This window comes from Periplaneta americana, chromosome 17 (genome assembly GCF_040183065.1).
Source record: "Periplaneta americana isolate PAMFEO1 chromosome 17, P.americana_PAMFEO1_priV1, whole genome shotgun sequence".
NCBI lineage: Eukaryota > Metazoa > Arthropoda > Insecta > Blattodea > Blattidae > Periplaneta > Periplaneta americana.
The window spans coordinates 49,618,655-49,690,743 of NC_091133.1; the positions used below are offsets into that span (position 1 = coordinate 49,618,655).

Here is a 72,089-nt window from a genome sequence, read left to right on the forward strand (position 1 = left end):
AGTTCTATGTAAATCATTCTGTAGTTTTAAAAAAAAAATTGGGTAAATTTCTGTTCACAGTTAGAATTTGATGGGAAGAAAAAGTGAAGTGATAACTTCGCGTTGCTATAGGTTACAAATATATATATATATATATATATATATATATATATATATATATAATTTGAACTGGTAATGGAAATTACGGGAAAACGGCTGAACGGATTTTAATAAATGGCCCCTCATTTTGAAGCTTGGAACCCAAAATTTTTCGGAAAAGTAGTAGTTTTCAGTGAAATGTCAATTTTCCCACATAATTTTCCTATTTTCCAAAATCCATCTGTTGTCAGTTTTCAGAATTAATTTTATCGAATCACGGCCGACTTGATTGAATTTCAGAACAAAACACACACTGCAATAAACAATAGGCTATTACACGAAGGCTATGACCTGCAGGATTGCCGACATATTTAGAGCTCAATTCAGTTTGTTATTAAAAACTGATTCTGCAGTGTACAAGAATTTTCTGAGTACAGCTGTGTATTGGATATTCAAATCTACGAAATTTGAGGTGGTTTGATGACATTATTATCATTAGAAATTAAATATTATTATAGTTAATATCATGATGCATCTATTTTTCATTAATTGTACATAATACTGATGTTATATTGATGACATGAAAGTGAAACGTTTTGAGGTTATGTAAGTAAATGTAGAGAATATCTTAATTTAGATCTTCATTTTTATAATTTACTGAGTGGCTGCTATATATAACTACAAAACTTATGTAAGATAATAATATTGTTATTAAAAATCAAATATTTTTATACTTATTAGCCCAGTGGGGTTGGGTCTTTTTCATATACTTAATGGCGGTGTAGTGTAGATATTGATATGTGTCATTGTCTTCAGTATTGGCTCGGCAGAGCGCAGAAATTACAGTTCCTAAGGAAAGATCAAAAGGTATTACTTACTGATAAAATAAAAGGCCTAGAAAATTTTGTAGTCTCCGATCATTTCAAGAAGATCTCTTAGTAGGATAAAATGATTTTACGCTCTACATTTCAAGTTCTACATGGAGCAGCTATACGAAAATGCTATTGTTCGAAAGCTTAGCAAACCTGACATTTTTTTAACTTTCGCCTACAATCCACAATGACCTGAAATAGCTACTGCTATCGTCCTGACACTGATACGTTTTCGCGTTGAAACTTAAAAACTGAAGTTGGATAGGTTCAAGAGAAAGTATTTGGTCTAAAAAATCCATTCAGCGGGAGTATGTTCCATTATTATGGAAGCAAATAACTATTAAAAAGACAAGTATTCTTCATTGAAAATAAATCTGAAAAATTTTTATTTGAACGTCTAACGAACTTAGTTTGCAGCAGCATTTGCTGCACAAGCCACTAGTTACATAATAATTCTGTAAAAGTCTCGTAGCGTTAAGTAGGTTAAAGAAAATATTTGTCATTTAACAAGATATTAAGAGTAGTGGGCCTATGAAGTAGTTATATGACCACAATGAACTAGTGTCATTATAGTGTATATGAGTCGCCTAGAATCAAACTCCACTGTCTCCAAATTATTAAATATGTGTTCAAGACAGGATTAAGTGCAGAATTTTGCAGGGAATGTGATAAACTGCTCGTTTAGAGTCAAACTGTAATTTATCTACCTTAACTTTAGTTGTGAAATCACCGTTTGGAGTCGAACTGCACTAGTTTTTCGTCTTTCCTGAAAAAATCAGATTTTTTGATAAAGTGCAGTTTCATTTGATTCTAGGCGACTAACGTAGTTGGTATTATTATTATTATTATTATTATTATTATTATTATTATTATTATTATTGTTGTTGTTGTTGTATAAAACACGCATAACTGTTCAATTTCTTCGTCTCCTTATAATGATACTTCAGGCCACGTTCTCCTTTTCATTAATTCTTCATCAGCATGTGTTCTACACAAAGACTAATATTACGATGAACTGTTATCATATAAATATAATACAGCAACATGAAAAATTTTGAATACAAGTCTGAAGGTGAATTAAATCGGAAAGTAAGAAGACCAGTAGTGGTGGTGTTATACCAAGTCCAAGTGTCTGGGCATTAAGTTTAATAAATAATATATTCTCGGACGAATAGCAGAAATTTAGATAATTAGTGAACTTCATTATATCACAGTCTAAGGGTACGTACACGTTGGAGCGACGATAAAAGATAAAAGAATCAGCGATGCTATATCAGAGAGAATTGAAGCATGCATTGTTATTGAGGTGTGCATATTGGAGTAACGATAAAAGCGAAGATACACGATAAAAGCGACGAAAAAGAAAAGTTCCATTTTCTTCGCTCTTGTCGTTCATATGATCTCTGATTAAGATAATATTAATCTGTATAATTACCGGTGGTTATCAATATATCCGAATATTAATCGATTTATTATAATTTTGGCATATTAAATTAATTATTGTAGATATTGGCAAATTGATCAATAGTGTATTTATTCGTCATATGTTATGTGATCACAAGAACCAATCACAACACAAATAATTTATACTATCTTTGGGATGAGAAACGGGTTTAATTTTATACGTATTTAAGTTATATTAACCTTGAACTTAGCAGCTGATATTTCCTATTTATATTATGTTATTCTATCATATGCATATTCTATTAAGGCCGCATTTTGCCATTTGATTTATTCGCTAACATTATATCTCAGGACTGACTTATTGTGATAAGATATAAGCGTCTTTTCCTATATTTCAATTATAGCATGTGGATGTGAACACGTATAAAGCTATAAATTTCCTAATGCTATTATTTTGAAAATAGTGGGAGTAACTGGATAAGAGCACTTGTATGAATTTAATATATTTATAAGTTATAGCGTTATGATGCATTATTCGGAAAATGAATGATTAATATCATACAGCGTGTGTTACAATAATACACGTATTGAATAAAACAGAAGCGCTATGTTCTTTATTCAGAACGATCAAGCACGCTGACATTACATTCTTAAAATCATGAGAGAAAATAACTTAATGATTAGCCTATACATTTTCGTAACTATTAAAGACATCCCCCACCCAGCGAATAGGGATTATAAAGAATGGACACTGAGCGAATTTTCCTGTGTTTTGTTTCTCTGTGCGCCAGCGTATAGTTCCACTTTCAAGCGCTAGAGGTTAGTGTAATCGAGCATACGCTAAGATAATAATTGAGTATAGAGTTGAGACACAGGATCCAAACATCGCCTACCTTATTTCATAATCCAGTAACGCTTTGCTTCAAATAAATTCAAGTTAACAGCTGTTCCTTATTTCTCAGTGACAAACTGGTTATAATAATAATATTTTATATTTCAGATATCATAAATTATAATATAAAATAATATAATACATTATAAAATTAAGTATCGAATTCGTTTAATATTTGTATATAATATAATATAGGTATATGGTTTTACTTCTCGTAAGAGTTTTGTTTTTCCATTTTCAGCGCTATCAAATCATTACATATTTTAATTTATGTTGGGGTCAACGTCTCAACTCTCATTATAAAGGAACTCTAGAGTGTAGACATTACAGTTAATGACGGATTTATTATTTTATGGATCCAATTCATTTTATTTGAGTACATAATGTGCCTAGATATATTAATTATATGTGTTATATTTCTGCTGTGTCGACTGCTAGCTGGTGTGATGTCAGCGCCAACTCTAGGGAGAAAGCAGAATCTCACGCTTTAACTGGCTTGAAGGTCATTGAAATCAGTCCGGCTACATCAAAGGTACCGACGCGAAGTGTTCATTCTTTATAATCCCTACTCGCTGCCCCACCCTTGAAAGCCGTCAATAGCTTATTAGCTATTTCTACCTATATAAGCAAAGGAACAGAGAAATACTTGAGGGTTCCAGGGAATTAATAATTATAGCAATAGGCGAAAGATAGGAAGTAAAGAACAAAATAAAATTGAAATATAGAAGGACAATGTTGTAGAATAAAACGCCGATATGTAACTTATATCAGCATTTAAATTAGGAAGGGTGGGGTAATTTAGATAAAAATGTTTGTAATAAGTATTTAGGACGATGGCTGCCATCCATCGTTCAGGCACTGAATCTAGAAAACGGAAGGACTACGCAATCAGTGAAGAGGTATTTGGAGACATTAATTCGTGTGCTTGACCTAAATTTGGTTCTACATGCCTAGAAATGTTATCGATTGCAAAGAACCTAGACTGATTAAAAGATGAAGACAGTTCGTGAACTTGGTGTAAACCAACGAGTTAGAAAGAGAAAGATATAGAGTGGTCATTGCGCCGCCATGTTTGAAGAAAATTGAACGACCGTCGGTAATGAACTTATGCGCCCAAAACAAAGTGGGCGTGGTGATAACTGACATTAGAATCGTCAGCTGTCTTAATTTCGTTTGCATAAATCAGTTAAACTGAAGTGGACAAACCTAGTATTTCGTCAAATACGTGCTAGGAACTTAATCTAAACTTATGTACGCTAAATTTAAAACACCTGAGCTATTCCTAGAAGGAATACTTAAAAGAATAACCTAAGCAAAATTGTCATGTACTGTAGTATGACAAGAAGTTCTAGCAAATATACTGAAGAAAATGTTAATATTCCTAGGTTCTTTTAAATGCGACCTGCAAGATTGCCTATAAAATGAACGGGTATGATTCGGATGATTTTATTAAATTGTTTTCCCAGTCTCTACACGTTGCAAAACTATTTACTATACCATAAGATATAGAATGAAAGTAGGCCCTATCTGTAGTAAACAACCTTTACCTCCAAGCTTGTAACGTGGGTGAAACATGACAAAACACGCTTTCAGTTTTTTTGTTACAGTAAAGTATAATTATTATCGAAATGTGAACGTGAGGCCAACAGCCGGCTGGTCTGTCTGAGCCTTTCAAGGGTTGTGGCACCACAGATAATTATTATTGTATAATTGAGCACCCATGTACAATAACGGGGTAAGTAGTTACGAAATATATTCATATTTACCCCATTATTGCACGTGGGTGCTCAATTATGTTCTTTCATGTCCTTCCAGTCAAAATACTAACAACAATACGACCTACCCCAGAGTTTTGCGTTATTTTGGATGCGAGTGTCGAAATACAATTTTAATATTTGATTGCTATTACTAGGTTTGAAACGGAATTGTAGCGGTTTCATCCGTATTTAGTTTAACTTTATTACTAGTGAACCATTTATTTGATTAATCGTTTGTCTTCGAAATAGGCCTACTTCTTATAAGCTACAGCTCATCGTCTTCTTGTATAAGCAGTAAGGACAGAAGGAGCAGAAATAAAGGATGCCGGTGTCGAAATACAGTTTTAATATTGTATTGCTATTTGTTTTTCACTGGGTCTGAAACGGAATTGTATTGGTTTTATCCGTATTTAGTTTAAGTACATTACCAGTGAACCATTTATTTTGTTTATGCCGGGCGTTGTTACACATTTATGCATGAAAAAAATGCTGCTAATTAACAAAACTATGGACTTAACTTCATAAAATTTACATGAAATATGATATATCAGTTGTCTTTTTCCTTTTGACATTGCAGTTATATGCAGCACACACAACAGGTATGTTTTTCCTTCGTTTTTTTGTACTTCTTACCTCCGTTATACAACATTGTAAGCAGACGAATTTTTACAAAGGTGGGCGCTTAGCTCAGATCTGTCATGTTTCGCGGTGGCACCGCAAAGAGCGCTGTACAGGACAACATGGCCACTCTATAGTCTTCTCTTTCTAACTCGTTGGTGTAAACATATGTTGTACATGAGTAGACATTATCGATTCCAAAGTATATAGAATCTAAATTCGTTTTTCCTATCGGGAATACACGATGCGTGAGGAGTTATTGGAAGCATTTTTTGAACTAGACGTAAACGTGTGTTCTACAGAGTGATTTATATAGAAGTGACACATTTCTTTCATTAATTATTTCAAAACGAATTGTGCTAGCGACAACTTATTATACCTAAAATGTAGAGGAATTTTGGGAGATTATTTACCTCTATAGCAAATGTTGAAAATGTCCTCCATCCTGCATAAGGCACAACTCAACACGTCGTTCCATGTTACTGGCCACTCGTTGGAGGACTCTGTTGTCAATAGCTTGAATCTCCTGTGTGATGTTGTGCTTCAGATCGTCCAATGTCTGGGGACGTGTGGCGTAAACCCTGTCTTTTAAGTAACCCCATAGAAAGAAGTCCGGCGTTGCCAAATCCGGAGATCTCGGTGGCCACAGGTTCCTGGAAATTATTCGGTCGTCAAAGAAACTTGCAATTAGTTCCATGGATTCATTTGATGTATGGCATGTAGCGCCATCTTGCTGAAAATATCCTTGACTCAGCTCTACATCGTTCAGTTGCTCAACAAACTCCATGGAAATCACTCGGTAGTCTGCAGTGTTCACAGTCTGGTTAAAAAAATTGGCCCCACTATTCTCTGTGCAGATATTGCGCACCAAACTCCGATTTTAACCGGGTGCATAGGTGCTTCATGGATGACATGTGGATTTTCGATGGCCCAATGGCGTGAGTTCTGTGAGTTCACATAACCGGATAAATGGAACCATGCTTCATCCGTGAACCATGTGATGGACAATATGGCAGGATTTTGCACAATGAACGTCTGAAACCAACGACAATAATTCAATCTTTTATCCTTATCTGGTTCCTGTAGCTGATGAACAACCGTAACCCTATATGGTTTTAGGCCTGCACTTTTCGCAGCTCTCTGACACATTGAGTAGGTGTACCCTGCCTCCTGCGACAAACGTCTTAATGATATTTTGGGTGACTGCTCCAGTCGTGCTCTTACGTCAACAACAACCGTGGGAAGCTTAGATGAACGATGCTTGCGCTTTTCACTCACCAGAGATCCAGTTGTTTCCAATTTGTTTACCAGTCCCAGTATTGTGTTTCTTTTGGGAGGATTGCGAACACCAAATTCTCTCTGGTATGCCCTTTGAGTAGCTGTAATTGAATTCGTAATCCAGTATTGCTTCACAAGGAAGAGTCGTTGATTTAGTGTGTACTGCATTTTCACGTTGACACAAAATGTCGAAAACAGCTGCCAATAATAGGAATAAAACATAAACATCTGCGCATCTAGTGCTGCCAACAATAGGAATAAAACAAACATCTGCGCATCTAGTGACAAGGAATCGAAACTCCAGAACATTCTGCTTAATTTGGTGTTAAATTGGGTCATTGAATGAATTTCCTACGGAATAATTAAAGAAAGAAATGTGTCAGTTCTATATAAATCACTCTGTATAAGCCTACAAGTGTTATTGATTGCGAAGTAGAATTTAATGTCTGGTTCCGTTATGGAAGAAAATTCTAATACCTCGTCTATACAACATTGGTGACAGCAAAGATCGCGTAATATATAACAAGTGTTTAAATCCATTTGACTTTCCTAATAGCACTTAAAAAAAAAGTACACTAAGACGCGTAAGTTGCGATTTATTGATAAAGCTCAATTTAAAATTGCCTTCGAATGTGCGAATATGTGATTCTTTCCGTAAAAAAAAACCTATCAACTTCCGGATAGGTCAGGTGAAATTATATGTGAAGCCGGTAGTTCTTGTGATATTAATAAACATAAATCAAATGAAAGTGCGGACAGAGAAAGTGATTATCCCAATTCTTCTTCTAGCAGTTATATGGATACAGCGCTAGAAATCAGTAATATTGAGGAATTAAACAAGAGTTTGATGTCAATAGAATCCCCTATCAAGAAAAGAGAACTACAACAAAAACAATACCTCCATGAAAAGTTTCAAAAAGTAAAAGCCTCCCTAGCAAGTAAAGTTTTTCATGTAGAAGATGCATCGTCATTCCTTCAAAAGTCGGCCATATTCTATTTTTGACGGAATGCAAAGAAAATGTTCAACCTGGATATTACATAGTTATTGCAGACTTTTCTGAAAATTATTCATTTTTAATACAAGATTCAGTACAAGGTGTGCATTGGAACAAATGCCAAACCACAATACATTCTTTCGTAATATATTTCAAAGAAGATACAGAAATTCGTTACAAATGTATTGTTGTCATCTCAGAAAGCATGAAACATGACACCGATTCCTTTCACTTTTTTTAATCCGAAGCAGTCAATTTATTAAAGCAAGAATTCAACGATATGGAAAAAAAAATCATCTATTTTTCCGATGGATCAAGTTCACAATACAAAAACAAAAAGAATTTTAAAGATAATTACTTACATGAAGACGATTATGGAATTATCGCCGAATGACACTTCTTTGCAACATCGCATGGTAAAGGTTCATGTGATGGCATTGGAGGAACTGTTAAAAGACTTGCCATGATAGCCAGCCTATACAAGATCCTATAACAATACCAAAAAAAAAAAAAAAACTATTTGGTCACAAAAAAAATTTCTAACGTGTAATTTATATTTTGTCCATTGAATAAGCACAAAAACCACACTGAAAATTTGCAGGCCAGATACCACAATCTAAAACCAATAACTGGTACATTAAAATTACATTCTTTCACTCTGTTGTCAGAAACTGAAGATTTAGTAAAACAATTTTCTTTCGAGAAAGAAGGTAGGCGAATGAAAATTTAAAGTGTAGTGTGAATGAAAAACAAACGTTTAAAAAGCATAATGCACAAATATTTGAAGATAACATAACAAGTAAATTAGCAGTGTTTTCTCGAGTGACTTGATCCGTACTGGGTGTAATGTTGCAACGTTCACTCGATCATCCAGCGCCAATAAACCTCCCAGCGCGCTTCAACGCTTCCCGTCCACTGCTGCTGCACCGACCGCTACACATTGTTTCGTAAGTAATTAAATTTCCATTAAACTATTGGAGATCCCACTGTGATTTTTTCTGGAATTATTAAGAATACTTAAGTGCTCCTAGGCATTTTTTTTTAATACGGCTATTTCACATTGATATCTTTTAAAAATTGGATCATAAAAAATATCTGTAATAGTTATATTAAAATTAGTTGGTAAATATTTAACAAAAGACAGTACTTTAAGCTTTTAATTGCATTTTTTCGAAAAAATGTTAACATCAATATCCTCAGAAATATGACGCTTTAAATGTTGCATTGTGCGACATTTTTAACGAATTAAAATTCTTTAAAAATGTCGCAATATTTTAAAAACATGTGGACTTAGAAGGAAATAAAAACACACTTGTTGGTTTATTAGACCCATAGATTTGGTAAAAAAAAAAATATATAAACGCAATCAGAAATATGAAGGCCAAAATTTGTATAAGTTGTGGAATTACTCATGTATCTCGTTTTTAGTTCAAATTGTGTATATTATCAAACGTCGTATTATTTATAATGTAGGTTATTCACACATAAAAAGGGCGCAATAATTTAAATTTAATAAAACAAAATAAACAAATACGGTAAAGTAACAATAATGGATTAGACAAGAGTAACATCAGTAACGCTGCACTTAGGCCTAATCACAACTTACTATACATGCCAGTCAATGTTTCACTTTCACATGTATATTATTCCACATATTTACTATTTATAACACCGAAAATTCACTTAACCACATAAAGGGCGCAATATTTAATCGAAATAGAGGCAGGTATTACACATACGAACTTTGCCTGCAACAACGTAATTTTCACACCAAAAATAATATTATATCTTAAGTTGCAAATGAATTAGGTCTCAGGTATTCACAATCACTGTTTCAAATTTTGCTGATGCAATTACACTACATTTCAGAGAAATATATGTTATTTATTCTTCATTCACTCTAACTAATTCATATGGTTGAAAGACCGCCCTTCGCGATCAGCTGTTAAGCGAATCACGTGATCTAATAATAAGATTTATTAAATACAATGTGTATATTGTTACATTTTAGTCAAAAGTTGTCTTCATTTGCATAGAACATTAGTGTGTTCGTCCTTGCTGGGCATATGAGTATATGGTCCTGACCGCAGCTGTGCCCACAGAGGGTGCAGATGCACTGATCTGAGGCCGAGTGGTATCCTCTTTTCGCACAGATCCTATGATGGAACCCATGGGCCTCCGTCCTCGTGAAGACGTGTCGTAGCTCGAAGTTAGGCTTCTTCCATTCTTCCATGTTCATGGCTGGCGTCCGAAGGAATTCCGGGTCCAAGTCTGCTGCTTTTTCTTCTCTGTCCCTAACGTGGGCCTCATATGCTGGTGTAGGTTGAAGGCCGTTGCTCGTCATCAGCTCTCTTACGAAGAAGTCCGTGTCCATTAATAGGTATACCAGCTTCGTTTGCCTTGTTCTTGACACTTGAAGAGCTTTGGATATGACGCTTTCACGGCTTCTAGCTCCTTCAGGTTCGCTGAGGTTAAATGGATCCATATCTTTTTGAGCGCGTAGCTGACAATTGGAACGTAGGGCTGTGGTCGTGGAGAGCTTCTCGAGCTTTTAATGTCGTACGTAGCCTTGATCGCCGCCGAGCATCTTTCTTCTATGTGCTTAGTAAAGGACTTGCCTGTCACTTGTAGTGTTAAAGCCAGATATTTGTATGAGTTAACAATTTCCAGTTTCTCGTTACCATATACGAAGATGTCCGATCTGGAGACGTTTCCGCCTTTTCTGAACTTCATTACCTTTTTTTTCCCCCTGTATTTATATCTAGGCCATTCCGTCTTGACCATACATGGAGTCTGTTAAGCCCTTCCTGTAATGCCTCTCTGTTGCTCGACATCATAACCATGTCGTCTGCGTACAGTAACATAGGTTTACTGCTACCTCTTGTATGACATCGTGTGTTAGAAGGTTAAACATCATCGGGCTAAGAGAGTCCCCCTGGAGAACGCCATTCGTCTGGGTAATAGGTCTGGAGTGGCTCATTTTGTCGCTAACCGTTAGTAGGTTGGCACTCAGGATGTTCTCTATGAGTGGCAGGTTCGGGTTTTCCTCTCCCAGAATGCGGCGTAATTAATCTACCATGATAGTCCTGTCCACTCCGTCGAACGCTTTCACGTAATCTATGAAGATGGCGTATATGTAACCTCTAGCCGTGCCGGTTGCTTCCCATATGGTGTCAAGCACTCTCTCAATTGACTGAGTTGTGGATCTCCCGGCTATAAACCCAAATTGCTGTTCTGGTATGTACGGCGTGGCTTGTGTCATAATCTGGTTCAATAATATCCTGGAGAGCACCATGAAAGGATTGCATTCGAGGGCAATACCACGGTAAGAGTCCGGCGAGTCTTTCGGGCCTTTCCCTTTGTATAGCATATGTATGCTGGATTCTCTCCATCTGTCTGGTATTTTCCCTTGTCTGAAGCATTAGTTAAATAGTGATGTCCATATTTCAACGGTTGCTGGCAATGATTTTTGTAAAACCTCGTTGGTAAGGCCGTCGGGTCCCGGCGCTTTATTCTGTTTACATCTTTGGAAAGCGACCCACACTTCCTCCGTGTCACGTGATCTGCCTTACGGCCTGTATTAGATCACAATGGTAGTAGTTAAATCACTGTTGCCAACATATCGCCCTACAATCTCGCTAACTTTCCAGCAAAAAGTAGCAAAATCTCTCCAAAGTTTGTTAAAAAATATTCCCAGAAATGTCGCTAAAAATTAATAATAAATACCACTAAATAAAAATAAGAAAAACATACATTATGCAGAGAAAAATATCATTTCTTCGTCGTAACCTTTTTCTGTGGAGTCTGATAGTGTTGTTGACGGCTGCCATATTGAGGTGGAAGCTGTGGGAACAACTCATTGTGAATACACTGCACTTGATCCATTCATTGGCACTACACTTTGTGGCAAAATGTAAGTGTGGAAATTTTTACCTATGCCTTTGATCACAAACTTTTTTTGTGAAATCTAACACTTTTTAAATATTAAACCAGAAAAACTGCAGAACTACAGTCTCGTTTGCTTCACACGAACTGTCAGCACAAAATTCCAAAACTCAACTGCCAAGGGTCTGTTCGGAGTGGAAAATTTTTGCGTTGCTGCACTGCCATCGTGATCTAATACAGGCCGTAAGGCAGACCACGTGACTCGCTTAACAGCTGATCGCGAAAGGCGGTCTTTCAACCATATGAATTAGTTGCAGTGCATGAAGAATAACATATATTTCTCTGAAATGCAGTGTAATTGCGTCAGTAAAATTTTAAACAGTGATTGTGAGACACTTGAGACACAATTTACTTGCAATTTAAGGTATAATATTATTTTTGGTGTGAAAATTACGTTGTTGCAGGCAAAGTTCGTATGTGTAATACCTGCCTTTATTTCGATTAAATATTGCGCCCTTATGTGGTTAAGTGAAATTTTGGTCTTATAAACAGTAGGCTAAATATGTGTAATAATATATACGTGAAAGTGAAACATTGACTGGCATGTAAAGTAAGTTGTGATTAGGCCTAAGTGCAGCGTTACCGATGTTACTCTTGTCTAATCCATTATTGTTAGTTTACCGTATTTGTCTTATTAAATTTAAATTATTGCGCCCTTTTTATTTGTGAATAACCTACATTATACGAGTAAATAATACGACGTTTGATAATATACACAATTTGAACTAAAAACGAGATACATATAGTATATTACGAAAAATTATGCCCTATAGTGTTCATTACTGTTCCAGTATCTAGAATTGTAATTAGTTGAAATAAAGCACTCATGCTTCATTACGAAATTCTTGCACATTCATTTATGCACGTTTCAACAATTTTCAGTTGCATCGCACGCATATTTTAATGTGTTGAAGTTATAGGTTATGTTTATTCTATCAGTACTTGCCTTATTTCCATATTCGCAATTATGCATTATAATTAAGCATAACGCTACGTATAACTTATAAATGCAATTTGTCTACACTTCAATTGTATTTATTCGTTTCAGACGGTACTCCAGTCTGAAGTCTGATTAGTTTAATATGTTACTAGGGCTAAACTAGCGCTGAGGTAGTTCCCTTCGTATTCATACATCTTGCATATACAAATTAGTTCGGTTCGTTCAGGATTTTAATATGCCTTGCTTATAGGATCAAATGCATCTCCACAAAAAATAAATTCAACTGTTTTCAGTTCAGAAATTACCGGAACTATACCTCAGCGCTACCAAGTAATATAACATGTATATTTCATATGAGGGACTGTGGTGAATTTTCTACCTATAAGTAAGGACGGTAACCGTGTTCTGAAGTTTATCCTAAAAATATATTCTTTATTAAATCTCAAAACCGTTTTCGTTCTCAACTTAAGCCTAAAATGTTGACGCAGATAGGTTATGTTAACATGGTAAATTCTCTTCACATAAAAATAACACAGTTTTATTTATTATTCCTGCCACATTATGCAACACATAAATGGAACTTATGCACATATTACATTGAATAAAAATTTAATTGTATTATGTATTTGTTCCCTACTATACTGGGTTGTAATGAATTGTATTTATCTAATCTACCAGATTACCACACAACTGTACATACACTAATTTCATAGGAGGGACTGTGGTAAATTTTGTACCTACAAGTAAGGAAGGTAGACGTGCTAAATTAAAATCACAATATAAATAATTATTCTTTATTAAATCTCAAAATAGCTTCCATTCCAAACTTAAAATGTTGATGCAACCAGGTTATGTTACCATGTAAAACTCCGTTCACATTAAAATAACACAGTTTTGTAATTATTTCTGCAACATACTATGCAATAAGAAGTGTGAAGGGGTCTTATACACACATTACACTAAATAAAATTGAGCGCCGACACGCTATAAAGTAATATATTTCACTCAGCTCCATATACTCAAATTGAAAAGCCCGACTCATCGAGTGACGTCACACAACCTGCATTACGGCCTGGTCTAGATCACGATGGCAGTGGTTGCTGGGAAGAACCAAGATTACATTAGCCGCAACTCGCGACTCGTCACGTGTCAATCAAAGTTGCCACCGCTTACGGGTGTTGGAGCAGTAGCATTGAGAGAGAGAGAGAGAGAGAGAGAGACCTACAGTAAGCCGTGAGAATCATTGAATCAGCATCTTTCACTCCTGATCACTGATCACAAATGTATGTGATCAGGGCTTTTACGTATGAATCGTTAGACTACTTAGTCATGCACCCACGCCTATCCCAAAACTAAGAAACGTATGAGTTCAGTTGAATGTTTTAACTTCAAAGAAAGAAAAAAACGGAAGACTGTAAAAATCAGCAGACAAATCGCTAATCGTATTTTACAAAATTTGTCGCCGAGATATTAAAAATTCCCTAAATTTAGCGACTTATCGCTAAATATGGCAACACTGGTTTAAATCGGGGTTAAACTCGTTGGCTGTCGATATGAACAACTGTTTTATGATATATCGAATGCTGACTTTATCGACTGAGAACACTTCGATATATCGAAAGTTTTCTGTTAAGATCAACACAACTAGGTTAATTCGTTGTTACACTAATCTTTTACTAGTAATTATTTGATAAATATAGTTATTTATAAATATGGTGGCAATTAATTATAAAGTAATTAATTAAGTAAGAAATGTTTTTCATTTATAAATTGTATATTTGATGTATTTTATGTTATTGTTATATGCAAACTCGCCTATCTCGGATGTTAGTATCTTCTCTATTAAAGGCACATATTTTTTTATTATAAACGTAGTTGTATGATGTATGAATTTGCTAGAAAACACTATTTAAATGGATCATTTAACACATTAACATGAATTTGTTGTGAGTTTTGTAAGGTTAGGTAACACGCGTGCTATAATTTTAGCCTTTCTAACTTACGGTACATGCAAATCGAATTGTAAGTAGGTAAACACGTACATATTGGGTTTGTTTTGATTGAATTTAAAGCTGAACTAAACTAGTTGAGGTAGTTCCCTTCGCACTCCGCTTATACATCTTTTATGAATCTGTGGCAGGTTAGGTTTGGTTAGTTTATGCTTCTATTATGCCTAGCATATATGATTCACAAAAATCTCTCATCAAATCAGCGATTGTCTTCAGAAATCACCAGAATTACCTCAGCGCTAGTTTTTACAGAATGTACTACATATATATTTTTTAATATAATCCGTAGTTCCAATTTCCGTGAGTCCCAAAATTTGTTAAGATAAGTTAAAAGTTATATTTGAAAAAGTTTGGTTTATTGGTCTATTTTTACTGATATGTTATGCCACTCTTGTTACTGGTATATAGTGAAAGAAACAGTTTTAAGATTATGAACATGTCTGACCCTTAACCGATCTGCTTTAACTCCCACAGTAGCCTAAATAAGTTCTAACGTAGGCCTAGACTAATCAACATTAACTTGCGGTGTGTGTAAGAGATTTTATTATCTTTTTTGTTGTAAACATTCTTTTATAATGGGTTAGGTTAGGTTTTCTATCTTCTCTTTGACTCCGCATATGATCAATCAATATTCTTAATGTATCCACTGTAGTCTATTCTGTTGTTTTTCACGAGAAATGAGGGGTACTATATGATCCGCATAAGATCCAGATATCGTAATGTCGTCTATTATTTGATATCTTCTTGTGCCCCGAACTCTTCTCCCGTTCACCTTTTAATGGGTAAGGTTTAATTATTATAACTCTTCCATGAATAGCCCTTAATTTTGATAATGTGTGTTCTTAAATCAGAAAACAGACATGTAAAATATAAAATGCAAATACTGATACCATAATAATAAAACTACGTCTGCTTAACATATTTCTATACAAATTAACGTCTACTTGCGTTCTGCAGTCTTCTACTTAATTTTACATGTACCTATATCCAAAATATTTTGCTTTAGTAGGACCTACATTTCGTTTGACATGCTGATGTTATAAATATAAATTCCATTACATTTCACACCTATGTGATTTTGCCTTCATCGTATTAAGCTAATTAAAATGTTTTTGCTACTTTATATCAATTCTTAGTGATGAATGATGTATTTACATTTATGTTAATAAAATGTTTAATTGCTATATAGGTTATAATATCAGGGGTTTTTTCGATCTGTAATATATATATATATATATATCAGAATGATGTTAGGAACTTTTTCATACGAACTTGCTCTATTCAGAATGGTGTTCTTGATAATCTTATATTGTTCTCATAAAAGCAGACATTTGGGAAGTTTTGGAAAGGGTGCATTTGCAATGAATTTTGTTACAAAAAATATTGCCCAAAATTATAGGCCTAATATTAATTGATTATCATTCAATAACTGGGCCTAATTAATTTTCAATTTAAAACTTAGACGGATTGATTGGGAATACTGTTGTTTTATAGGCTATCAATGGAAGTAATTTGCAATTATAGGTATAGTGCATTGTCTCATGGTTGTAAATATAAATAGGAACAGCTATTGGAAATGATTTAGCTTCCCAACTATGTTCAAGTATAATAAGATTTTCTCTTTTTGTTTTACAGGTAAAATATGGAAGATAATGTAAATGTTATGAAAGTGGTTTTGAAGAATTCATTTGGAGAATGTATCACTGTAAACATATATCCAGAAGATACCATTAAAGATTTGAAGACTAGAATTCGAGATCAAGTCGGAATACCCTTAGAGTTCAGTCAACTGAATAATAATGGTCAGAAGATTACAGATGATCAGAAAGTGGTAGATTACATATCAAATGGTTAGTATAAAACCGCTATTTTTAATTAATATTTTAGTAGCTTTCTATTACTAACTTAACGTAAAGATTGCCAGCCAGAGCTCTCAGCTGATAATCATCTTTCTTTGATTTTCCATCAATGGTTTAGACAAAGGAACACGGTTCCAACTTAACCAATTCTGTCACTTGATTGTTCTATCAAAATATCTTCTTTTATACAATTTACAATTCAGAATGGAAGATGATATGGATTATTTTTCTCTATAGGCTATGATTTTTTTTTCTCTGTTTTCTCAATTATCAGAGTCAAGTTAGCTCTGTCAGAGCGATGGACTATAGACTGGAAAATGTGAGTTCAATTTTGAGTAGCAGCTGAATTTCTCATCTTGCTATAACTTCCAGAATGGCTCCAGGATTTTCTTTAAAATTGAGTACTGGCTCCTTTCCCAGTCACATCACCAGTTCAAATGCTGACATTGAGAAAGCTTGGAAATTTCACCCACCCCCCCTGTTTCACATACACCTCAGTGGTGTTTATACGAAAACTTTTTGCTGTTGTGAGTCTGTTGATGGTTCCTTAACAAATGTAAGGGAGTTCGATCTCCCACATACCTTGCGATAAATATGTCTTTCTTTTTTTTTTCTTCATTAGTCTTCTGTTCTGTACATTCTAACGCATTCTTGGACTTCGTAAGGTTGTTTGACTGTCATAAATTTATTAAAGTCATGTGAAAATCCTCTGTATTAATCATTATTTCAAAATGTACCACGTTTTTCTTTGAACCTGGTGTTGCAGATATAAATGCATCCGAGAGTGGTGTGTTTTTAGATGAAGAAATTATACAGTAGTGAGAAAAAGTGAGAGATATTGATTTTAAATCTTACCCACCAGTTGCCTTCTATATGTAACAGTATCCACTAACATAATAAAAAGTGCACAAATTGGAAATGGGTAAAACCAGTTGAGAAGAGAGCCAGCAACTTAAGTAGTTGATTGCTTGGCTTTGGAAAGCAACCAACCAATATAATTCACACCATTGTAATATTTTATCATTATCTGCCCAGGGATATTAAAGGGCTTTGCTTTCAGATTTTCCTTCATTATGCCATTTCCGTTTTTGTAATTTAATTCATATGTATCCTATAAAATTTGTATATATATATTTATATGATTTTTAAATATTTTACAGTTAATAAATTGTAGTATGCTTTTTTTTTTCAGTAGGCTGGAATCCAGGTCTCGAACTTGATGGAGATAAAGTTGATGCAAGCTTTCTAACTTCTACATTCACGTGCATTGTGCCAGACTGCAGGAACTCCAAGACAACATGCCCTGACAGGACATTTTTTGCTCTCCCAAGTACCAAAGAAAAGTAAGTATATATAAGATTTATTTAATCTAATGGTCAGACATTTTGAAACATGTCATCAGTCTTCTAGCTTCCCAATACAGCTGTCCTAATAGATCTGTTGTGGTGACTGTGAAGTGCTGTGCAGTCCTTGATGTGTTCCCAATAGTGAGTATAATCATACCTGTGGGCAGTGGGCACCAATTTTTATAATTTGGCGGTTACATCACCCATTCGCAATTCCCAGTTTTGAATAAAGGGCTCACCTGCCTTTGGACACCGGGTCCATCAGATCTAGGAGGACATTTATATCCGCCGATCTTCTCCCTATCTGTCACCAGGGTACATTTCTCTACACTGTGGTAGGCCAGCAGCCAAGCAAGCTAAGTTTACACTTTAGAAAACTTTGCAGCTTCAAGATGGGGAACTTATATCTTCTACTCATTTGCCCTTGAAGAGGCAATTGACAATAACAAGGAGAAGTGGATCACTTGTAACAGTGATCTTTTCGTCTCCAGAGCAGTATTAGCCACAAAAGTGTTACCATCTCTCACCACGAGGAGGTGCAGTTGAAAATTTCCCTTCATTGATATATAGGACCTAAAACGGCATTTTCTATACTCTCCAGTACTTTGAGAGACTACACGGCAAGAAAGATGAATAAGCATTCGGGTGCATGATGTTCCTTATGATTTTCATGCGCGGAGGAAGGAGCGGCAACCAAGGCGTTGTCCCCTACTCTATTACCCTCCTACACCTGTAGTAACTCGCAGCAAAGAGCAAAGAGTTTACAATGCATTAGTACTTTGTTCCGATGTAATCATAGGTTCTATATTATTTAATGCATACAATTTATGATAGGCTATAACTTAATAACTATTAGAGTAATATAATATAATAATTATGAGAGAAGAAAATGAATGATCGAGTTAAAGAAGAAAACCAAATAAATTGTTATAATATAGCCTAATAGCTATTTAAATCAAGCTTTTTAATGAGCATAAATTCTTAAGGGAAAAATATTACGGTAATATGTTTTAGATGCTTTGATACAATTAATGCACTAGGTACAGTCATAAAAAAATAAATTCACATATAAAAACAAAGGTTCATTGACTGTTGAAATTATAGGCTTACTCCCTCTTATGAGGAACACTTCTGAAATATTCTTTTGCAGCAGCTAAATTACATTATAAGGTAAGGGTGTTAAAAATCTGACGACATGGAAGAAATACCAGTGTGTTTGAAACATTCATTTCCTTGCATGGGATCTCTTACAAGTGCGTTCAGGTACTACAGAACTCTCTCAAGTCTCAAGTATGCCACCTAAAGATCAACGAGGCAAACATCATAATCATCACAACAAAAAAAACCTGACGATATCTTCGAAAGTGTGCTCAACCACATTAAATCATTCAAGGTACAGAAAAGCCATTATGTTCAGTCAAAAAGTGATCGAATATATCCTCTCGACAATCTCAACATTAAAAAAATTATGAAATGTAAATTTCACAAGATCATTCCGATGTGTCTTATGAATACTAAAGGAAGATTTTCAACACCAGATTTAACGTATCATTTGGATATTCACGTCGTGACACTTGCAATACATGTGACAAGTTTCAGGCTGATCTCAAAGTTTATGAAAATAAACTCTAATAACATTGTGTCTTTTCTTCCTGTACATGAACGTATACTATACACTCGTATAGAGGATTCCATGTTAAGACAAAAGCATTGAACATTTGGGATGCTCAGACCACAAGGAAATCAAGTCTCAAAAATAAACTTTTCAGAAAATTAGACTTCAGGGGCCGTATTCATAGACATGCTTAGCGCGTGCTTATGCTGGATGATCAGCGAACTAACGTTTTTCGTATTCATAAACCAGTGTTAGCGATATGATATGATATGACTCCTGTACAAGTAACCAGTTGATAACCGGGGTTAGTTTAGCACGCTCATAGCGCGGGCTAGCGAAATGTCTATGAATAGCACCCAAAGTCTTTATGTATAGTTAAATACCCATTAAAGGTGAGTGTGATTTTAAACATCTGCACCATTACAAAGATTGTGAGGACATGATTCTTTTATGCTCTGAAAGTAGCCTCATCTAAGGTATGTACAGACGAAATATAGTCCCAATTGACCAAAAATGGACTTGATTCACTTGTGCTCTGAACATCTCATATAGAGGCTGTACCATCAACTATTTGTATTTTTCTTGAGAACTGGGAATTAATTAGTTTCCTTTAATTCATAGAACATAATTTCATTGAGAACTAGAGCGATTTCATGTGCTAAAATTGTGTTACACCTCTAAAATTACCATATAGGCCTATTTAATTTACGAACAGGGTAACGGCTAAATTGGTGGAATAGCCTTTTGCTTTCTGGCCAAACATCTCAGCTGAGAAATTTAACAGACAAGTAGGAGTAGTACAGTTGAGACTAAGATTTCACACTGTTAAAACATGTACAACATTATCTGCGCTTATTATATGAAGTACACAAAATTTAACTGTCAGCAAAAGAACAAAGGTATGAGGTATGTAACTTAAGTTCTTGTTTGATTATAGTGTGAAGTTAATAACGGAAAACATATGCTGCACATAATCTTAAATTGGTACTATAAGCCCTCCTTAACATTTAATAATGGAAAACGTGTGTTGCACATAATCTTAAATTTGTATTATAAGTGCTTCTTAGCATTAGTAACAGAAAATGTGTCCTGCACATGATCTTAAATGTGTATTGTAAGTACATCTTAACCCAATAAAATAATTATTGATTTTTGACACAGTATTATTATTATTATTATTGTTATTATTATTATTATTATTATTATTATTATTATTACTGGTATTATTATTTGTAATTGCAGTAACTTTTTAAGTACCTAAACTGTATTTTAATGCCTACTTTCGATCATTATGGAGCCTAGTTGAGGTATCTAAAAGTTGGTTAATGACCTAAATGTCCGAAGTCTAATTATAGTGTATATAAAATATGATATATGTTTTTGCAGGCACCATTATGGCAGTAACAGTTTTTTTTATCATTTGAACAGACTCAATGTACCTACTACCCTGTGTGATAAACTTGCTAGAACACTGTACGTGTTAGAAAGTGAGTGAGATAGAGATACTATACCTCACTCCATCTTCTAACGGAGGCATCTTGCGGCAACAGTGAACTAGCCAAAATCGATAACATACATACATCCATACATGATTTACTCAAAGTCAGCCTTGTTTTCTTCTTCAATTTTTTACTAAACGAGAAATAGTGTCCATTGAAATACCATAGTGAAGAACTGTTTCCCCAGAAAAGTTAGGTAGCTGTACTGGTAATAAAATTGAAGTTGTGGTACTCATAGAAGAATTTCGTTCAAACCCATAATCAGGGAAAGCAAGGAAAGGAGATCCTCTCTGGTGTGTGTGATGTGGAATTGACACCTAGTTCAGAAACGTTACAGTGCACATGTCATGTTTTACATCTGTGACTTGGTGGAAAAACCAAAAATCTCTCAGCATTGTTTTTAAAACATTATAATAATCTTTAAGCATATTGCATTATATAGGTGTGGAAAAAAATATATGTATAACATTTGAAACTAAAAACAGGGAACCAAAATAAATATTTTGAGGATAGAATTAAGGGGTTGCAGATGCTTTGTTGTGATACTACATGCATCATCTTTAAACGTGCAAGGTTAGAGCAGATATTACCTGCATTAGGAATCATGTGGATTTGCAAAATAAAAAAACAGACATAGAGATCCGTAACAATGTATTAATGAGTAATTTGACAAACCTTTACTTAGAAAAGTGGTTATTTTAATTGTTATGTAATGTTGGTGTACTTGCACTCCACCATGTGATTCTTTTGATAAAAATCAAGATCTTTTCTGTTTACATAATTTCACACTCTTGCAGTTTTTCTCAGAAATGTGGTTTAAAATTGACCATATAATACAATAGTGACGGTGTTTGAATTAATGAATTAGTAAATGAGATTTTCATAAGAAAACTTTGGGTATCCCACCATGTGCAGGAATTTAAATCTCCAGCAATCTGGAACTGAATACAAGTTGTATCTTTACGACAATGTACAGGGTGAACTGTAAGTAATGCCATTAATTTCAAAGGATTATTCTTTGAGATATTTCGAACAAAAAAGTTTAATACAATTTTACTCATTTTTCTTCCTTTTCGAGATAATTTGTTTTATATGAAACATTTCATAGTGTGTTTTGGGAAAACCATTGATTTAATTCCCAATATGCTCAGTCAATTTAAGAAAACAGTGTATTATGATAATAAATTATGGAAATAATAGTAGTATTGTCCATCAAATGTGCAGAAATTTCATCTGAACAAATGTAACACTGTGAAATTTCTTTGCAGAACAAAAAGTTACACTGCTCTCTTAAATTGACTGAACATATTGGGAATTAAATCAATGGCTTTCACAAAACACACTATGAAGTGTTTTATATGAACCAGATTTTATCTCGAAAAGAAAGCAAAAAACGAGCAAAATTGTATTAAACTTTTTTGTTTGAAATATCTCAAAGAATAACACCCTGAAATTAATGACTTACTTGCAATTCACCTTGTATATATGCTGTGTTCCAAGTCATGGTGGGGTTTCAGAGGATTATATTTTTTTAATGAATCTAAGTAGAATATTGGTAATATTGGTGCCAGATGAAAATAAAACTCTCAAAGTTTTTCGTCTGTAAGTTTGAGGCACTGAAGGAAATAAAAGATGCTACCAATTGAACAGTTGTGATAATTTTCATTGTTATAACTAATTATACAAGATGACTGTCAAAAGAAAAGTGCAGTGTTGATCTTCCAGTACGTTTTTTCTCCAATAGGCTTCCATTCCAGTCTCTTTAACTGTCTATCCCAATGACGAATGTTATTCTCGCCTGGTAGTTCTTCATTAAATATGTGACGAATTCACGTCATACATGAATCACAGCCACAAAACACATTGCACTTTTTTTTTTGGACATATCTTGTATTATAATTAATTGTAACAATGAAAATTACTGCATTTGTTTGATTACTACCATCTTTTGTTTCCTTCAATGCCTCAAACCTCTGATCACATAATTATATATTAGATTGGCCATTCCCATGTTATGAAATGAGAACCACCACCAGAGTCTCCACTGTCAAAAAGACACTTTTTGGTAACGACTGATAGATGGAAGTACAGCTGCTCATGCAATTCCATAAAGATTATAACGTAACTTCTTTTGCAGTCACCAGATGGCAGCATAGTGAAATTGATAAAAGTGGTTGCCTTGAAAGTCAATTAGGCTGCTCAGTCTGTTATATGAGGTCAGGGCTCAAATTTACAGACAAAAAACTTTGCGATTTTTATTTTCATCTGGCACCAAAATTACATTTCTACCTCTATTCTTTCAAAAAATATATTCCTCAGAAACCCCACCATGACAGTGTAGCACGATCTAAAGAATTATCTGCTGCGCAGAGTTTTGGCTTACCAGAGCAGTGTTATCTCAGGTCCAGTCTCCCAATTTCTTTTTTATTTGAAATGTGATTTTTTTTTCTTTTGTTAAGTTTCAGTTAATGGATTAGATATTACTGTACATAAAATTAAAGAACATTCTGAACTCAGAATTTATTACAATTTTCTTGATTTAATAATGATAATAAAAGAGCTAATGTAACTGCACTGATGTACAGTTAATTTTTAAGCTGAACCAAATCAAATTATTGCAGTAATCTTTAAATTTGTTTAGAATGGTGTAAAGATCTGCAATTTCATTCTTTTCTGCTTCATAAGCCAGAATGATAGTTACTCACTCAAGTAGCTGAACTGAAGACTCCTTTGTTATTTGTTGAATAGACATAATTTGAGTGTATATACAATATTGCGACAATGTCTGACATATTTTTTATATAGTCGATGAAAAATTCGCAACATTGGATATTTATTTTCGCCAAAGTGCATGGTGAAGTGCATGTTCGCTAATTTTTCTTTACTTTCTGAAAAAGTGTATAATTTAATTTGACTCTTTTAATTTGTGTAACTATTCATTTTAAACAGCAAGTGAAACATGTTCTTCTGCTTTTCACAGACGACAACGATGGCTGATTGTATGCAAGCGTGAAGACCTAGCAGATGATATGACACCCAGTCTGGCAGTGTGTTCTGATCATTTTATACAAGAGCAATTTACCAATTCATCGCGGAGAAAATTAAAAGAAGACTCTGTCCCAACTGTTTTTCCAATGGTTCAGTCTTCTTGTGATCAGGACTGTGTGTTAGAGACAGAAGACTCCGTGTTTCTAGGTAAGGATCTTATCTTTTATTTAAATTTTGTTACTGATTCGTAGAGAAGATAGGAAATTATTATTATTTTTATCAGAGCGCCATTCCCTGGCAGAAGCAATTTATTTATTTCTATGTCACTCCATGATTTTTTAAAAATTCCATTTCTGAGATAGAAGGAGCGCCTGAAAGACAATTCATAACCCTCGATAATAGGATGATCAGCACCTGCGTCTGTATCTCAATTGCTAGTGCACTGGTCTTTCATCCAGGCGGCCTTGGTTTGATCCCCGATCAGGTCATGATGGAATTTTTGATGGACAAAGCAGATGTTGCAGAGGATCTTTCCAAGGGTACTCCCATTTCCCTCTATCATTCCACCAATACTCTCCACCTCCTCAGTTCATCTATCATCTGCAGTGTGAAGTCTTGCGGGTAGTACAGGTTTCGGGTGCTGATATAGGAAAGACTTGAGGATCCAGGTTGCTGGAATTTATCAGGCTACAGTGAAACCTTTCCTTACAGACACTCTCGAGATACGGGCACTACTCATATACGGACAGATTTTTATGTCCCAACTGAAATAATATAGAAATAATTATAAATTCAACTCTCATTTACGGACGCTCTCAGACACGAACACGGACAGCTGTTTGACAGTCCTAAAGCTTGCTTTACCTCCTGATTACGGACAGAACTTGGATTTCAAGATCTGTTGTGTTGCAAAAATGGAAAATTTACTTTTGAGGACTGTACAGAAATTCCTTAACATGAAAGAAGACAATACCGTTAGTTGGAAGCGGGTGAAATTCCTTAACATGAAAGAAGACAAGGGTCTCACACGCTACCACTAGCCCAGCCAGCTACTCCTTGTTAGCTGGAAGTGGATGAATAAACGAAATCATAAAATTGCATTTAAAGCATGAAGGGATATATTCATTCATAATGTTCTGCCCAAGGGCAGGTCTTTCACTGCAAACCCAGCATTCTCCAGTCTTTCCTATTTTCTGCCTTCCTCTTTGTCTTCGCATATGAAGGGATATATAATGCATGTTATAAATTGCTGTTAGATTGGGAAGCTTCCCTCCCACATGTGGACAGATTGTTACATCCCTTCAGTGTCCGTAAATGAGAGGTTTCACTGTACTCATATGCAGATAGGGCCTAGCTCTATCAGGGACTGGGGCAAGATGACCCACCTGTCACTGTCAGATGATCAGGAAGGTCTGAGCTCTGGGTCTCAGAGGCTTATCAGGCAACTAGTCCACGAAATGAGTCCCGGTTCTGTCAGAGGCAGGATAGTCCACCTGTCAGCGTCAGATTCACGTATGCCACTCAGGTCACCTGTCAGACAATCATCGCATATATGGGGTACACTATGTACCAAAGCATGCCTAAGTGTATGGACACATCCTGGATCCAATCCTCATAAAGCCAGCCAGCCAGAATGATCGGCGAGGATGATGATCAGCTGAGTTGAATTTTGGTGTGGGCGAGTAATAGCTGTAAATTTTGCGTGGAGTCTTTCTCATTCAAGGACAAGATTCTTTTAATTGCTGTAAATCTACAACACAGTCCTTTCATCCTTGAACTTGAGAACTTTGACTCCAGTCATAACCACTTCATCTCCAAGGGTAACTTTATTACATGAGTGAAAAGCATACTAGGCGACTCTGGTACTTCAATGCATAGATCAGAAGCATACCAGGCGACTTTAACACTTTTTTACATGGGTTAAAAGTGTGCCAGGTAATTCTCTCACTTCCTTACATGGGTTAAAAGTGTGCCAGGCAATTCTCTCACTTCCTTATATGGGTTAAAAGTGCACCAGACAATGCTTTCACTTCATTACATGGATCAAAATTGTACCAGGCAACAAAGTCACTTCATTCTATGGGTCAGAAGTATACTAGTTAGTAGTGTTAAAGATGGTGACCACCATCGTCACCATCTTTAACACTACTAAACTATCATTCTGTAATTTATTTTTAATTCACTGGTGAATTAAAAATAAATTATAGAATGATGGCAAGGAAAGTATGGTGTCCCAGTGTATTTTTCCTATTGGATTTTCTGGGTGTTCACCCGTGTATAGAAAAGTGGAAAAACTGGGAAATGTCAGGGATTTTGTTAAATGACAGGAAAACGGGAAATGTCAGGATATTGAAAAAATCTGGAAATTTATTCTTCTGCCAAATAAAATGCACATATTTGCATATAACTGAAACAAAAGTAATTGTATCTCATTTTTAATGTTTAGATATTTGGTTGACTATAATTATTCTGTCCCATTGGCAAGCTTGATCAGCCATGGACATTCAGATTTCTTCTTTTTTTTTTTTTTTTTTTGAAGACTGAAGAGACGATAGAAGGCTATGATATCACGCATGCATAATTTTGTGAATACACAACAGGATTTAAATAAAGTGTAGTTACATTGTAAGAAGAAAGTTGCTTGTTGGGTTGGAATAAGGAGAATTTGAGTTTCTTAAGTATGTTTTACATGTGTTGAAATTGGCATTGAAGTTGTGATGGCAGTTACAAAAGCTTAAGTAATCTTTGTAAGGCTAAGTGAACTAGTACATTTTGGTTTATAAGTACCAGTGCATATTAAGTTTTGTTGTTATATGATAATGTTCCAAACATTTATTCATTTTTAGAACATTTATACTACTAAATGCTAATGAGAAGTTACGTTATGGATTGTGAGTTGCACATTTCTCTAGTTTAGCATGAACATATTCACATCAAATATTTCAACATACACTTGATGCTTTATTTTTTATTTGAACACAGATCTTTGGAACAAGAAGAAAGAGCTCTATTCTTAAGTCATAAAAGCTTTGTAGGGAATATGTCGTTTCGTGATATACAAATACATCACTGCTGTGACTTGACTTTGTCCTCAGTGCTTAATCTTCCCCTGTGTACATCGTGCGTTAAAGCAAACGACACTTACACAAATTCACGCTATAGGAGAGCAACCATTTTCCATGTCAAAGGTTGTATACATATGTTGGGGTCATAAATTTGAAGCAGTTTTTACAAAATAATAGTTTATAAAAGTTAAAAAAAATATATTATTTTGTATATTTTGAGACCTGAAGAATCCAAAAATGGAAAAGTAATTATGTGGTGCCATTTAAAAAACAGACTCTTTGGCACACCTTTATAAATTAAAAATACAATTTTTCAAAATGTATTCAAAATATTTAATTTTTTCACCCCCTGTAACTTTGTGTAAGTTTCTTCATGAAGTTAAAAGTAGGAAAGCTACAAGCAATATCCCATACTCTTTACTCAGCTTGCATATGAATATCTATTTCATGTGAATTCTTGCAAAATTAACTACATCAATCTAAATGATAATAAATAATAATAATGATAATAGTAATAATAATAATAATAATAAAGTTATTATAAAATTATTATTATTATTATTATTATTATTATTATTATTATTATTATTATTATTATTATAAAAAAATTCCTTTTGTCTATGGTGCACGAAATTAAAGTTCATCATTTTATTTAACTCTATGATGCAAGAGCCACATAAGATGTCAGAACCGATCCAAAAACTTACCATTTAGTAGTACTGTGTGACTACCAGTAGCCTTACACTCTTGAAATTAATCTTTGGTGTAGCCGGGAATCGAACCCAGGACTTCTTGTTTCATAGTCAGACAAGCTAACACTGCACTAAAGAAGCAGTCATCATATATAAGTTCACAGTAAATTATTTCATTCATGCATTTTCTCTATAGTACATATATATACCTAGTTTTCTGCCCAGGGGCATGTCTTCAATCTTCCTTCTTTTCTACTTTTCTCTTAGTTCCCACATATGCTCTATATGCCTTAATGTTGTCTGTCATCTAATATCTTCTTCTGCCCCAAACTTTTTTTTAATTCACCATAACTTCAAGAACATCCTTCAGTAGGTAGTTTTTTCTTGGCCAGTGACCTAACCAATTTCTTTTTCTCTTCCTGGTCAGTTTCAGCATTATTCTGTTTTCACCCATTCTTTCTAGCACAGCTTCATTTCTTATTTTTTCTGTCCATTTTGTACACTCCATTCTTCTCCATATCCACATTTCAGAAGCTTTCAGTCGTTTCATTTAGCCGTAATGCCAATTTTTCTGCTCCATAAAATGTCACACTCCACACAAAGCACTTCATTGGTCTCTCAGTTTTCGCATAAAATTATCCATTTTCTGTTAAAAGCTTTCTTTGCCATGCCTATGCTCCTTTTGACTTCTTTAAAGCAGCTCATGTTACTACTTATAGTACATCCAGAATATTTGTAGCCGTCCACTTGTTCCAATGTCTCATTTCGAATTTGCACATTTATCGTCTATATTTTTCTTCCAATAACCATGGTCTTCTTGTTTGCATTTGCCTTCATCCCTTACTGCTCACAGCTGTCATTCAGTTCCATTTGTTCAGTTACCCTAGTATCATCTCCTCTTCTGCTAACAATGTCTTATCAGCAGAAAATCTTATGCACTTTATTCTCTTTTCTCCAACTATTACCCGTCATGTTCTGAAAACAATTCTTCACTAAATCTCCCAAGTAAATGTTGAACAGGGCAGCCTTGTTGTATCCCTCTCTCTATTCCACTTCTTCTTTTGGACATTTCTTCTCCTATCCCGACTTTGACTCGATTATAAATAATCTTGTGCCGCTTTGAAACTAGCTTTTAAGTTAATTTGTTTCTAGTGTAGACAGTGCAATATAAACAAGTGAAATTAAGTAAGACTTCTTTGATTGATAGTTTAAGAAAATAAACTATGAATTGAAATATATGAAACATATGAGAAAATATCATATTTATGACACCAATCTTTTTTATATTGTCATTATATTCTTATTCTAGTTGATACTGTTCATTGAATGTATAATCAATTTCTCCTTATATTGCTTCTCAACTTTGAATTAATAAAACTTTGTATTGTATTACAGTTAACACTCTTCCATAGCTGTCACTTTATATCCATTGTTTTTTTTTTACAGATATATGTGAAACTATAATTAAAACTGAGCCAGATGCAGAGAGTAGTGTAGATGCTTATATGAACGTTGATGATGGTGAAATTACGAAACATCCAGGTCAATTATGTAGATTATGTGCCAGCAACACAGGAGATGTGATCTACATATTCAGTTCCACAGGGAAGCAGCTCAACATAGCAAACAAGATCAATGAAAGCTTACCTGTTCTGGTACGTGTATAATATGGCTTGTAGTCTAGTGTAATGAAATGGAAAATGTTGCTAATCCCTTACAGAAATTGTGTGGAGAAAGTAAAGGGAGTAGGTGCTGTCAGGCTTCATCCTCTTCTGAGTAACGTTATGCACGACCATACTTCATACTTCACCATACATTCCTTATATGGGGTTTAATTTCGAAATGGAGGTTTTTCATATAGATGTACTTAATAGATAACTCGAAAATTGTGATTCGTAAAGATATGCTATTTCCTTGTAAAATACTGCTGTAAAAATATTTTAATAAATAGGTACCAAAACCTTTGATAATTTATTATTTTCTTATTATAATTTCATACCTCCAATTAGTAAAATAGTGTTGTAAATAATTTACGAAACTGACATGTGTTTTTTGACATACAGTAGTATTTACTGGGAGTGCGATATATATTCATTTATAACAGACCACTTGCTGGAAATATTCCCTGCTTGAATCTTGTTATAACAGGCACATCCATAGAAAGTTCAAAATTACTTACAGGCATTCAGATCACTTATAAAGAAATTTACTAATGATTATACGTTAAAACTTGTAAATTAACAACTTTTAATAATGTACTATGTTAACTATTGAAACTTAAGAAAATATGATACCTTTGTGAGTATTTTTGATATGGTTTTCGCCATTATCAAACATTCTAGTGAGATTTTGCGCGTTCTTTTGGCTTCTTATTACTGGATGTTGTAGGGGGAGTGTAGATAGTGGTGGGGTGTGTTTGTGATTGGTAGTGTTGTATCGAGAAGGTTGTGCATTTTGACATTCAGCTAAATGTTGAGGATATGTTGTGTTTGTGTTTTTAAGTGCTTAAAAATTTCATATTGTTCTAGTGAGTTCATTTTTAGATTTTACAGTTCAGTGTGTAAATTTCCATATCTGTTTCTGTATTGTTGTAGTTGTGGTTTAAATTGGTGTTGTGTTCTGCATAGTTGGATTATGGCTGTAATTTGTTCATTGTACTATCTTTGAAAAAATCTCCAGTTTGTCTAATGTAGAAGTTGTTACAACTACTGCATGTTTGTTGTCTTGTTTGTGTGTTAGTAATGATTGTGTTCTGTTTTCTGTATGCAGTGTTATATTTTAACTTTCTAAGAAAGCTGCAATCTTATGTGTGTTTTATTTTTGTATGTTAGTGTGATGTACTTGTTATCTTGTGCTTGTGTTGTGTTTATTTCTTGTGCTTATTACACATCACCAACTCCAGCCACAACTATATCAATATAGAGACAGATATGGAAATTTTACACTCTGAACCAAAGCGCCAGAAACTAAAACATACTAAAACAGCAGTTTGGGCGCAGAAGGATTTTGCATTATTTTTGTTGACATGTAATTGTAGAATAGACCTACTAATTCTTGATTTAATTACAATCGTTATATCATCATATTCGTCATCTAGTTGGAAATGGCAGTATCAATATAAAGTAATTTCTTGTGAATATTCTTCTTGTTACTCCCAGTGATGCACTTTTAATATACTCTTAAGCTCTTTCAATTGTGGGGAGCATTGTATAATAATTGTTATCCTAATGTATATTTCACTCTCAGAATTAAGTACAAAGACTTTGTGTGGAAGAAAATGACTTTCAGTAAATCGTTAGGCACGTCCTTGAAAGATAAACATATTGGTACTTGGAAAAATTGCTAGTGAAACCACAGTTTCAAGAGAGCCTTTCCGTGAATATGTCTACTAAAAGAATACAATGTGTGTTTGAAAAAATTAAATATATTGTGTTTATGTATATTACTGACTACTTTATTTTTACACCATAACTACGTACACTTTATTTTAATTTGCACTAAAGAAAGAAGGAGAAGTAGTAGGGTTTGCTTTAGTTACTGTCTCTCAATGTAAGTTGATGCTAACTAAATATGTAGCATAGTTCATACACGAAAGAGATTCAATGTTTCTAGTGAACATCATATCAGTGTAAGACTTAGATCTAGTAATACTAGTTTTGCGATTGGATAATAGCTGCAAACCAAACATTTCTTCCATAAACATAACAAAGTTGTTCTTCATAAAATGTTTATGAAAGTAATTGCTGGTGCCGAAGTTTCTTGTTTATTTGATCATTTTTGCCTTTTGTGACGACTGTTTTCAGCAATTTACTGTGCAACAGTTTTAGAAATATTAGAGAAGCTGAAAGTCTGTAAAATTCCGTATATTTCATAACCAATATGTCTGATTCCATCTCTTACTGTTTAGGAAAGGCAAGCACTTAAATTGGGCATTTATACTAAATTTTGTTAACTTTTTGTTTATGATAAAATAACGTAGATGCCCTTAAAGATCTATATTTTCTATATATTTTATATTCAGAATTCAACCTTCTAGTGTGTACCATTCCTGAGCTGTTAACCTTTGAACAGGTCTTACACTTACACAATCATCTCGGTGTTACACATAAATCTACATTGTAGCTCACAGATAAACATATTCACGTTAAAAAAAACTGAAATCAAAACGATTTCTAGATTCTAAATTGTGACGTAGGTTCTATTTATTATTATTATTATTATTATTATTTATTATAATGTTTGGCCAGCATATGTATTTCACTAGGTTAGCTTCAATTGAGGACACGAAATTATCTATGAAGGTAAGTCAGTATGATAAAATGTTTATTTTACAGGTGCAAAAGACTGATCCACTGCCAAAGCAGCTGTGTTCTGCTTGTGTGGTGAAGCTAGACATGTGCTATGCATTTTCCCAGTCCTGCCTAGAAGCTGAGGAGAAGCTAAAATCCTTGACGAAACTGAAACGGTTCTGGTAAGACACAATTTGATTAAATTACTCAAAAGTTTATTGTTATTATTGTTGTTGTTGTTATTAGTAGTAGTAGTAGTAGTAGTAGTAGTAGTAGTAGTAGTAGTAGTAGTAGTAGTAGTAGTAGTAGTAGTAGTAGTACAGAGCCTTTAACTGAAGACACAACCCTGGTCACGGCAGGCAGGTGGGCAATAAGCCGATCTCTATAGCGGGAAAACTCAGCGGTGTTGTGCGGCGGCAGGCAGGAGGCTGGATGGATATTCTAGTCTCTCAAGCAGAAAACCCAGCAGGATTGTGCAACCCAGCTTGCAGTTAGTGTTAGTTTCTTTTCTGCAAAGTGTGTACGTGTTTGGTCAGTTTTAGTTTTCATTTAACGTTTGGTGAACTGTGCTCTGTTTAAGTTTAAATTTATCATGGTGTTTACCACTGAAGAGAGGATGTTTTTACTTTTGACGTATCCGAAGAAGAAATCCTACAAAAGTTGTCGTAAATTTCGTTGTCAATTCCCTGATGCAACTGTCCCAAATAAGGCCACGATTTCAGGAAATTTTGTATCATTGGTTCAGTTTTAGACAGGAAGAAAATCAAGAGACGCATTGTACTAACAGAGGAAAAGCTTGATGGTTTTGGAGCACTCTTAGAGGCGAATTCAGAAAAATCTATCTCACGTGTAGCTGCACAGTGTGGTGTGTCTGTAGGATTGCCCATAAAGTCACGAAATTGCTACATTTAAAGCCTTATAAAATTAGAAGAACTCACAAACTGAACATTCCTGATCATAATGTTAGAATTAATTTCTGTAACTGACTTTTAAGTTCCATACACAATGGTATAATCAATCCCGAACTGTTGTTCTTTACTGATGAAGCATGATTGCATTTAAGCGGATATGTAAATTCACAGAATAATCACTATTGGGAGTGACAACAATCCCCACGTGCTTGATGAAGCACCTCTGCATGATGTTAAAGTTAATGTGTGTTGTGCGATCACTTTCAGGAGAATAATTGGGCCAATCTTCCATTATAACACAGTAGATTCTCACTTTTATATCAGTGACATATTGTCTCAATTTTTTGAAGAAATGAATGAGGATGAAAAAAAATTATGGATGGTTTATGCAAGACAATGCAACAGCCTATATAGGCTAGCGATCTATTGCAGGAATTAAGGCATGTGTTTGGTAACCAAGTGATCGTTAATTGGCCCCCCTGTTCCTCGAATCTTAATCCATGTGACTTTTATCTTTGGTATATGTTAAAACATGAAGTGTATGTGAACAATCTTCATACATTAGAGGAACTTCAAAAAAATATTCAGGCCGTGATTTCCAGCATTTCAAGGCAGGAATTGGATCGCATATTACAGCATCTCCTTCGCCAGTGTGAACATTGTACTGAAGCTTGAGGAGGTCATTTTGAACATCTTATGTCTTAAGGTAAGGAAATAAGCACTATTCATTTAATTTTACAGAAGATAAACTAACACTAAATGTGTGTAAAAAGAATGCTTGCCGTGCTCCTTAGCCATTCAATTATTGCACAACACCGCTGGGTTTTACAACTTGAGGCGCCTGCCGGTGCCTGAGTTGGATTTTAAGTTGGAGGCACTGTAGTAGTAACAGCATGATTATTATTATCGTTGTTGTTATACACTTTTTAGTCACATACAGTCTTACTAATAAACCGTGTATAGTTTTTATACGAGACTTATGCAGAGTTGAGACAGAAAACGTTATTAATAAACCGTGAATAAGCTATGGACGTATAAACAGGCTGTAACTATACAATGGGAATTGCTTTGCAGTAGTTATATACACAAAACCCCTTGTTTAAGCGTTGTATATAGCAAAAAAATCGCCACCCCTCTAACAGCTGTTCGTATCGACTGTCATTTTATGATGATGGTTACCTTGTAACCACAGAAGAACAAACCAAAGTTCATAGAATTATTACAATAATATTGCTCTAGCTTGTACTGTTTGACCAAAATGTAGTGTGGTAATTGATTAGAGCCAGTTGTACTATCGATATTTAACACGCCACACTAGAGCGCTCTACCGGATGCAATAAGAACTCAGATATTCTATTACCTTTCGTAACGAAGTAATGACGAAACAATGACGTAGCTGTGTAACAGTCATACTATTATACACGACATATGTAGTGATTATTAATAAGGAATTTACACACGGCTTATAAACGAGCTACTCATTGTATAAGACAGTTAAACGTCTGTATATAGAGTTTTTATTAGTAAGAACGATAGTTTACAATTCAGTAAACTGATAGTAATTTGTTTTGCCTCTGAGTTAATATATCTGAGGTTCAAACCGAATTTTTATACACAATACATACTTTCGAAAGTGTGGCTTCCATCACATGAGGAAATAAAGCACGTAAAAGAATTCTTTGTGTATGATGGGTGATCAGTAATGACAGAATTCTGTTTATAGATACTTAGAATCTGTTAAAATTACAAAATTTATTTTATATAAGGGTGCTGTCTGTACTTCAGAAAAAAAGTTGCTAAGCTTGGCAATAAAATCTCCTGCAGTAGCACTAAATTATGTAGTGGGAAAACCTGAGTACGAAATGTAAAATTAAAAAATGTTATGAAAAATATAAAAATTATCAGTTATATCAGATTAAATAATTTGAATCACTGCCAGTTCCAGGCTCTCCTCAGTAGAGTAAAAGCTGAATATTCTTCACAGCTTCTTTTCTTCTTCTTCGGCTTCCTGGAATTTGGCCATAGACCTGTTTCCTCTTCAAGGGACTGAGTCCTTCCATCTTTTTAATGGACGGCCAATATTAGCTTCTTTTCTGTACTGAAATTTGTTGGCTGAGTAGACAAAAAAGATTCTGAAGAATTTCATTTGACAGGCGAAATCAATGATTTCACTTTGAGCAAGAACAATATAGATAACATTTGAATGATGATGAATAAATAAATAGCTTACTGCTGATGTCTCACTAACATAACATTTGAATAATGAATAAATAGCTTACTGTTGATGTCTCACTAACATGTCTACGCGTCTTAGTAATTTCTACTTGCTGCTATAGGGGAAGGTTAATTTTGTACAGTGGACCTCGATTAACACTCTTCAACTGTCATTATTTCTAGTAATTGTCATTTTTCAGATCATGTACCAATACATTGCTCCAGGGTGACTAACATTCGCACAATCTCGAGCATCTAGTCATGTGCCTGAATGTTTTGGTTTGTAGGCCCATTGTCTTTGTTATGTAGACATTTAAGAGCATGTAATCTCTTAATTTCCCTATCAAAGGTGGTAAACAAATATGGCGTCCTGCCCAGAAATTTCATTTTACAATATTTATTAAGCTTTTCTATAACGTAATTTACAATTCATGTTAGTTTTTCAGATAAGTCTTAGCATTAAGTAATACAAACAAAATTCAATTTGTCAATCATATGACATCATTATTTGCCGTTTATTAACATGCGTTAATACATGTTAATTATTTAAAAATATGTATGAACGTTTTCGCCTTTCTTTGCATCATTAGATAATTTCATTTTGAGGTATCTAATTATCCTAAGTTACATTGTTAGATTTGTGTTCCATTCTTGTTTCTTATAGTAATCTATCAGTAATTAAAGAGTATAAGTATAAATGGGTATGATGTTAATTTATGAGCTTCATGTCTATGGGTTTTATGTAAAGGGTTATCGTTAATATCTAATTTCATTGAAAGTTGTATATATACTGTATGTATACATATACACAATGCGTGTTTTTAAAATATTTAAAAAAATAACATTATTTTCCAAATACTTTATTTTCATTCATTATGTTACACCTTAAACTACTTCTCCACATAGTCACCGCCATTATTGAGGCACTTGTCATAACAGGAAACCAGTTTTTGTATGCCTTCGTCAAAGAATGATGCTGTCTGTGATGAAAGCCAAGTCTTCACTTCTTGTTTCACGACCTCAGTGTCGTCATTGAAATGTTTTCCACCATGAAATTTCTTCAGATGAAGAAACAGGTGAAATTGCTTGGTACCAAGTCAGGGCTGTCATCGCAAAGTTTTGCTTCCACGGCTTGCACCAAATCATCCGTGACCACAGATGGTCGGCCGCTCCGTGGCTCATCATGCACATTTTCACGACCTTAGTTACTTAAACTGTCCAGCCACTTCCTCACCATTCCATCGCTCATTATTGTTTCCCCATAAACCTCACACGCCTCTTGGGCTGATTACCTAGTTGGGTTTTTTCCGAGGTTTTCACCAACCGTAAGGTGAATGCCAGGTAATGTATGGCAAATCCTTGGCCTCATCTCGCTATTACCAATCTTATCGACGCTAAATAACCTAGTAGTTGATACAGCGTCATTAAATAACCAACTAAAAAAATGAACCTTACACAGTAGGCGATGAATGTCTGCTGGCGTAACATATCTCACATTCAAAAAACGAATCACTGATCAGACTTCACACTTGGCGGGTCATTCAAGCAAGCAATCTTCTTAATGTATCCAGCTGTTTGCTGACAACATAAATTCCACTATAGTCCACTGTAGTCTATTCAGTTGTTTTCCACGAGAAATGAGGGGTTGTTCGATTGTTTTGAAAATTTCAAAACGCTCTCACAATAAGGAAACACAAAATGACTACTACTCACAGCTACGTCTGGCTTGCTAAAGAATAGAGGAAGTCATTTCTCATGCTCAAAATCGCTATCACAGCAAAATTTAAAACAGTAATTTTAAAAATATGCCTTGTACAAATAATTATCATGTCATGTTATTATATCATGTTAATAATAATAATAATAATAATAATAATAATAATAATAATAATAATCCGTGGCGCTACAGCCCGTGAAGGGCCTGGACCGACCAGCCGGTTGCTGGCCTCACGACCACATGCCAAAGCAGAGGTGGACAATCATCCAACCAGAATGGAGGTATCATGTGGTTAGCACGATGATCCCCCCAGCCGTTATAGCTGGTATTTGCAACCGGATTTCGCTACCTATTGTAGCTCCCCAAGTGCATCACAGTGCTGGGTGGGCACCAGTCCCATACACTGGCCGAAATTTCATGAGAAAATTTCTTCCCCCATGAGGACTCGAACCAGCGCGCATTCCGTAATGCGAGTCCTAGGCAGGATGCCTTAGACCGCGACACCACGGCGCGGGACATTATATCATGTTAGTGTCTGAAAACATATATATATATATATATATATATATATATAATACAAAAACCTCACGTTACATTTATGGCTAACATTACATTTGTATTTGTTGAAAGATTTAAAAGTGTCATTTTTGCACATGAAAGATAACTATTTATTATTTGTGCTAAAATATCGTGATATGTGTTGATTATGTATATATTTGTTACTATATTATAATTGGTGTCTTCTTTATATATTATGAAGTGGATGAAATATTTCTTCCATATGTTATGTTTATTTCAAGCATATTTGTTGAATGTTGTATCAACACTTAATTAAATGTTGTATGTATGCGATATTGTGATGTTCTTGCACAAATTCTGTAAAATACTGTACATATAATAATTGACATGTATTAACGCGTTTTAATAAGCTGCAAATAGTTATAAGTCATATGATTGACAAATGGAATTTTGTTTGTTTTACTTTTTTTATAACGAATATAATATATTTAATAATTGCTTTATTTATTCAAAAATCACTGTCTTAAGTAATTATATTTCTTCAGAAGTAGGCTGACCTTATTTTGATTTCCTCAAACCGAGATCCTGACTGCTAAATGAATATTTATCTTCCGGGTGACATTCACGGGTCCAGGCAGCTAAGTTCAACACAAGACAACTGATTTACTTACAAATGGCTTTTAAGGAACCCGGAGTTTCATTGCCCCCTCACATAAGCCCACCTTCGGTCCCTATCCTGAGCAAGATTAATCCAGTCTCTACCATTTTATCCCACTCCCTCAAATCCATTTTTATATTATCCTCATCATCTGAGTCCATTATGAAAATTATGGTTTATTTAACGATGCTCACAACTGCCGAGGTTATATCAGCATTGCCAATGTGCCAGAATTTTGTTCCGCAGGAGTTCTTCCTACATGCCAGTAAATCTACTGACATGAGCCTGTCACATTTTAAGCACACTTAAATGTCATTGACCTGGGCCGGGATCGAGCACAGAAGGCCAGTGCTGTATTTGTTATCCATTTTCTGAGAAAACTGAATTTTAAAGCTAAGTTTGGATTTTAAGAAAAAATTTTATATTGTAACCCCTGACATGTTAGTCATCAAATTAAAGCCTATTAAAAGAGCTTTAAAATGAGACATTGTTTGGGTCTGTACCTCATCTGGTTCCGGAAAAAAATGGTAATCCACTACTCCAGGACACAGCAATTTTAGATAAAATATATAAAAATTAATATTTAATAACTTTTTAACACAGGACAAAAAAAATGTTTCTTACGATTTCCATTCATAACTATGTAAGATCACGTAATATAGAAGGTTAAAAAAAAAACGTCAATCAGAATCAGTGTGTTGATTGACATGGAATGACTGTACAGATTATCATGTAAATGGCAGATTAAGCAAACAACTGACATGTGTGCATATAGGATGTGCTTGAAATTCGTCCTGTTCCAGGATAAAATTTAATTTTTGTTAACTGAACTGTATTTGTGTCTAATTGTTTTTAATTTCTCGTGAATACATTTGATGAAAAGTTTTCTTCTTCTTCTTCTTCCCCTTTCAGAAGTGGGTATACACGGCTTATTCAAGGGCATTGGATATTCGAGAAAGTACGGTGACTGTGTCATTTTCTCGTGGATGGGTAAACAGTACTCCCCATTTGATTTATATTGAGAAGCTGCTTTCTGTTTTCACTAGGAGACTGTGCGCAGACTGTACTGTCTGGAATCACTTGGTCAGGCGATTTCGGTCCCGTGATCCCAGGTGGTTACGGCACAGTACGAGCACAGACCTCTATGTAAAAACGTATGAGACCACCCACAGACCTTCTTAAGATAACTTCGGGTGTTTTCACTTTCCATTTGTGTATAACACCAGACATCTGGAGCTTCCAATGTTTCCATATTGCATTGCTCTGTTCTGTTATATGTTAGTCGAACTCCTTGTTTCCCTTTCATTCCGAAAGGGCAAGCTGGAACTCTGGACTGGAAGAACAGTTAATAATACTGGTGCAAGAGCGTGATCACTTTACTGGATCATCTTTTAAGCAACAAAAGATGGTGTGGAACTCCCCTTCCTCATCACGTGCCCTCCACAAATCATGAATCCATACATTTGTCCTCTTCATTTTTCTCTTCTCTCACTTTTGTAACACAAGCCATGACAACATCTTCCTCGACATACCTATGATTACAGCTAGGCAAGAAGAAGAAGAAGAAGAAGAAGAAGAGGCGTATGTAAAGTGCAAAATGTGAGAAAAACTGTCCACGTACAGTTACCGCACAGTCCCTCATGTTAAAACAGACAGCACATGACACATTCCCCAAGTAAGTTAGTCCCCATAGAGCAGGGATCGGCAAAAATATCATCGTGATCACTGGCAATAGTTACGTTGCAGGAGCAACGCAGTGAACTATCTTTGCTTCATCCCCTCCCTTCCATCCAACTCCCCTACAATTCCAGTACACAGGCATCTATCAGTGGCAGGTTATTTGATAAGATTTAGATTCCTTCTTTCTTAAAACCTTCATCTATTCGGAAATGTGTGTTTAAGGAAGAATGGGAGGAACAGTTTTTGTTGTGCACATGATGACAATGTAGATGTTTCTTGTGTTCTAAAATTCTAAGAGGCACTTATAAATCAAATATCTAGCGACATTACGATACATCATAAGATTATCACGAAATCATAGGTGAGCATGAACATATCAATGTAATTGTAAATGGCAATGTATACAGTAGAAATAAGTGTAAACATAAATTTCTTTTCGTAGGGCTTGATGGGGCGAAGCAATTAAAACATTAAAAAGGAAAACTAAATTCAAATAACAGTTCCGGTACTAAAATATGATGAAACAAGCTGTGAGTCAAAGGAAACTCCATGGAAGTTATGTTACTGCTTCGGAAATCTCAAAATTATTGAAGTGCTATAATGAAGGACAGTTCATTAAAACATGTCTGAATAAAGTTGCTAACATTATTTGCCCCGAATAATCTGATGTTTTTAACAGTATGAAATTATCCACACAAACAATACAAAGGAGGATAAGGGATATTGAAACACTAGCTGAACGAGAAATAAATCAAAGATGCATAAACAGTGGTCTAATCTCTTGCTTTAGGTGGAAACACAGATATTGATACAGTAGAACTGGTAATGTTCACTCGTGGAATTACGAAGGATCTCTATGTATAAGAATATTTCCTCGATGTTATTGCACTTAAAGGAAATACAACAGGAGAAGAGTTATTTCAAGCATGAAGAAAATATAGAAGAAATGAATCTGCACATAAAGCAACTTGTATCTGTAGTAACATATGGGACTCGAAATATGTCTTTAAAAATTTCTACTAGGTGGAGTAACGTGTTATTAAGAGAGTTGGAAATAAGTGAGGACATAAAACGTTGCCATTGTATAAACACACCAGACTGGCTTAGATTTTTTTTAAATGCTCTCCATAGAAAATATGTGTAGTCCTGTCATAGGTCAACTGCCACTACCCTACATAGCTGCTAGTTTGGCTCTATATTCAATAGCCTATACTTCGGAACACTTGTTTTCTGAACGAAAACTTGTATATCTAAATAAAGATCGTGACTAACAGACGAAAATTTACGAGTTGTATTAAGAGTGGCAATTTGTGACGTATTTTCCTAGGTTGTTGTAGCACAGTAAAAATAAAGGTGAAATAAAATATAATCTGTCCATCTATAAATCAATATTGTGTAGTCTACGTCAGATGCCTGTGTTGAGGGTTCGCCACTGGGATCCAAACGAAGTGCTCTATATTCCTCAATTAATATTACATCTTATGTATTGCGGCTTGCGTCCAGTGATGTCATCAGTGATTTGCCGACGGCTGCCGTAGAGTCACCACACAGTACCCAATGTGAAAACCGACCTTACACAACACACTATGATAAGCCTGATATAAACTGTGACTGTGATTTCTTCCTTAATTTCTTTCTATTCTTTCTTTCTTACTTTTATAATTTATACTGCCTCTTTGATAAATTTTCACTAACTAGGAAAGACACAGCTTCGTCGGGAGACATTTTCGTGGGGAGTTTCTTACCTAACTTCCAAGATCCACAAACTTTTTTTGCATTAGGAGGCCTAGTAGTCGTAATTTTTGTCGACAATTTAGCCCGCAAACTCATTGCTGCTGCATAAATTAATTGTTTAGGTGTTACATTCTTCCTCAGTTCTTTTGTTTTTCTGTGTTTACTTCTTTCACTTAATTCTTCAGACTTTTTTGATGGGCAGCCACTTATTTTAACACATGTGCTTGCCATATGTCTATACAGGTCTGAAGGCAAAAACTATTTCCGTTTATTAGACAATTTGAATGTATTTTAGAAACTAGTAGGTATTCATTTACACAAATTCCACCAACAATAGTAGGGTAGGAAAAAATCGAGTTTCATGTGGTTTTGTAGAATATTTTAGTTTTGACCTATGTGGAAATCAAATTCATGTATCAAATAATTCACAGTGAAATTATTTTTCACGCATTGCATTGTACTTTTTTCCTTCATATAAAGTTTATAATGACTCACTGTCGGTTTCATTATGAATATACTCTGCTGTATAATTTTTATCTCACTGAAAGATAACTATCATCTTCACCAGAAAGATTTCACAGTATTGCCAGTCTTATCATGAAGAATTCTTATAGATGTAGGTTGTGACTGGCATTTCACGCACATGTAGTTGTGTAAATATTTCACTAAAATATAGCATCATTCAGGAGGATAGGACTTTTTTTTCTATAATGTTAGTGGTAGTTACAGATATGTCCATATTTTCTTTTTATTTCTAAAGTCAAATTAATTGTGCTAAATTTTTTCGATGTGATTTTAAATGCATGTTATACAATTATAATGATGATGCAGTCTTAAGCAAGTTGCAGAGGAAGTTCACTTTGCGCAAGTCAGGGTATAATAACGGGTAGTGGAGGTGTTGACCTGTGAATAATCCAGTGAAAAAGTGTGTGTAATAGTGAAATGGAGGACAGTACAGTGAAACAAGATCTAATGACAATGAAAGAAAACATGGCAGAGCAAAGAAAGAAGATGGAAGAAATACAACTCGAAAATGAAATTTTAAAAAGCAAGAGTAGAAAAAATTTGTTATTTTTCGGGATAGAAGAAAAGAGAGAGAACAGAGTGTAGATACATATGAGAAGATAATGAGAGTGTGTTGGGAGTGTTTTGGTTTGGACGTGTGTCATGGACAAGTACAGGAAGCATTTAGAGTGGGAAAGAAGCAAATCCAAAATGGAGAACAAGTTAGATCAATATTAGTAAAATGTAAGAGCGTGATTATGAAGGAGAGGATTTTGAAGATTAGAAGGACATTAGGGAACACAACGATTAGAATAGAAAATGACTGGAGGTATGATTGAGAAGAAGAGTTTTAATCCCTTTTCTTAAATTAGCACAAAGGAATGGACAATTCACGAGACTTATCAAGACAAAATTAAGATAAACAATTTGGTTTTTAGTGTAGAGGAGTGCCTAGTAAGCATAAAGGATCTGGATGTAGGCTCAGAAGAAAGGGAAAGAAATAGGAAAATTTTGAAGGAAAAAAATCAAAAGTATAGTGTCGAAGGGCAAGGTTAGTAACACGAGTATGGTCAGTGTACACAAGAACAGTGAGGCGTGTGGAAGTGATGAGTTCAGCAAAAGTACCAGGGAAGTAGGCAGTGTCGTCATCCGAAGAAGAAGAAGTAGGAGTGACGTGAACTGAAATTCAGCAGACAGCAGATCGTGATCTCGGTGCAAATGAAGGAAGATAGCGGACAGCAGCTGAGGGCCATTCCAAAGAGAGTGAAGGAACTAAGAACCAAAGTGAGGCTGTTGAAAAGTAGAGTGATGGAGGTAGGAGATAGAATAGGAAGCAGTGATGAAGGAAGAGGGGAAAACAAGGGAAAAAATCAGTATGATTTAAGGAAATGCTGTGGAGGGAAAATAAATCGAGATAAAAGAAAATTAAGATCTAAAATAAAGTAGAAATGTGAGAAAGTTAACAATGAGTTCTAAAAATGCAAATAGAGATATGAAGAGAGAGGAAATGTGCCATAGAAGAAGGGGGTACAGAGTTATAAGTATAATATTTTGGTATAGTAATGAGAGAGGAGTAAGATTAGTGGAAGAAATGATGATGGACAAGATAAGACAGAGTGGAAGAAATGTAATAATAAATTAAAACAATTAATGACCTAATGACTAGTATGAGAGGTGTTGTAAAACGGGGAGACGGCACTGTGAACTAATTGTGAAGTGCCACCTCACCAATAAGACATTGCTTAATGACAAATATATTAATTCATTCATTATAGTGATGAAAGCAAAAATACACGACAGACTTCAAAATGGAGCATTTAAAAATGTATATAAAAGTTAGAAGCTTCAATATGTTGCAAAAGTGACTTATAAAGACATTTTAAATTATACCTATTGATTTAAGAGAGCAACAAGTGAACAGAATAGTTAACTTTCGAAAGCTATAAACATAAAATTTATATGGTGAAGAATTGGTAGAACGGAAAAAAATTCTCTCCGGCACACACAGGGGAACATAATAGGTAGAACTAGAAATTAAAGGGATTCAATCTGGCATCGGAAGTTAAAATCCAGTGTGGCTCAGTGGATAAAGCACCAGCACATAAAACTGGAAACCTGGATTTGAATCCCGGTGCCACAGAGAATTTTTTTCTGTTCTACCAATTCTTAATCATATGGAAACGCAAAATTACTGCACTGAAACTCCATATGTACTTCAGTACATCATAGTAATATGATAAAGCGTAAGCAATCACTTTGTGATTCAAGACGGCACCATGTTCTGTCGGACCCCGGCCATTCAGTCACTCATAATGAGTGCACCTCTGTACTTGTGGTTGGACATTGTGTCTACTGTCACACATACTGTGACACTGTACATGAGGGTAGGCCAACAAAGGGGAACACAGTAGGTAGAACTTAAAAATGAGAGGGTTTCAATCTGGCATCGGAACTTGAATCCGGTGTGGTTAGTGGATAAAGTGCCAGCACATAAAGCTGGAAATCTGGGTTCGAGTCCCGGTGCCAGAGAGAATTTTTCTTTTTTCTACTGATTCTTAACCCTATGAAAACACAGAATTACTGCACTAAAACTCCATATGTACTTCGGTACATCATAGTAATATAAAATGAATATAGAAATTTTGAAAGAATTGAGAATGACATCAGCCTTTGAAGAAATTTTAAATTTTAAGTCATGTTAATAGGATGTTCGCAACAGATATCTTATATAACTAAAAAATTACACCCAATGGGTACAAGAAATCCAGGAAGACCACTGAAGAGACTTCTTAACTACTAATATGAGACAGAAGGAGCAACTTCTTGGAAGCTACATGATGATGATGATGATGATTATTGTGTGAAAGACTAACTTCAAAATAACATCACAAAACCATTTTCAACTTCATATTCGAAAGTTGTGAATAAACATTTTGTCTGGTTCTTCTCTAATCCAGACCACTGTGCAGTCGTTTTATTTTAAGTAAGATATGGAAACCAATTTTACATGTTTTAAAACACTTAGAAGAAGAACTTGAGATGTAACTTATTCTAAAAAATTACTTATGTGTAATAAATAACTCGGTATGTTTTACCACTTGATATTCTCATAGCTAAAATGTAACTCTTCTAATATAATCTCGCTTCTTTATCATTACTAAAGCAACCTGGTTTGCATGGCAGCTGACAGCAGACAGCATCAGCGGTATAACAGTGCTGATCATATAACTACTTATTTTTTAGACTTAATGATTGAATTTCTCTCTCTCTGCCAATAATGATAAAGGTAAAGGTAAAGTCAATCCCATGACAGGCCAAATTGGCCCAGAGGTGGCAAGAGGCTAAGGCTTCCTCCCACCTTTGCAGACATTCGACATTTAATGGCAGTAGAGATATCAGTCCTGTGTGCCTGCCACCTTTACCCCAAGGGAATTTCCCTCGTACTCATTTCTTTTAGAGGCTGGAAGGATTAGATCAATGGAAAAATTTATAATCTCCATCGGGAATCGAACCTGCGACCTTCTGGCTTGCAGCATAATGCCTTAACCGCAATGTTACCACATGCCCCCATACCAATAATAATATTAATCTCAAATAAATTATTTATAGTTCTCTTTTACATACATTTGTATTGCAATATACCATGCATCTCCAACCAATCTGGCAGGCCAGATCTGGTCCACATAGCACCTTTGTGCGGCTTCCAAAAGAAATTCAATTACAGGTACCTACTGTATTTTGACATTCGATCTGAAAGAAAATAATTTGAAGCTCATGAAGTAATATATTATCATTGTTTAAAAATATTCAATGACGTGCAAAAAGTTGAGTTCTTTAAACAGAAACCATAGGCTCACAAAGCTATACCATTATGAAGTTCTCTAATCACCCACCAGAAATATGCCACAGTTTTTGTAGTGACTATAAAATAACAGATGACCATGAAATAAGAGGCAGATGTTTCATAAGAAATAAACCTTTAACGAAATGTTATTACTTATGGTACTTCATTACTACTGTTAAACCTGTAAAATATATATATATATTTTTTTTTTTTTTTACCTTGGGGATTTAGTGAAGTGAATTTTTTTTTTTTAATGGCAGGCAGAGTAACTATCTCATGCCCCCATGTTTTAGATTGCTACCAGTGCACTTCATTAGAACCAGGTACCCAGCTTCGAAGCTGTTAGCCCTGTGAACTTACAATATATTTATGTTCCCCTATTATCATAATTCAGGGTTGTTATCTAAGAAATTAGCAAGTTCTTTGTGATAGTAGAAGAGAAAGAGTGGGGGAAGGGAAGTGGTCCGTGGCCCATTTCTTTTAGGGCTCATCCCGACATTTGCCTTTATTGCTCAAGGGAAACCACAGAAAAACCTAGAGCAGGATGAGATGTCGTGCTGACGACAAGCCAATTGGCTATAGTGGGGTCGGAATATGTTCAGGTGGGAGGTTTTAGTTTAATCATGATTCAAACTACAAATACATGAAAATACATATTAATTTGTTACAAAGAATTCAAGGCATCTATGCAGCCAATAACGTGATGACCCTGGAACAGAGAAATAACATTATTAGTGCATTAAGTGACATGTATGTCTGAGGAGTCAAATTGTTGTTTAGAGTTCAAGTTGGTATTCGTCTTGTACATTGCCGTTCCAAGCTAGAGGGTGGAGTACACTCTTAGGTCTTTTATGTTTATCTAACGCAGGATTGTAATTTCCTAGTGAAGAAATTAGTGGGTTTGTGCTGCTGTACGACTTGGTGTACGTGCAGAAGGCTTGATTTGAAATAAATTCTTGAATTGTCGGAATTTCTAGTTCTTCATGAATCAATCTAACAGGAGTTACTCTAGGAAGTCCTGTGATGAATCTTAAAATTTTGTTTTGGAAAACTTGTAATTTTTTACGGACTGTAATAGGTGCATGTCCCCAAGCAGGACAAGCATATAGTATTACTGACCTAATTAATCTTTTGTACAAAGTTAGAGCTGTGTGTATATTTAGATTTCTGCTTTTATTTAATATTGGGTAAAGCTCCACCATTCTAGCATTGGTAAGTCTGAGTTTTTGTAGTACGTGTTCGGAGAAAGCAAGCCGTCTGTCTAGTGTTACTCCGAGATATTTAACTGAAGTTTTCCACTCGATTTGTGATCCATTTATAGCTAACTTCGTGTGATTTATACCCGGTCTATTGAATTTATTTCTTCTGCTAAATAAGATGGCTTGTGTTTTAGATATATTTAATTTGATTCTCCATCTGAGGAGCCATGGTTCAATGTCACGCAGGTGACCTTGTAGCCTGGTAATGGCGACAGTTGGCTTCCATGATGCCATGAGAAATGCCGAATCGTCAGCGTATAGTGCTAAAATACTATTATTGAAATTTTGATTAAAAGGCAAGTCATTGATATAGATTTGGAAAAGTGTTGGTGCCAGAATGCTGCCCTGAAGCACACCAGTATTAATATCTCGCGACGTGGAGTGCATATTGGTCAACTTCGACACCATTCAAGTCAATGCAAGTTAAGTCTTAATTTGACATTTTTGGATGTTTTCTTGCAGAACTTCACAGAAATTTAATATTGAACATCTCAATAATAACTTGGCATGGATGTGTCTTGTTTTGAATGGTATGCTTGTATACTTGATTATTTAAGTGTCCCTAAAGAAAAAATTCAGGTGGTGTTAGGTTGGGGGATCTTCCAAGCGAATCAATAGGACCCTAACGTCCTATCCACATTCTTGGAAACCACCTATCCAGCCATTCCCGTACTACCAGTGTGTAATGTGGCAGAGCTTGCTGCCACCACAAGTCTTCAAAGTCATTAAATATTTGCCTCTTATTTTGCGGCCATCCAATAGAATCAATGTAACCTTCATATTTGATTTTGCGACCTCTGACTCCTGTTTCCTTGCATTTTCTTCAGTTGTGAGTAGTTATAAGTTCAGATAGTTATTATTTACTGTCGTTCATGTCGTTGATATGCCTTGTGCTAAATGGAGAAGGGTATATGCAGAATGCTGTGTTTTTAAAGTACAATGGAGAGTAGATTACTTTATTATTGAAAATAAAAGCAAGGTGTTATGCCTCATCTACAATGAAATTTTTTTTTTTATTTCCATGTTTAAAGGATACAACTTTTGAAGACAATATGATAGTAGAGATCATAGTAAATATTCGGGTTCACTGAACAGATGCTTGTGCATAATGTGGAAGCTGTGAAAAAAGATCTTGCTTCTCATCAGCATATTTTCACTGAGAAGAAACACGAAAACGCATCAATGAAGCTAATTTTGAAGTTGCTCGTGAACTATCTAAGATAGGGAATCCATTTGCTGATAAAGATAGTATAGTAAAAATTTGCTTTCTGAAAGCTGTTGAGCAAATTCGCCTGAATAAAATCTTTCAATTCATAGCAATAAGATGGTCAGATAATGCCATTAACCATGAACTAAAGATTAAGACAAATCTAATAGTTTTGAAAGATTTTCAATTGTTGTGCACTAATCAATAGATATTTCAGATTACAAAACTGTGTGCAGTTCACAACTTGTAAAATAGTAGTATACTGGAGAAGCATTTTTTTTTTTTTTAGTTTAGAAAATTTTATCGAACTTTGGATTAAAATGGAAAAACATTAATTAGGTTTCTATACGTAATAGGTACAGCATGTGTGGAATGAAAAGTGACTTGGTAGGAAATATCTGTAAAGCCCTGAACCAAACAAGATGCTACTTTGATGTGGTTAATAAATTAATTAATTTATGCCAAACTTATGTAGTACAATCTGTATTGCTCTTCATGGACTTAGATTATGGAGGATCCTGCCTCGTAGCTGCCCAGAACAACATAGCCATTCTCACTTTAAAGCAAAATTGTCTAGTTGCAATGTTAGATTTTGTCACTGTTAGTGTGTTAATTTAAATGTTACATGTGCCAAGACAAAATATTTTAGTCTCAAAGAAGATAAATGTTTATATAGATAAACCATTATTTCCTGCATATGCTGGTGAAAGTCCCATATTTTTAGCCCCCCCCCCCCCCCAATACTCCGTCTAGGCCAGTTTTGATCTTAACATGTCTCTTCTCTTTTGACTCCTGTCACTCATAAACTAACAGTTGAGCTGATAAGGTTTTACAAACACATTTCTGACATGAGTCATGTTACCTACCCCATTTGTGTCATGATTCAGTCTTAAAAAATCTGTGAAGTTAGATATCGTGCATGATTTCTGATCGTGTTGAATATTACAGTTCTTTGTACTAATTATACAAAACTTTATTGATTATATTAATTAATTTGTGTTAATTAAGTATAGAATATTGGTAATAACTCTTTATATATTCATTTTTTGAAAAATATCAAAAACAAAAGTTGTTGGAGATATCTAACTAAAACTTATGGCTGTGGTCTCACAAAAGTATTGATTCATGTACAGGATGTGGCAAAAAATAACACTTTTTTAAAATGGCACTCTATATTAAATTTTACATATTTGAAATCTCCATTCAATTTTACATACAAATAGAAGTTTGACTCAGCATAAATGATGAATATTCTCTTGTAAATGTAAATGTGTGCATTCATATGGAGTAGGCCATGAAACAAACAAAACATTGAATGGCAGAAGCACATACACAGTATCCACAAAAAGTCAATGTCTGGGCAGGTTTAGTGGCAAGCAGGAAAATTGGTCCATTTTTCATAGAAGGAAATTTGAACTCTGATAAGTATCAAAAGCTTCTGCATGATGTTATCCCAGCTTTCAGACAGTTGTTTCCTGGTGTTTGTCAAGGCAATATCTGGTTTCAACAAGATGGTGCACCTTCACATTACATTATGGTAGAAGAGTAATGGATTTCCTCAACCAAATGTTCCCTGGTAGATGGATTGGAAGAAGAGGACACATTGAATGGCCAGCTAGATCATTTGACCTTAACCCCTTGGATTTCTTTCTGTGGGGTTACTTACAGTCCAGGGTGTATCGTGATAGACTGAACAGTGTTGAAGACCTGAAATTAGGGATTAGTAATGAGATGGAACTGATCACTCCTGAAACTGTGAGAAAGTCAATGGACTGCTTTCGTGATAGACTGGGGCATTGTTTGGCCATGAAGGTTCTCATTTTGAACATTTGTTATCATTTTAAACATTCTCTGAAACAATCATGTTATTGTTTTGTTTGTTTCATGGCCTACTTCATATGAATACACACATTTATTTTGTGTTACATTATCAAAGCATTTGAAAAACCATAACATTTACAAGAGAGTATTCATCATTTATGCTGAGTCAAACTTCTCTTTGTATGTAAAATTGAATGGAGATTTCAAATATGAAACACTTAATATAGGGTGCCATTTAAAAAAGTGTTATTTTTTTTTGCCACATCCTGTACATGAATCAATACTTTTGTGAAACCACAGCCATAAGTTTTAGTTAGATACCTCCAACAACTTTTGTTTTTGGTATTTTTCATAAAATGAATATATAAAGACTTATTACCAATATTCCATACTTAATTAACACACTGTATGCAATTTTTGGTGTTTATGTTTACATTATTATCAGTGAGTCATTTTAGGAAAAAATGTCACTAAGGAAACCATGCACTTTGAACAAGAAGTACGTCATTTTCAAATGCTAAGAAGCCAAGCAAGGAAGATTGTTTTTAAGATTTATTGTTTCTTTAAACAAATTAAACTGGAGGAGAAATGTCACCAGTTCAATTTTAGAGCCTATAGTAATAAACTTACAGGACAATGACTCGGAAGATAACGCAAAATGAAGCTCACAGACAAATTGACGAAAGTGACGATGATTTGAATATTGGCAGTGAAAATGAACCATCCATCATAACAAAATCAAATTTTATTTTAGACGTATTAGTTACTAATATTTATATCATTCAGTAGATATGTTTATGATGATGATGATAATAATAATAATAATAATAATAATAATAATAATAATAATAATAATAATAATGGTAATAAACGTAAAATATTTGTATTTTATTTTACGAACCTAATGACTACAAGAGTTAGTACATTATTTTAATTAGCTACATAGGCATAGTGTGGCCTGCCGAAGCAGTTGCAACTTAAGAATGGGTCACAGTCCTGCCATCTGTCCGCAATATGCCGAACCCGAATCACGCAAGTGAAGTGGGAAGGCATTGGATACACACATGATTAGGTACTTTGAAATGTAAGCTATTACAATAATGTAATGATTCACAAATATTATGGGATAGTAATATATTCCTTATGCATATACGAGAGAGAGAGAGATCATCTTGGAATGCTGCTATGAGTTCTCGATGGCAGACATATGAAATAACTCGCATGAAAAGCATTATAGCATACCTGGGTTCACTTTCCAGCAAAGATTGTTTTTTTTTTTTTTTTTTTTTTTTTAGTGTCTGCATACATGCATATGTTTGTCGTGTATTATCTTGTGATGACCTTACTTCTTCCTTAACAAATAGTCAAGAAATTCTGCTAAATGTGAGTCTTTAATGTTTTGTTCAAAATTCTCACAATAGAATGGAACCCAGAGAGTTCAGTCTTTGAAAGTTAATGATGGTGAATGTACCGTAGGCAGTGATACTGTTTTCTTTTTTTCTGGCTAATTATTGCATTTATGCGCACTCATTTTTTCATTCATTATGATTTTCAATAATAAGTTGAATGTTGAGTTTTAAATAATGACCTATATAATATGTACACCCCTGCATACCTGGTATGGCATGAATTGTCCATGCACATTGACACCATTTAAACCTCCAAATTTTGATACGGACATGAAATTACTGGTATATTTTTCATTGATTCTTCTCATTCAGAGACAGGGTTCTGTTACATGTAAATCTATGACACATGCCTTCCAGCTTTACTTCCCTTCCCAAAGAAGCCATGGTTAAGATTTTAATTGCCACAGGAAATCTATTGTACTAACGTCGGGTTTAACTTGCAAACCTCTGATCTAATGACAAGTGCCCCCTCAATGTGTATAAATGTACTGTTTGTTTTTTAGGTCCTGTCCAAGTGATGAGGCAATCTCTGCATCATTACTTGACAAGAGGTGGTGTAAAAATCCTGTTCTCAAGAGTGAGCCAGGCTTATTGATGAAATGTGAAAATTTTAAGATTACCGGTAGTCGTAATGAAGAAAGTACAAAGTCATGCAATTCATCTTCAGACACTATAAACAACAAACTGAAAGAAAGAAATTTTAACAGACAGAACAAAAATTCATATTGTTGTCCACTCTGTTGTGAAGGGGAAATGATCGTTTGCAGGAAAGACAGTGAAACATCCACATTTACCTCGGATCTGTGCAGTAAGACTGAAAATAGTTCCCTAGAAGACAAACAAATTTGTGAACCGTCTGTAGAATGCAATAATAACTGTAACAAAGATAATGATGTGTCAGTGAAAACTGATACTGGTAGCATGGACCATATGCAACATAATATTGTCTATGAAGTGAGGGATGTAGATAATAATTACACTCTTGTGGAAAGTAGTGTGGGGTGGTGGAATGATGAAAATACATTAGAGAGTGCCGAAATTATTATAGAAACATTGAATCCAGAAGATGCTAAAGTTTTATGTGAGATGAATGATGACAGTAGCTGGAATCTGGTGAGCCAATTAGACCTGGAGAGCAGCAAGCCTACATGCCAGCTTTGTGGTGAGTCGTTTATCAGTGAGGAACTTTGCTTGGACCATTCAAGGACTCATTCTGAAGAAGATTGTTATCCATGCAGCCTTTGCGGTATGATTTTTACCAATGAACTAGACATTACAAGCCATTGTGAAGAACATAAAGCAGAAGGAAGGAAAACCAGAACTAAAATTTCGAAAGGTCGTCTAACGTGTAGTATATGTGGAAGAAGATTTAACAACGAAAAAACTCTGAGTGAACATACATGTGGAACAAATGAGGCTAAACAATTTCGATGTGAGACATGTAAAAAATCTTATATTTCAGAGGTAAGATTAAGATTTCATCGTCAGTTTCACGAAGGCGCAAAACCAAATCATTGTAGTCAATGTGGGAAAGAATTTGACAATGAAGGAAGTTTGTATTACCATACACGGATGGTTCACGAGGGGGCCAGGCCATTTTGTTGTGAAGAATGTGGGAAACGTTTCTATTCAAATGCGAGATTAGAAGCACATAAACGAGTTCATTCTGGGGAACGTCCATTTGAGTGTGAAGTATGTGGACGGCGGTTTTATGATCGAGAAACTCTAAAGGGACATTACATCACGCACATGTCAGTAAAGCCATTTCAGTGTGATTTGTGTGGAGTATGTTGTGGTAGAAAAAGTTTGCTGAAGCAGCACATCCACATACACCATTCCAACACTTACATGCCAAAACGAATTCCCTCTCTCATTCATTATTTCTGTAAGATATGCAACGAGACATTTACGAGCTCATCAGATGTTTTAACTCACAGAACGACTCACTGGGGAATGATGCAAAATGGTGGTAGTGAGAATAAGGAACCCAAACCTCATGTGTGCGAGTACTGTGGAGAAGCTTTTTCCATGGTTAACACACTTGGTAGACACCGGAAACAGGAACATCCTAATGAACAACCGTATGTGTGTAGTATTTGTAAAGAAACATCTCGTACATTGTATGAAGCCAGGGCACATCGCAAAATTCACACATCAGCTGAGGATGTGGACAACAAAGAAAAAGCAAAGCCAGATCCACATAAAGTTCTGACTCAGAAAGTATTTATATGTGAAGAATGTGGAAAGCCATTACCAGGCCGGCGTAAATTTATGGCACACATGAAAGCCCATCGCATGGACTTACCATTTGAGTGTACAGTGTGTGGAAAAAAGTTCACCGAAAAACAGCGACTTCTCGTTCATATGCGTTTACATACAGGGGAGAAACCATACTCTTGTAGTGAATGTGGTAAACGATTCACCCAATCATCGGCTCTTTACACTCACGCATTACTTCATACTGGTGAAAAACCCCATTCGTGTGACTTGTGCGGAAAAGCTTTTCGTATAAAAGCTGATAGAGATAATCATCGACGTACACATACGGGTGAGAAACCATATCATTGTGAATTCTGTCAAAAACAGTTCCGTACAGGACAGGTATATTATCAGCATCGTATGATTCATACCGGTGAGAGACGTTTTCCGTGTGATATTTGTGGAAAAGCATTCAAACGTTCACATACACTTGTAGTTCATAAACGAATTCACACTGGTGAAAAACCAAACATCTGTGACATTTGTGGACGAGGTTTCAGGCAGAGGACTGATATGAAAAAGCATAGAGCTCTTCATGCTGCATAGCTGTTAATTTTGAGTGTCTGGTTGATTTTTAATGTTATTTATAGGAGTGAGTGTAATGTGATGAACTTGTCAAGTGTGATGTGTCCACAATCAGCAGATGAAATGTTGTAGATGGAAACATTTATAAAATGTTGAGTGACTCTTGGAATTTTGTGTGTGTGTGTTTTCTTGCATGATGCATAGATCTTGTGTACACGTTTCTTGCCATTATTTCTTCTGAAAGAGAAACCAGAGTATAAATTCGAATATCAGTTAAGATAATCCAGTTGTGATCTGAGTACTTGCAATTGAATGTAAGAATGTCTTGAATACATTTTACTAATGTTGTTATAGAGCAAATAATTATTACTGCTGAACACTGTAATACTGTTACACATAATGGTATAATAATAATCAGTGCAGGATAAACTGTAAATATACTTTCTCATAAATAAATAACTTTGAAAAAATGGTACAAATATAAAAGCTGCTATGAAAAAATGTTCTGCATTTACTTTTCAGTATTATGTATGTGTGTGTGTGTGTATATATATATATTTCTGGATTTACATGTTTTATACCCCGTTTCATGTAGGTCGTCGCTGCTTTCTAGCAACCCAGAACATCATGAGCCATTTGTGCTTAAGCAGTGTTGCCTAATTGTAATATTACGACTCAGTCGCTGTTAGTTAGAGGAAGTTAAATATTACATGCACCCTGACAAAATATTGTAGACACGAACAAGATGAGCTGTATGAGCTAAGTTACGTGAAAAACATTGTATTGGATTGGTGCATAAATTCATAGTGTTTTTATGTACTTTCATTCATCTGCTAAATTATATCCGCTCCTCAACAAGAAATCATCTCTAAAGCTACAAAATTACATGCTACTGTACACATCTCTATTACGACCTCTCAAATAAAATCCTACGAATTTCACTCAATTCTCCTTGGTTTGTCCGTAACAGCCAACTACACAGAGAAACTGGTATTGACACAATCAAACAGTTTATTCATTCACAAGCTAAGAAGTTCTATAACAACCTAGAAAACGTTCCAGGCACCATCCACTACTCTCTCGGAAGGAAGTCCACATTTCCCACCAGAATCAAGAGCCGACTTCCAATGGACCTCATATTATAATCAAAATTTATCATTACACCAACCTATGTAAATAATTATTTATTAACAATTATTTTTGTTCATTGAGGAGCCTAATCTAGGCTGCCGTCAATTCAGTGTCATGTATTGTATTTATATTTCATTTAGAAATTATCTCTATAGCGCTAAATGCGCTGATCGATCAATAAATTATTTTTAAAAAAATTCATCTGCTGTCCATGTTTCCATAGCAACCAAGTATTTATTTACGTTATGAAGTTAAGCACCAATCCAATAGTATAATAATTGTAACAATAATTATATGCTTACACTGTCAGAAGTATGGTTTATTCTTCAGTTCCTAAAATGGTAGTAATTGAATTACATACTTTCATATTTTTATTGGCATATTCTCCAAATTAGTGTCTTAATTACCATCCCAAGATGAATTTTTAAAATTTGCTAGTTTATTCAAAAGATAATCTATAGTAATATCACAGTCTAGTATATACAGTAACGAAGCTTGAGTTTATGAGAGTACTAGGAACAGTAGACTGGGCAGGTACTAATTTTGCATTGTCTGTAATGAGGCAATAGTAGCGATGATAGTGGTTAGCAACTATCTATGGATGCATATTTACTATGTATTGAGCTTCATGACTGTATATACTAGACTGTGGTAATATCATTGTTCACAGAAACAATACCAATGAAAGAAATACGAGTACAATATTCTAAATTGTTTGTTGTATGGTTTCAAATAATGTAAAGTAGCTTTCATTCTCATGCAACAAGTTGTATAAAATCAGTCATTTGAAACTGATCTCCTACAATTAGTTGAATTTTGAGTTTTACGTCTTTGCAACCTGCTTCTTCTGTAGAAAACGATATTTTTCTTCTTTTGGTTTAATTGAGAAGGTTACATCCATATTTTGTGAGCAATATTGAACGTTTGAGTTCTCAAAAGAACTGCATGATTCCTCAAAATCCAGTACGGTGTAAGGTATGAGTTTATCATACAATAAAGGTATTTTCCACTCTTAAACGAATTTTAAATTAATAATCTTCTCACTTGAAGTCATTTTCACAAATAAAATTCTGTAAAAGAGACTGATCATATGACTCGGACATCAATCTCCTCTATTATATATTCTAACTTCAGTTATTCTAATCAAATCTATTCCATTCATTCTGATACCTTCTAACAACATAGTGCTTCTTCTTGCACTCTTAAATGCAATTTATCATAATGTAATACCTTTTAACCATTGGAATTTGTTCGAATCTAACCCGAACCAGTCTCTTCTATCCATTCTAATTTCTCCTAGTGTAATCTTGTGTAATTTCTTTCATTTTGTCAAATTCAGTTTATTCTAATGTGCTCACTTACAGCAAATGCAGTTTAGTTTTCTAATCTATGTGTAGAATAGAGTGGGTACATAACAGATCAAATAGGTAAAATGAATAGTATACTTAGGTTTGTTAAAACGTGATATAGAATAATGAAGAAAGATATAATTCGGGGGCCCATGCATCCCAGGATTAGTATAATATATTACTAGTCAGAGATGTATGCAATGGAGGGGGAATAAAACTGGCCACTCTACCCTATTGCCTCCTGGCTTTGTTACCTCATGAGTGATGCCTTATTGGCGTCACGAGGTTCCAACCTCTCTTCGGACAGTTGATAATACATCCTACTTGACGTGATGTCGCTTTTCTTTTTTAATAAGGGTCATCTCCTCAAGTGTCAAGTCATCACAAAAATTGATGCAGATGAAAATTCTTAATTAAAGAAATATTATTGGGATGCAAAACGACAAATGCAGGACATCCAAAGCCAAGAACATTAGCAAACAACAATAAGAATTTCATTTTTGTTAACTAATTAAGGTTTGTTAAAATAATTGACTAAAAATTTTATCATAATTTAATTACAGACTTATCTGAATTACTCCCCAGCATTAATTGTAAATTATGTTTGTGTTAAAAGTAAATATAAAAGTAAGGTGATAAAGCATAAATTAGTATTCAAATAAAAATAATCAACATTCTATATCTTGTGAAAAGTAAAATTTGGTTTTTGACGATTGATTTCTATCTCTAATTGTTTAGTTGAGTGTCTACAACTGGAAGTTCATCAGTTGAATTTAGATTCAACTTTTATTTTACCTACTCTCTTGCATTCTACCTATACTATTCTATTTATTCTATTATATTCCATCTATTCTATTCAATTTATATTCTACTCTATCTTATTTTACACTATTCTCTTTTAATATATCTATTCCATCCTGTCCTATTTAATTACTGTAGCACTGCTTAGATTTGGGAAGAATGTCACAAGGCAGCTGAAAATAATTTCTCAGGATGTTTGATGCCCAAGGGGACAGAAGACTACAGCTATGTTAACATTTAAGGTACCGGTAATTTTCTTTTTACAACTTAAGCTTATGTTATTGTTATTGGTAAAAATATAATAATATACACTTGTATGAGAACTACAATAATGGAGCATGACTCATTTAACTAAGCTCTTAGAATGACATTGTTACATAAGAGACAAAAATCGTACTGTCTACTACAAGTAATTTGGTAACTTGGGAGCAAAGTGAGAGTGAGATAATGAACGATTTTTTAAAATAAGTTTTATTAATATTATTGTTTATGGTTGTTATGTAGGTATTTCAGACATGCTTCAGAATAGGTGTGCAATTCTTTGACCCCTCATCGTTCTCCTGTCTCCCCACCTCTCGAAATTTAAAACTGATTAGGGTTCTGTATTAAGGGAAGCATTTATTCAAGAAGATTAAGAAGAAAAAACTGTTGACTAGGTACTGAATCTGTCGGTAATAGTAAGTCATTCACATCAATTATTTCACAATAGAGGCTACTGTAAAATTATTTTTTCTTCGCCATTCATACCATCAAGACTAATTTTTTCCAATCGAGAAGAATACACAAAGTCTAATATATTTTCCATTCTATTCCACAGTTTATCAAAATTCTCTCTCAAATGTTGTAAATGGTATTTGAAATCAATTTTTGTACATTAGAAGCTATTATCGACTTGTTTATTTTGAAGAATATTGAGGAGTGTGGAAATATCAAGGAAAAAGTTTCCAACAGGAAATCGAAATAATTTAGAAGACTAAAGAGACTACGAGCTGAAGAAATAGTATCTAGTATATTCCATCCCTCTGGATTTTCAATAATAGAATTAATCCATCTTTACATAAATGAACAGTCTCGGCAATAGAATTAACATGAGATTTAATTCGATCTTTTCATGAATGAACAGTTTCAACAAGACAAATTTGATACTGTCACCTAGTTACTGGGACAGATAGAATTTTCTTGATTATGTGTAATTATAAACCTTTTGTTCGTTCAATTTATTTTTAGTTCCAAAACATGGAAAGTTAAAAAAAAAAGAACTTCACTTCCCCAATGAAAGATGCAGACTGGGAGAGAACTGATAATTCTTCCTTTGACTGCAGTGCTGCTGTTATACATGTTCTGTCTAAAAAGTTCGGTGAATGCTATCAGAAAACAAAACAAGATACAAACAAATTTCCTTTATTGCCTTTCAAAATAGTCACCATCCACTACAACACACTTTCGGCAGTGGTTGTATAGCTTCTGAAAACTGTCAGCAAAGGCCTCCTGAGGTGTTGATCGCAGAATGGCTGTCACACAATCTTGGGTGGCTGCCACATCCGAAAAACGTGCACCCTTCAAGTGGGGAAACAGGAAGAAGTCCACAGGAGCCAGATCAGCACAGGACACTGCACTCAGCCAGGAATTGGCGCACACGGATCGCACTGTGTGCAGAGGCATTATCGTGCAGCAGCATCCATTTTCTAGTCCTGATCAACTCTGGCCAAACAGCCGGATGCGCTGTAGCAAAATTTGCTGGTAAAATGTGGCATTAACAGTTTGACCTTCAGGAACGAATTCCTTACGGATGATGCCTTTGTTGTCGAAGAAGGATATCAACATTGTTCTGACCTTGGACTATTGCAGATAACTCTTGTTTGGTCACGAGGAAGTCAGTGAACACCTTGCCATCGATTGCCATTTGGATTCCAGGTCGCACTGGTAGCACCAGGTCTCATCCCCTGTGACGATGGTTTGCAGAAGGCATGGATCCTGGTCACACATGGTAATGAAGTCTCCAGAAGTTTCCATCTGTTTTGCTTTCTGCTCATCTGTCAGCTTGTGGGACACAAACCGGGAGCAGATCTTCCGCTTACCCAAATCATCGTGGATGATGCTGTGTGCCATGTCATTTCTGATGCTCAGTTCCTCCACTATCAGTCATAGAGTCAGTCGCCAATCTTGTCTCAGCATTTGTCGATCATTTTTGATGTTATGCTTATCGATGGCCGACCCAAATGTGGTTCATCCTGTCATTTCCTTCCCTCCGCAAAAGCATTTGAAGCACTCATAAACACATTTTCTGCTCATGGCTTCCCTCCCTTACACTTGCACCAACATTTCATGCATCTCCGTCGCCGTTTTCCCCAATTTGTAGCATAACTTGATGTTTATGCATTGCTCCATTACACTGTGACTCAACCCCTCATACTGACTATATTCTACTGGCCACAACATGTTTACGCTGCTGGTCACATGCAGTGCATGCTATGTGTTGCTTTTCCCTATGTTTCTGAATAACCATGCACATGCACCATGTTGCCGTTAAGATATGGCATCATTCACCAAACTTTTTAAACAAACCACGTAGATGAGTAGTTAAGGAGTTCAAACATTTTGCATTCTTATTATTTCATTTCTCACTGCATGTTCTTTTGCTTTTGTATGGTGATTACATGAAAAACAGATGTCAGTGATATTATATCACTTGTAAGGTATTGCAGTTATCATTTGTATGCTGATTGTCTTCAGTGCTACATCTTTTCCCACTTAGACCAAGTAAACGACGCAATAGACAAATGGAATGAAGACATTGACTTGATTGTGACATGGACAAAGAAATTTTATCTTAAAATCAATTCTGAAAAGACACAAGTAATTATATTAGGACACAAACGACAAATCAGCACTGTAAAACAACTTGACATTTCCCCCATTAAAGTAAGTACAGTGTATATTCCTATCAGTTCTGTAAAAAACCTTGGCATTTACATGGATAAGAATCTCAATTGGGACATGCAAATCACAGAAACCTGCAGGAAAGTATACTCTATCATTCATGTGCTAAAAAGGATAAATGTTCATCTCCTCTCTTTGTTTAAAAATGTCTCTCGTGCAGACACTTATATTCCTCTATTTTGACTACCTAAGCCAACTGACTGACCTTTCCAGTGACAACAAAATGAAACTTCAACATGCTGATAATTTGTATATGTTTTGTAAGCAATGTTCGCAAATATCATATTAGCCCATACCTGGAAGCAATAGGTTGGCTTAACTAGATAAAGTAAGAAATTTACATTCACTTCTCCTCTTTGAGATCTTGAACTTCTCTATTCCTTTGTACCTGTCATCTCACTTCAATTTCCTTTCTTCCAATCATAACTGAACACACGTTCTCGCCATGAAACAGTGCCATCCATCGCACCTTCTCATACTCATCCTTTCACAATAAATAAATAAGCCCACTACATCCCGTTAGGTCAAGGATCTCTAGCATCAAGCAGGGTGAGCTCTCCTTATACTCGCCTGGGCAGCTATTCCTGACGAGCCTATTGCACTGGTTAAAAAAGTTATTATCCTGATGCTAAATGAGTGTTCATTTACTGTCTCTAATGTTGTCCATTTTCAGTCGCTAGAGGTTATGCACTGATAACAATTAGATGTTTGTCAGTCCACTTTCTGTCATTTAGGTTCTGACCATCTTCCAAGCATCTACCATGTTGTCCTGCATGTCCACTTGTCCACTGTCAACCAGCTTCCCTCCTGAAGAAGTCTCTCCATCGGGCCCTTGGTCTTCCTGCTGTCCTCTTCCCCATTCTTGGATCCCACATGGTTGTTACATATGCCCAGCTCGACGTGTTTAGTCTGCTTACGTGGCCTCCTCACTTCCACTTCAGTTGCTGAGCTGCCATCACGATATCTTGTAGGCCTGTCATCTTCCTTATTGTTGTTGCTGGCACTTTATCTCTGAGAGGTATTTTGGTGATCCTATGTCCCATTTTTCGCTGGCATCTTTGTAGCTTTAGTTTTTCTCTTTCTGTGAGCGACCATGTTTGGCACCCATAAGCCCTGCCAAAACTCTGAAATTAGCTAGCATTAGGGACTGTCGAAATAAATTGAATTCAAACACAACCTTACTAGGAACTTGGTCATTAATTGAGACTCGTTCAGACATGGCTTCTTGTAAATAGTTCTCTTATTCTGGCATAAAATATTTAAATATCTGGTAATTTCATCCTTGTATATGTAATTATTCTATGTTTAATTTGTTTTTAAGTAAAAAAAAATTATTTCATTATTCTTAACTTCTACAATAAATATTGTCTAGCCTTTATTAATGAGGTAATCTTTTAGTACTTCGATTTTTATATTGTAATTGTAAATTTAATATTAATTGTAATTATAGTTTTAATTATATTCTTAATATTGTAGTTGTAATCCCCTGGTAGAGGAGAAGGGAAGGCCTGATGACCTTATCTCTACCAGGTTAAATAAATACTAATTACTAAATATGACTTGTCCAGTATTGTCAGTAGATTTAATATTTTTAAGCTCAGGTGTAGACACCATTACTTCATTAAACTGTAACAATATACAGATAAATAATGGATTTCACTTGTGGGACAAGTTTAAGATCATGCAAATCTAGCTTTCAGGTAAAGCTTCCTGTGAAGCAGACTTGAATAATTTCAAGGGAGCTTTACCTGAAAGTTAGATTTGCATAATATATACGTTAACATAAAACCACAATTTCAAATCACACAGAGTTTGTGTGCACTCGTGTGGGTTTCTGACATCTCGTCAGCCCACTCAAGGTGTGTGGATGTAAGGGAAAAAATTGAGACGGCGTCAGGTGAAGTTCCTGGGTAACTCAGTCGGTAGAGCTCTGGTGCGTTCAGCCAGATGTTCCGGGGTCGATACCCGGCCCAGGAACAATTTTGCCATTGACATTATTCAAATTTAAGATCATTCAACTTGCATGGTACATTTATTTTAAAGTAAGGCATAAAGGAAAAAAAGATCAGACTAAATAATCATAAGTTGTTATATTTATACTGTACTTAACTGGGGAGCTAGGAATACAAATAAGAACGGAAATCAATTCAAGTTGCCTACCTGGGACAAAATAGCTAATTAGAAACAATTGGGAATAGATGAAATTAATAATAAAATTCAGAAAACTCGTAAAGTAATTGAGGACCGTTTTTGCAAAACTTGCTAACTGCAAAATTTACAAAATTGAGATTTTGATGGATTCGTTAACATAAGACAGGCCTCTACGTGATGTTAAAGGCGTCTTAGTAAAATATGATTATTTCTCTTCATTGTGGTGTGTGAAAATGTGATCGTTTTTCCAAAACTTGCTTTCTGCTATGTGAGAGTTACAGCAAAATTTTGCTTCTTCAATACTTCAATATTCCCATCATTCCTAGGTGGAACATAGGGCTCTCAGAAAGCTTCTCCATCTGACTCTATTCCTGGCCAACGCCTTAATCTCACTCCATGTCTTCCCCATCGTTTTGCTTCTGTGAGAACAGTTCGTTTCCATGTTATCTTGGGTCTGCCAATTCCTCTGCTGCCCTGCGGATTCCAATCCAATGCCTTCCTGGCGGGGTCATCTGGAGGTCGGCGAAGTGTATGTCCCAGCCATCCCCACTTCCTATGCCGAATTTCAAATTCAACTAAATTTTGCTTACTACAGTGTTTTGTCTCCCCTGTAAAATTTAGTTTTTTCAGTTAGCAAGTTTTGCAAAAATGGTCCTCAATTGAAAATATTAATTTGATATGGTGAAACCATATGCACACTACACATTTCTGTTATGGCCTTGAAGTATGAGTAATCGGTTAACAAATGTGAACATGTGGCATTTCAGTTTTTTGTCCTGATCATGAACATTTATTGAAGGTAGTTGAATAGCAGAGTTTGTAGTCTAAAATAGACTGCAGTATCTAAACGACCTAAAGACAAGAATACTGAAGGAAGTCAATTTATTTGGATGGACGACAGTTGAAAGGAAGTATTTTTAAACAAATGTTACTTTTAATTTCACAACAAATGGCAAACCATTTTTTCAAAATATATAAAATACTTACCGGTATAAATTTTAATACAGTACCAGTATTCCTTATTTCTGTTAAAAACTAAGGAGTGAATGCTGCTCAGTTATCAGGGACGTATTATCAGTTTAACCTTATAGGTAACTGGCATTGCCACATAATGTTCTCTTCTGCTAAGTCTTGTCTCAAGGAATCAGAGTGCTGTCTTCTTACCACACCATCAGCTCCACTCCCTGCAGAGCTCTTCTCTTCAGCAACTATTACGAGGGTCATTTCATAAGTATTAGCAACTATGTTATATCTTCCAAATAACCGAAAATGTGGTTAGTTTAGTATATACGTTTGAAAACCTAGTGCACTGAAAACCTGTTGTACACTGTATGGGATGCCACTGCCAGATTGCATCTGTGTGAACTGGCTAGTTGACAGCACACGCAAAAGTTAGTATGACTGTTCTGATTGCTGGTATTCAAGACTGAGGTCATTCTTTTCCACCTCCTCCTTGTGTCTGTCAACTATCTGTATTCCCTTTTTTCCACAACACTTACTCTCCTTATTTCACTTTTTCCTTCTTCATTCTCGTGAATCTCTCTCTTCCTTCAATTCCTACTTTTTCACTTTCCTTCTTTTTTCTTCCATCTTCCTCATCTCCACCTTTGTCTTCTTTTTTGTTCGTCTCATTCTCTACTGAAAACATTGATATTGTTTGCAGGCCGTTTCCTATGCTGGACGGTAGTATGTCCTTGGACTGCCTGAAATCTATATCCCCTGCAGCTCGCAGATTAACATCAGCATAGCTGCAGCTATGCAGTCTTAGCAGCAACTGTGCCCCGCAGGCATCATACAGCCCGAGTCCTCAGCCACTAAGTGTGAACCAATGGCTTAAGTGTATTTAATTTAATCTATATGTATGTGTGTGTGTGTGTGTGTGTGTGTGTGTGTGTGTGTGTGTATATATATATATATATATATATATATACACACATCATGCAATAATTAGTGGCAACATTTGAATTAACAACGAAGAAAACATTTTTGGAACATTCACATTATTGCAGCGCTCAGAAATAATCTCCAACATGAAGACCCACCTCTACACCTCAGGAAGACGACGGATGCAATTCACAGTGTCTTGTACTAATTTTCGAACAGACTGCTCTACTGCTGTTTTAATTGCCTGTCTGATTCTAAAGTGAACTTCTCTAAGTGGTAATTTCATTTTCGCGAAAAAGTCAAAATCACATGGGCTCATACCTGGGGAGATGGAGAATGCTCCAGAATTTCCCAGTTCCATCAGCGAAGTAAGTTAACCACAGGAGCAGATATGTGAGAGTGAGTACCATCATGTGTCACAATAGGATGAGAATTCAGGAGATTTGGACTTTTACGGCGCACAGCTGGTCGTAAATGGTGTTCCAGAAAGTAACTGCAATATGCACCATTCACATGATTTCCCGCAGGAACTGAATGAGTGACTATTTTTCGCACTACAGTGCCTCTGTTTTGCGCTCTCATTTCCCTCTATATTTCGCTCTATTTTCCAAAAAGTTTCCGCACTAGTTTCCCTATAATTTTCCTCTCTGTTCCACTTCAGTTTCATTCTATTTTCCGCAACAATTTCCCTCTTTTTTCCGTCAATTTTCCTCTGCACTTTCCCTCTATTTTGGCAATAATTTCCATCTATTTTCAGCTCTAATTTTCCTCTATTTTTTGTTCTACTTTCGCTTTGCTTTCCTTCTATTTCCGCTCTAATTTCCCTTTACTCTCCCCTCATATTTCCCTCTATTTTCGTCTCTAATTTCCCTCTATTTTTCGCACTATTTACCCTCCATTTTCCACTCAAGTTTCCCTCTATTCCCGTTCTACTTTCCGTCTATTTTACCATCTAATTTTCCTCTATTTTCCATTCTAGCTTCCCCCTATACATCGCTCTAATTCCCCATTATTTTCTGCTTTAGTTTTCCTCTATTTTGCGCTGTAGTTTCTATTTTCCGCACTAGTTTTCCCTCAATTTTCCTCTCTATTTTCCCTCTGCTTTCCGCTCTAGTTTCCCTCTACTTTCCGCTCTACTTTCCGTCTATTTTACCATCTAATTTCCCTTAATTTTCCACTCAAATTTTCCATTATTTCCCCTCTAATTTCCCTCCATTTACCGCTCTAATTTCTCTCTACTTTCCACTCTAATTTCCCTCTATTTTTCTCTTTAATATCGCTCTATTATCCCATAAAATGTCGCTCTACAGTATTTAATCCCTCTAATTTTCCTCTTTTTTCCGACCTAGTTTCCTTCTATTTTCCGCTCTAGTTTCTCTCTACCTTTCGCATTAATTTCCCTCGATTTTCCCAACTAACTTGCCACTACATTCCCTCTAAAATTCCTCAATTTTCCTTTATATTCCACTTTAATTTGCCCCTACTTTCCACACTGCTTTCCCTAAAATTTCCGCTCAAATGCCCATACAATTACCGCTGTAATTTCCATGTTTTTCCGCAACATTTTACCTCTACTTCCCCTTTAGTTTCTCTCTATTATCTGCTCTATCTTCACTCCATTTTATGCTATAATTTCCTTTTATAATCCGCTCTGGATTCCCTCTATTTTACGATTTAATTTCCCGCTATATTTTGCATTAGTTTCCCTGTATTTTCCGATCTACTTTCCGTTTATTTTAACATCTAATTTTCCTCCATTTTTCGATCTAGTTTCATCTTATTTTTCGCTCAAATTGCCCATTATTTTGCGCTGTAATTTCCCTCTATTTACCACTCTAATATCCCTCTATTTCCGTTCTAATTTCCTTCTATTTTCCGATCTAATATCGCTCTATTATCCCCTATTTTCCGCGGTAGTTTCTATTTTCATCTCTGAAGTCCCTCTATTTTCCCTTCAAATTTCGTTCTACTTCCCGCTCTAATTTCCCTCTGGTTTGCACTCTAATTTTCATATATTTTCCCACAATATTTTACCTCTCCTCTTTTATTCCCTCTATTATCCGCTTTAATTTCACTCTATTTTCTGCTACAATTTCCCTCCATATTCCGCATTAGTTTTTGTCTATTTTCCGCTCTAATTCCCCTCTATTTTTCGCTCTAATGTCCTATTTTACGCTCTAATTGCCGTCTATATTACACATAAATTTTCCTCTATTTTCCTCTCTGGTTCCCTCTATTTTCCGATATAGTTTCCCTTTATATTGCGCATTAGTTTTTTTCTATTTTCCGCAATAGTGAACCTCCATTATCTGCTCTATTTTACCTCAGGTTTCCGCTCTAATTTACCTCTATTTTCCCCTCTAGTTTCCCTCTATTATCTACTCTAACTTCACTCTATTTTCTGCTATAATTTCCTTTTCTGATCCGCTTTGGATTCCCTCTATTTTACGATTTAATTTCCCTCTATATTCTGCATTAGTTTCCTTCTACTTTCTGTCTATTTAACATCTAATTTCTCTCCATTTTCCGATCTATTTCCCCTATTTTCCAATTAAATTTCCCACTATTTTCCTCTTAATTTCCCTTATTTACCGCTCTAATATCGCTCTATTATCCCCTCTAATTTCGCTGTATTTAGCCGCTCTAATTTTCCTCTATTTTGGGATCTAGTCTCCCTCTATTTTTCGCTCCAGTTTCTCTGTATTTTGTCCTCTAAAATCCCCCAACTTCCCTTCATATTTTGCTCCAAATACCCTCTAATTTCCGCACTATTTTCCCTCTATTTTACCCTCTAATTGCCGCTCTAAATTTCCTCAATTTTCCTCTCTAATTTCCGTATATTTTTCGCTTCACTATATTTTCCACTGTAATTTCCCATTATAATCCGCTCTGGTTTCCCTCTATTTCACGATCTAAATTCCCTCTATATTCTGCATTAGTTTTCCTCTACTCTCCGCTCTAATTTTTCTCTATTCTCTGCTGCAATGTCCCTCTATTTTACGTTCTGATTTCCCTCTATATTACGCATTAATTTCCGTCTATATTCCTCTCTGGTTTTCCTGTGTTGTTGGATCTAATTTCCCTTTATGTTCCGCATTGTTTCCTTCTATTTTCCGTTCTATTTTCCCTCAATTTTCCGCCCTAATTTACGTCTATTTTCCGCTCTTATTTTCTTCTATTATTCGCTTCAATATCCTTTCATATTTCGCATTAATTTCCCACTATTTTCCGCTCTGGTCTTCCTCTATTTTTCGCTCTAGATTCCCTTTATTTTCTCCTCTAATGTCCCCATATTTTCCGTTTATTTTTCCTCTATATTCCGCATTAATTCCCCTCTATCTGTCCCTATAGTTTTTCCCTATTTTCCGCTCTAGTTTCCTTCTATTTTCCGGTCAAATTTCCTTCTATTTCTGCTATAATGTATCATTATTTTCGGCCATGATTTGCATATATTTTCCGCCTAACTTCCCTCTACATTCAGCATTATTTTCCCTCATTTCCGGCCTGGTTTCCCTCTATTTTCCGATCTGATTTTTGCTTTATATTCCGCATTAGTTTCCTTCTGTTATCGGCTATAATTTTCCTCTACTTTCCCCAATAGTTTACCTGTATTTTCCGCCCTTTTCCCCTCAGTTTTCCTCTATATTTTTTCTATATTATTCTCCCTAATTTCCTTGTAATAGGGTTGGTAGATACCCACCATTTGCTCATATTGTGTTGAGGGAAATCCCAGAAAAAAGTCAACCAGGTAACTTGTCCCGACCGGGATTCGAACCCGGGCCACCTCGTTTCCCGGCCAGACGCTCTGTTACTTCACAGGTCCCAACCAACTTCCCTCTATTCCCCGTTCTGGTCGTCCTCTATTTTACACTCTAGCTTCCCTCTATTTTCCGCTCTAATATCCCACTATATTCTGCATCTTTTTTTTTTTGTATTTTCCGCCCTAGCTTCCCTTTATTTTTCCCTCTAATGTCCCTTCACTTTTCGTTTTGATTTCCTCTCTATATTCAGCAATAAATTTCCCTCTATATTCTCTCCAGTTCCCTCTCGTTTCTCCTCAAGTTTCCCTCTATTTTCCGCTCTAATGCTCTCAATTTTCCGCTAAAATTTCCCTCTATATTACTTATTAAGGTCCCTCTGTTTCTCCGCTCTGATTCCTTCTCTATATTCCGTTCGAATTTCCATCTATGTTCGGAGTTAATTTCCTTCTATTTTTCGCTCTAATTTCTTTGCATTTTCCGTAGTAGTTTTCCTCTATTTTCCGTAGTAGTTTTCCTCTATTTTCCGCTCCAGTTTCCCTCTATTTTCCTCTCTAATTACTCTCTGTTTTCCACACTAATTTCCGTCTATATTCCGCATTAATTTCCCTCTATATTCAACTCCAGTTTCCCTGTATTTTCCGGCCTAATTTCCCACTATATTCCGCATTAATTACCTTCTATTTCTGGCTTCAATTTTTTTTATTTTTCGCTCTAATTTCTCTGTAATTTTTGCTCTCCAATTTCAATCTATATTCCGCCTTAATTTCACTCTATTTGCGGCTCAATTTTACCTCCATTTTCGCTATGTTTTTCGCTCTAATTCCGCTCAAATTTCTCTCTATAATTCGCTCTGATTTCCCTTTATTTTTCGATCTACTTTCCCTCTATTTTCCTCTTTAATTGACCTAAATTTTCCGTCTAATGTCTCTATTTTCCAGTCTAAATTCACGCTAATTACGCATTAATTTGCCTCTATTTTCATTTCTAGTTTCTCTCAATTTTCCGCATAAGTTTTCCTTCCTTCCACGCTCTAATATCTTTTTTCGCTCTAATTTCCCTCTATTTTACGCTATAATTTACCCCTATTTTCCGCTCTATTTTCCGCTATAATTTCACTCTATATTCCGCATTAACTTCCCTCTATTTTCCGATCTATTTACTGTTTTAATTTTCGTCTTTTGTGCTCTAATATCCCCTATATTCTATTCCAATTTCCTTTTATATTCCGCATTAATTTCCCTCTATTTTACGTTCTAGTTTCCCTCTTTATCCGTTCCAATTTCATCTATTTTCCGCTCTAATGTCCCTCAATTTTGCACTCTAACTTCCTGCTGCATTACGTAATAATTTCCTTATAATTTCTCACTATTTTCCGCAGTGGTTTTCTACTATTTTCCGCTCTATTTTCTGGTCTATTTTACCTCTATTTTCCTCTCTAATTTCCCTCTACTTTCCGCTCTAATTTCTCTCTCTTTTGTGGTCTGGCTTCGTTCTATTTTCCACCCTAATTTCCCTCTACGTTCCGCATTAATTTCTCTCCATTTTCCGAACAAGTTTCTCTCCATTTTCTGCTCTAATATTACTTTATTTACTCTTTAATTTCCCTCTACATTACGCGTTAATTTTCCTCTACTTTCCGCTTTTTTGTCTATTTTCCACACTATTTCCCCTCTATTATACGCTGTAATGTCTTTCAATATTCTGATCTAATGTCCCTCTCGTTTCCTTCTAATTTCCATCTACATGATGCATTGATTTCCCTCCATTTTCCTTAAAGCTTTCCGTCTAATTTCCACTCCAATTCCGCTCTATATTCCGCATTAATTTCCTTCCACTTTCCCCTCTAATTTCCCTCCATTTTTCGATCTGATTTGCCTCTATTTTCCCCTCTAATTTCCCTCTATTTTACACTCCAATTTCTCTCTCTCCCCTTTAATTTCCCTCTATATTCCTATTATTTTCCCTTATTTTCCGCCCCAGTTTCCCCCTATATTCCCCTCTAATATCCCTCTATTTTCCGCTCTACTTTCCATCAATATTACGCATTAATTTTGCTCTATTTTCCCCTCTGATTTCCCTCTGTTTCATCATCTAATTTCCCTATATATTCCGCATTAATTTCAATCTAATTACGCTCTAATCTCCCTCTATATTCCGCTATAATTTCCTTCTACTTTCTGCTCTAATTTCACTCTACTTTTCGCAATGGTTTACCTCTATTTTGCGCTCTAGTTTCCTTCTGTTTTTCGCATTAGTTTCCCTTTATTTTCCAATCTAATATACCTCTATTTTCCCCACTATTCTCCACATTAATTTCCTATTATTTTTCAAATATAATTTCCCTTACTTTTCGCACTAGTTTTCATCAATTTCCATCTATTTTCCGCTTAAATTTTCCTCTAATTTCACATCTAATTTTCTTCTCATTTCCGGTCTAATTTCTATCAATTTTCCGCAATATTTTACCTCTATTTTCTGCATTAGTTTCACCCCTATTTTCCTCTGCAATTGCCCTCCACTTTGCGCCTAATTTCCCTCTATATTACTCTCTAATTTCCCTCTATTTTACGCTCTAATTTCCCTCTATTTTACGCTCTAATTTCCCTCTCTTTTCCGCCCCAATTTCCCGGTATATTTCGCTCTAATGTTCTTCTATTTTATGCATTATTTCCTCATTTATGTGGAACTAGTTCGACTGGCATAATCAAAGTAGTTAAAAAGAACCTAGAAATAACGCTATTTTTGTAAGCAGTTTCTCATATGACGGATTACTTAGGTAAACAAAATTTGAAACCAGTTAAAACCACTAAGTTAAAAACTAAATATAACTCATATGCTTCTTTTCATATTGAGGTAGAAGAACAAAAATTTGAAGAATTTTTCATTGCCAAATATTGGCCAGAAGTTTATTTTGTTTCTCCGTTTTATGGTAAACTTAGAAATGAACAGGAGGTTATGAAATTGCACAATAAGACGCCAGAACAGTCTGTGTGACTAAATCCTGGTTATGATGCAAGTAAAAACTTTTAACTATTTCATTTAAATGTGCAAAGTGTGCGTTATAAAATGAATGAAATTGAACTTTTCCTCGATGAATATAAATTCCTAGTGTTCTCTATTTGTGAACATTGGTTACGTGAGGAAGAGATATTAATGTAGCTACAAGATTAGTAATTAGTGTTGGAAGTTAATTTTGTCGTATGGTCCATAGTGGGGTGTGGTGTTATGATCTTAATCTCTGTGCTTTTAAATGCTATCGTCCTAACTGAGGTTAACAGCCTGTCAGTTGAACTTCATGCTGAGTTTGCTGGGGTAAAAATACCCAGTTTAAAACTTACTGTGACATCAACATATAGGTCCCCAAAAGGTGATGTTGATATATTTATAAACAGGTCAGATCATGTATGTACATTTATAGATAAATTTAATATGATTTGTTTGATATGCTGTAACTTAAATATAGATATCACAGTAAATTCAAGGAATACGACAAAATTGATGAATTTATTAAAAGAATATAAACTTTATTGTGCTAATACTAGCCCAACTCGATATGACTCATGTTTAAATACCGTAACCTATTGACCAACTTGTAATATTATCAAACCTTATATATCTGACATGATGGGATACACTTTATTGTCCAGGTGTCCAGGTGGCCCGGGTTCGA

At 35.2% G+C, this 72,089-nt stretch overlaps 1 protein-coding gene across 3 annotated transcripts; it reads left to right on the forward strand.

Moving 5' to 3' along the window:
• The first annotated feature begins 14,395 nt into the window (after positions 1 to 14,395).
• On the forward strand, positions 14,396 to 56,677 carry LOC138693114 (zinc finger protein 624-like). Of its 3 annotated transcripts, none has more exons than XM_069816749.1 (7): positions 14,396 to 14,524; positions 16,424 to 16,638; positions 17,843 to 17,990; positions 24,088 to 24,302; positions 29,299 to 29,507; positions 32,187 to 32,323; positions 52,122 to 56,677. In XM_069816749.1, the coding sequence occupies exons 2-7, from the start codon at positions 16,431 to 16,433 to the stop codon at positions 54,421 to 54,423; spliced, it is 3,219 nt and encodes a 1,072-aa protein (XP_069672850.1). In that variant the 5' UTR covers positions 14,396 to 14,524; positions 16,424 to 16,430; the 3' UTR covers positions 54,424 to 56,677. The 3 variants fall into 3 exon arrangements, with proteins under 3 accessions (XP_069672850.1, XP_069672848.1, XP_069672849.1); XM_069816747.1 differs by having other exon boundaries at positions 17,840 to 17,990; positions 52,122 to 56,617; XM_069816748.1 differs by having other exon boundaries at positions 14,427 to 14,512; positions 17,840 to 17,990; positions 52,122 to 56,617.
• The last annotated feature ends 15,412 nt before the right edge of the window (positions 56,678 to 72,089 follow it).

Bases quoted from the DNA above. Each gene is read 5' to 3' on its own strand.
- LOC138693114 (XM_069816747.1), top strand. From the start codon at position 16,431: ATGGAAGATAATGTAAATGTTATGAAAGTGGTTTTGAAGAATTCATTT. The intron at 16,639-17,839 runs GTTAGTATAAAA...TTTTTTTTTCAG, and splicing joins GGTAGATTACATATCAAATG to TAGGCTGGAATCCAGGTCTC. The intron at 24,303-29,298 runs GTAAGGATCTTA...TTTTTTTTACAG, and splicing joins AGAAGACTCCGTGTTTCTAG to ATATATGTGAAACTATAATT.